Source organism: Hypanus sabinus, chromosome 13 (genome assembly GCF_030144855.1).
Source record: "Hypanus sabinus isolate sHypSab1 chromosome 13, sHypSab1.hap1, whole genome shotgun sequence".
Taxonomy (NCBI): Eukaryota; Metazoa; Chordata; class Chondrichthyes; order Myliobatiformes; family Dasyatidae; genus Hypanus; species Hypanus sabinus.
The window spans coordinates 35,847,673-35,919,761 of record NC_082718.1 but is presented as its reverse complement, the minus strand read 5'-3'; the positions used below and the strand labels follow the sequence as shown (position 1 = coordinate 35,919,761).

Genomic DNA, 72,089 nt, shown 5'->3' with positions numbered 1-72,089 from the left:
GTTTGGGGGTTCAGTTCAGGGCTAACAACCCTGATTGGTTAAAAAAATTAATACTAAAAACAGCAATAAAGAATCCTCTATTGTGTGCAACTGATAACCTTGAACCACACTTGGGGCACAATAGAGAAGATAGCTAAGGACATACAGAGATGGAGGATCTTCATTGCTATCCTAAACGCCAGGGGCGTAACAGGCAGTAAGCATGTTCTCTGTGCCTCTGCACTCAGAACAGTTCTAAATATACCTGTAGTAGACCACCATTGTTCAGCAATAAGCCTCCATAAAATTTATACAGATTCTTTCTAAATGCCTTGCTTAGAAAGAATCTGCTTATTCCTGAGATATTAAGATGGTTGTGGCAACGGTAATAGAAGTTGTTGTCTTGTTAATGCAAATCTACAGAAAATATTCGTAGTGCAATTAAAGTATGACAACATGAATAGGCAAACTTTTCTGCTTGAAAAGTTGCTAACTCGATTGTAACTCTCTGGCGAATATTCCTGTTTGTATTAGATGAGCACATCATCCATCAGCATGAATTATTCATGTCCTAGCAGGCTGTGGAGCTAATTTAGTAGTAACACTTGATTAATGCACTTTCCCCATCTTTGCAAACCATGGGTTTATAAAGGAAGGCATCAATATTACCCCTGTTGTTGTATTAACCCTTTGAAAATTGTCATTGTCAATATTCACAAATGCAATTGCCGACATTTCTAAAATGAAAACAGAACATGCCAGAGGTATTCAACACCTCACGATGATGATCCACTTTAAATTATTGACTTGCTGTTTCTGCTTTGGGTCTCCCAGCATTGTACAGACCCCAAACTTACTGAAGGACACAACCCTTAACCAACTGATCCCCCAAACCCATGTCCAAATCACGTGACCCTGAGCCACTAAATCTTGATTATTTGAACCCTTTACCCTTCTACCCAATTCATGTGACCACATCACCTGTATCAACCAATTGATTCTCTCTCTCCTCCTGACAGCTGATCATATGCTCCAGATAACACACACCATCTCGCTGGTCACCAGCCACATGATGCCGCCTCTTTGCCGACCACCATCCCACTATTTCCTCTACCATCACCCTTTCATATAAATAATTGTTTCACCTTCTCTCCCTGGCCTCAGAATGGGAGCATGCAGAGATGCAGTGGCTTCCCTGGCTAAAAGACAACAAGTCTGACTTGGTGCTTCAACTCGATGGGATGACTCTGTTCCACACAAACAGAAACTCCCTGTCAGGGGAATCCGAAGTGCACAACTCTGCACAAATGTCTTAGGCATACAGCATGTATACCTGAACCTTTTGCACAGTGCTATATTTGTCAACGTGGCATGGAGAGCAAGTTTGTAAATCTGACGGAAGCCAAGAAAGTTGGGAATGGTGAAGGTTGAACACCAAGGGATGGGTGTGGGACAGATGGTAGAGAAGCAGTGCTGGGGTGGGGAGAGCGGGTGGCGGGGTTGCAGACACACCCAGCCCTGAGAGCTCATTTGATTCCAAACAACTGGTTCATTCACTATTACAGAAGATCTCGCTGGTGCTTCCCTCTTCCTCCCCCCTCCCTTCCTCTTTTCCCAAGCATGACCCTCATCTCCCTGCCCCCTTCCCACTCTCAGCCCACGATGGAGACCCATATCAGAATCAGGTTTATTATCACTCACAAATGTCATGAAATTTGCTCCTCATTTTGTGACAGCAATACAGTGCAATACTTAGAATTTCTGCAGTACTCTGCAAAAGTCTTAGGCACCCTGGTTACATATATGTGCCGAAGGCTTTTGCACAGTATTGTATATTAACAAAGATCGGTGCACAAACTCATCTGTAGTTAGCAGCTACTGTTCTAAGGAAATAGAACATCTTACAATTAAATACCGCCCATGTAACCTGCTCAGGGAGTTTACCATTATGTTCATCAATGCAGTCTATTTACCTCCGCCCTCCCACCACCCAGGTGTAAATGCCAAAGATGCACTGGGAGAGCTTTACGGTACCATAAACCCTCTTCTAAACAAATATCCTGATGCTCTCTTCATAATTGCCAGAGACTTCAATCGTGTTAAACTGCAGGATATTTTACTCAAATTCCATGACCATAGCCACAAGGGGATCAAACAGACTGGACCATTTATATGCAACATTTACAAAGCCATCCATGCCCTCATGTCCGCAATGCTAATCCTTGCAGCGTACCGACAACTGCTCAAAATGAGGAAAGCAGTCAAGAAGACCATTACTGTATGGCCCTAATGCAGGCATGGGCAAACTGCGGCCCACGGGCCATATGCGGCCCATTAAGCTTTTTAATCCGGCCCGCAGAACTTGATGAAATTATATTAAATAACCTTGTTAACGTTTTTTCCCCGCAATTCTGGCGTTTTCCCAATAGATGACGCACTCTATATACATTGACCTTTGTTGAGGTGCAGCGTATTACTCCACACTTGCGCTTTACTTTGTGACCTTGTGGCGACCCATTTCCTGGCACATCCGAACTGGCTCACAATTAGCCAGCGTTCCGGCTAAGGGAGATAGCCTGCGGGGATTTGCGAGCACAGAGATCCGCATACTGGTGCGCTCTCATTGTTCTGTCATTGTGCGGGTCGTTGTTGAGTTTTGGCACAGGGGACAATTGAATAAGAAGGAGCAGGACAAGTAGACCTGCATCTCCTACCGTTTTTGAAATAAAGACAGTCAGGAGGAGAGTGATGATGATAATATCTTGAAGGATAACAGAATTTTCAGTGCTTTAAAATAATAACTGTTACTATTAAAAAAGCTGTATTTTATTCATTTAATTTTCAGTGTTTTAAAAGTCACTTCAATAAATAGCTAAATACCATGGGACTTCAAAGACAGATATTTTGTTGTAATGCATTTGTTAATTTTCAATTGAAATTAAAGCACATGTTTTCTACATATCCCATGATATTTTATTTTCTCTTATGAGGTGTATTACCAAAACACTCCGTCCATCTGCTCTTGGTCCGGCCCCCCTGTCAAATTTTAGAACCCTTTGTGGCCCACAAGTCAAAAAGTTTGCCCACCCCTGCCCTAATGAGACAATCTTTATGCTTCAGGACTGTTTTGAATGGATGAACGGAGGCCACCAGAAATGGAAAAGGTACAGACCTTGAGGAATATGCTTCATCAGTCAATGTGTAGATGACATTGGTACCTCAAGAATGGTCGCCTATTAGTCCAACTAGAAACCTTGGCTGAACACAGAAATGCGCTCCCTACTAAAGACGGAATGGTGCCTTCAAGCCTGGTGACAGCCAGGTGAAACCTCATTTTAAGCGTCAAGAGGATAAGGACTGACAATGAACAAAAATTTCAGGAATGCCAGTCCGATAGCGATCTCCTATGGCAGGGCATCAAGTGCAAAACTGACTAGGTAAGAAAAAACAGCATCAACTGTGCCAGTGACAGCCCACTCCCTGATACTCTTAATGACTTCTATGCATGTTTCAAGGCATGTAACACAATGCTGGCCACAAAAGTTCGTCCCCTTCCAGGTGAGCAGCCTCTGTCTGTAACAACAGAAAATGTGAAAAGAGAGAGTCAACCCCTGTAAGGCAGCAGGGCCAGATAACCTCCCTGCCAATTACTCAGGGAGTGTGCACATCAGCTCGCTATGGACGTCTTCAACACTTCACTTATCCAGGCTGCTGTCCCCACTTGCTTCACATCAGCCACAATCATCCCTGTATCAAAGAACTCTACACCTTCAGAACTAAGTGACTACCGCCTGCTGGCACCTATGCCAATCGTCATGAATTGCTTTGAAACGATGGCAATGGCACATATCAAGACTTCATTCCTGCTACACTAGGCACTCACCAATATGCTTAACTACGGAACCATTAAGACAGATGCCATAACATCTGTCATGCACCTGGCCCTGACACTCTGAGAAAACAAGGCCACTAATGTCAGAACGCTGTTTCTGGATTTCAGTTTGGCATTCAACATTATCGTCCCACAGACCTTGGTGAACAAAGTCCTACTCCTTGATCTAAATGCACCACAGTGCTAATGGGTATTGGACTTCCTAACCAACTGATGTCAGATAGTCAGGATGTACAATCGTTCCTCCCTCCCCATCATCCTCAGCCCGGGTGCTCCCCAGGACTGTGTGCTGAGCGTACAGCCAGGGCTTCTTCTTGGGCTGTGAGATGACTGGTTTAAAGATAGCAATGCTGTCTACACACTTACTGATGTAGTCAAAACACAAAAATGCAGCTGCAGATGTAGTCGTTGCCAGATGAGGCATATTCCTCAAGATTTGTGTCTCCTCCGTTTGTGGCGGCCTCCTGGAATATCTGCCAATTATCCATTCAAAACAGTCCTGAAGCATAGAGTTTGCCTCATTAGGCCATTGAGTGATGGTCCTCTTGACTGGTTTCTCCATTTTCAGCAGCGGTTGGTGTACCGGGAGGATTAATATTATATAGGTTTGATTAGAGAGACCAAGATGAGGGTGTGGGAATGCCACCATTAGGGTTAACCCTAACCCTAATTATCTATTCCAGCTTTACTTGGATTTGTTCTTCCTTGCCAATTGCCAAAATCTATTATTAATCCCGTAATCAGGCATAATCTGAGAATATGGTCTCAATTCAGAAAATACCATGGTCTTTATAGTTTTCCCCTCTCTAGTCCTATTCTATACAATCATTTATTTCAACCGTCTATGCAGGATTCCACATTTCAAGACTGGTGTAGGAGAGGTATCAGGCGTTTTGAAGATCTTTTTATAGACAATCGGTTTGCGTCTTTTGAACAGTTGTCTATAAAGTTTAATTTACCGCATACTCACTTTTTTAGATACCTTCAAATTAGACATTTTATTAGCCCTTTAATACCACATTTTCCTGAACAACCTGATAAAAATGTTGTAGACTTGTTTCTTCAAATGAACCCCTTGGGCAAAGGCGTAATCTCTACTATTCGTGTTAAATTTATGATTCTCAGATGAGCCCCTTGTGATAAAATTAAAACTGCTTGTGAGCATGATTTGGGTTTTTCTTTGTCCGAAGATGTTTGGGATTCAATTCTTAAATCCGTCAATTCAATATCCTTATGTGTTTGCCATTGTCTCCTGCAGTTTAAAGTCGTCCACAGGGCTCATATGTCCAAAACCAAATTGGTGAAGTTCTATCCTGATATTAGTCTCTGCTGTGACTAATGCAAAGGAGGTGAGGCCTCCCTTTTCCATTTGTATTGGGCCTGTCCTACTCTGGAAAAATTTTGGAAAGATTTTTTTTAACTTTATCTTCTATATTAAATTGTCATTTGGAACCTAATCCTTTGATCGCTCTTTTTGGTGTTCTTTGAGACCCTGACAAACATTTGACCCTAATTGTTATTACTCTTCTCTGTGTACTTACTAAATTGTCATGTACAGTAGTTTTGTTCAGGTGCTCCAGGAATCTCCTGATATCATGAAATGTGCCCACTTTCTCCACATCTAGACACTGACCATTGATAGGCTCCAGAACTAACCAATTAGTGAAATCACACACACACACACTCCCTCTCTCTCTCTCTCTCTCTCTCTCTCTCTCTCTCTCTCTCTCTCTTTCTCTACCTGCTCTACCAAAGACCACAAGAAAATTTGCTATGTTATTAATGCAGTATGTCAATCTTATCAATGCAACACAAAAACCAGTCTCTCTCCATTAAGCATGCGATCACTACACCTTACTTTGCAAATGGAGCCAAGGTAATCAAAGGCCCCTTCCATCACAGAGATTTTCTCTTCTCTGCCTGCCCATTAGACAGAAGGTACAACAGCTTGAGAGCACATCACACCAGACTCAAAGGAAGTTTCCTACTATGCTCCCTCCACATTGAAAAACTCTTGAATGGACCTCTTTTATGTTAGGGATTGACTCTTGACCTCACAATCTACTATGTCATGGCCTTGCACATTATTATCTGCTCATAATGCACTCTCCTGGTAACTGTATCTGGAGCACTATATTCTGTTTTCTCTTATTGCTTTTCTCTTCCACTACCTTGCTGTACCTATGCCTAGAAATTATGTATTTGGGTGGGATGCTAAACAAAAGCATTTCACTGTATCTTGGTACATGTAACAAGAATAAATCAAATAGCCATTACCTTTTAATTAGCACCAATACAAAATGGGACCTTATCTTCAAAGTCCAAAGTTCAAAGTAATTTTTATTATCAAAGTACATATGTCACCATATACAACCCTAAGATTCATATTCCTGTGGGCACACTCATCAAATCTATAGAATAGTAACTATAACAGTGTCAACGAAAGACCAACTAGAGTGCAGACAACAAACTGTCCAAATACAAATATAAATAAACTGCAGTAATTAACAAGAACATGAGATAATGAGCTAGAGAGTCCTTAAAGTGAGATCATTGGTTGTGGGAAACATCTCAATGATGGGCAAGTAAGTGAAGTTATCCCCTTTTGTTCAAGAGCCTGATGGGTGAGGGGTGGTAACTGTTCCAGAACCTGGCAACACAAGGTCAGAGGCTCTTATATCTTCTATCTGATGACAGCAGAGAGAAGAGAGCATGGCCTGGGTGGGGAGGATCTCTGATGATGGACACTGCTTTCCTACGACAGCGTTTCATGGAGATGTGTTTAATGGTTGGGAGGGCTTTACCCGTGATGTACTGGGCTCAATCCACTACCTTACTGGTGACGTAAAACTGCTTCAACTTACTGAACTTGCACGATAGTATCCTACAGAGATAGATGGCTAATACTGATCACTCTGCCACCTATCCTTTCATCACATGCTAAATAGGTCATCGAAAACTATAGCATATACGCAATGGCCACTTTTATTAGTTACCTCCTGTATCTAATAAATGGCCGCTGGGTGTATGTTCGTGGTCTTTTGCTGCTGTAGCCCATCCACTTCAAGGTTTCTCATGTTGTGCATTCAAAGATGCCCCCATGCTCACCACTGTGGTAGCATATGGTTATTTGAGTTACTGTCACCTTGCTGTCAGCTTGGACCAGTTTGGCCATTTTCCTTTGACCTCTCTCATTAACAAAGTGCTTTCACCCACAGAACTGCCGCTCACTGATGTTCATTTCTCGCACCATTCCCTGTTAAACACTAGAGACTGCATGAAAATTTCGGGGTATCAGCAGTTTCTGAGATACTCAAACATATCTGTCTGGCCCAACAATCATTCAGTGGTCAAAATCACTTAGATCAATTTCTTCCACATTCTGATGTTCAGTATGAACAATCACTGAAACTTGAACCAGTTTGGCCATTCACCTCTGACCTCTTTCATTAATAAGGTGTTTTCACCGCACAGTCTGCTTACTATATCGCTAAAATAAAGGTGAGCTAACTATTCAGTGAATCTTATTGTTTTGCAACTTAAATTGAATTGACTATCTAATTGTTAACAATAGGAAAGCACTAAACTATTAGAAAGAACATTATAATAAAGAATGCAATGAAATATAGCATAAATTAATTGTTTTCCCCCATGCTAATTTTAGGATGACAGGTAATAAAGTAGTAGACTCATGTAGTTAATTAACTACACATGGGTCTTGTGCAGACTCAATGTGTCATTGTCAGTTTCTATAACCTTGCATGTAAAAGATAGAGTTGGAAAAAAAAAGTGATTAATGAAATGAATATGCCATGCTAGCAGTAAAATATCACCAATGCTCCCTTGCAGCAGGAGGCTCAGTTTTTAACTACTCAAAATAATCAGTGATTATTTTACCTCAAGGAAACGTGCAATATTGGTTAAAAATACTTTTTCCTGTTCAATCTGGCTTCATCATCTGGTAAACTATCTTTTAGCTGTTGAAAAAGCATTAAAACCTGCTGTGCCCAATTGGATTAGTACTTGCAGTGGATGACACTCAATTCACTATAGCATGCCTGTGTGGGGAATATCCCAGGTGACTTACTTGAATAGTGTTGACCTCATTAATGAGTCCTCTACTCTTTAGAAAACAGGATTGTGTTTTGCAACATTTACTAAACACTATTCTTCTGGGAAACATTAGAATGACTAGATTTATCTAAATCTGTTTTATGTTCCCTCCTTCTCCCTACACCATGCTGCACGTCAGTGCCTGAGCATAAAATGGCTTTCTTTCAGCTTGTCTTTCCTCTATCAGCAGCAAGCATTTGTTGTGTTAAGACTGACCCTTAAGAAGTAAAAATATCCCTACTTTGCTAGAAGCTCGGATTTATACATGAGCACAATTTAAATTTGAGAAGAAATAGAGCAGAAAATACTCACCGATCAGTCAGTATGAATGGTGAGTATTAGTGGACAATATTAAAATGTTAACGTATGTTTCCTCCAGGGAAACCCATCAATCTACTGAAAGTTTACATTTTATTTTCTTTTGGGTCTTATAAGAATACCTTGAAATGTACTTGTGAAGTTTCTCATAGTAATTACTGGATACATTTAGAAGGCCATTTTGCGTAAGTTCATTAACTTAAGATTGGAAATCGTAAATAATATTATGATAATATGATCATTTGATATTCTCTCTAATATTTTAATAACAAAGATAATTGATGTATTTAAATTATTTAAATTCCTCCAATACAATTGCAGACAGAGGAATTTAATTTGATTGATAATATCACTCGTTTTAAACTTAGGTGTAGTTTCTGTTAACAGTCCTTCCAGTAACTTGAAGGTAATCTTATTTCATGGTGTAGAAATGATTTTTAATTATGAGCTACTCTGGATATGCAGCAAACATGGTGGTGTAGCGGTTAGTGCAATGCTTTACGTACAGGCAATCAAGGTTCAATTCCCGCCACTGCCTGTGAGGAATTTGTATGTTCTTCCCGTGACCATGTAGGTTTCCTCCGGGTGCTCCGGTTTCCCCCTACCGGTTAGTAGGTTAATAGGTCATTGTAAATTGTCCCGTGGTTAGTCTAGGATTCAATTGAGGGACTGCTGGGAAGTGAGGCTCAAAGGGCCAGAAGGGCCTGTTCCACACCATATCTCAATAAATATAATAATCCCAATTACTTACATAAATTTCTGGGGAATTCATCACACAATATCTTGCTTGACCCCAATTCCACAGCTTGTCCATCATCAATCCTCTGATCCATTCAAGAAATGAAGAGATATCTCATTATCATATTCGATGATTCCTCATTATTAGCCAATAAGTTTTACTCCATGAATGGTTACGTTTCACCTTTTTTAATATATGATAAATCAGTTTATTGAACATTTTGATTAATGATTAACTGAAATAATATCACAGATTTAATCCATTACTTAAACATTTTTCATGTTTTGCAAATATTAAGTAATACTTTTAATTATAAAACAATTGTAACAAAGCTTGGTTTGTACATTTTTAACATCAGTGGTTGAATTTATTACTTCAGTATTTATCAGATAAAGAAATCCCATTATTTTATGGCATTCATAGAAGCAAGGAAGCAAGAGTAGACAATTTGGCCCTTCCCACTCAGTATGATTTCCGCAACGGATTGTCCATTTTAGTTACCATATTCCCACTTTCTTCCCATTCACCTTGACACTGTTACGTCGCTGATATTTGAGGCAGCAATGAAGGTCCTTCATCTCTGTCTGACCTTGGCCAGCTTCTCTATTGTGCTCCAGGTGTGGTTCTGGGTTCTCATTTTTGCCCCTACAGTACAATACCAAGGTGTCTTTGGTCTCCTTCGTTTCCTCCGCCCTTCAGGGATCTGAAGAAGTTCTGTCTTGTTGATGAGGTTCACCTCTTTTCTCAACACATGCCCAATCCATCCCCAATGTTTCTTCATGATGATTGTGGCCATGTCCTCTTGATGACACTGAAGTAAATCTCCTGGTTGGAGATTTATTCTTGACCAGAAAAGATGGAGAATCTTCCAGAGGCCAATGGTGTGGAATGACAACAGCTTGGCAAGGTCATTTTCTATCATGCTTGTACAAGAACAAAAGCATCCTGGCTCGTACAAGAGTGTGGACAGAACACAGCTGTGGTACAGCTTCACCTTGGTGTGGACGCTGTGCTTGGTTGATCCCAATATGTTTCTTACTGATCTGAAGACATTTCTAGCATTACTGAGTCTGTACTGGATGTCATCCTTGGTCCCATCATCCTGCTGAATGATGCTGCCCAGGAAGGTGAATCTGTTGGTGCTGGGTAAGTCAATGCCTTAATGGGAGAAGGAGCCTCTACGTTGAGGGTCATGGTCTCAGTCTTTCTGTGGTTAATTCTGAATCCAACCTGGTAACCAAAGGTACACAGACTTGATATTTCTTTTGCATGTGCTGGTGTGTATGTGATAGTTATGCAAAGTCATCTGCAAAATCAAGGTCTCCTAAAGTAGAGAATAGAGTCCATCCAATGCCTCTCTACTTATCTTTCATTGTTTACTTCATAACCCAGTCATCACCAGGTTAAATAATATCACCAACATCACACAGCCTTGCCTGACTCCTGTCTTGATGTCAAAACCTAGAAAATTATCTTTCTCATTCTTGTGAATAGCTACGGTGCCTAGGATTTTTTTGCACCGCACTGTAGTAATTTTATGTATTGCACTGGCTGCTGCCGCATAAAAAAAAATCAAATTTCATGACATATGTGAGTGATGATCAACCTGATTCTGATATGGGTCTCTATTGTGGACTGAGATTGGGAAGGGGGCAGGGAGAGGAGAATCATTGTTGGGAAAGGGGAAGGGAGAAGGAAGAGAACGGGAAGCACCAGAGAGACATTCAGTAAAGCAACTGCTTGGAATCAAATGACCTTGCCCTGCTGTCTCAGGGCTGGGTGTGTCTGCACCTGCACCATCCCTGCCCTCAACTCTCCTTCTCTGCCACCTGTCCCACACCCCTCCCGCGGCACTCCACACTCACTATTCCCAACATCCTTTGTTTCCGCCAGATTTACAAACTCGCTGTCCACTCCATGCTGACAAATCTGGTACTGTGCAAAAGCCTTGGTCACACTAGCTGTATATATATGTTTAAGACTTTTGTACAGTACTGTAACTATCCACTTTGCAAATATCTACTGTAACTCCATTGCTTCCTGTGGTAGTAAAATCCACAGTTCACCATCATCTGAGTGAAGAATATTTTACTTATCTCAGTGGTAAATCGCTTACTCTATATTCTGAAACTCATTCTAGAACCTACTGCCAGAAGAAACTTTTCCTGTATCCAGTATTTTCACCCCTGTTAAAAAATATATACTTACTTTAACATCTCTTTATTTTTCTTAACTCCAGCAAATGGAGAAATGAATCTGTGACAATTTGTTACAATCCCTTCAGAGAAATTGTTTGCTGCCTTAGGCAAAAAGATCAGAGCTGCATTCAATACTAAGGCTGCAGTCACACAAAAATCCTGAAGATGTGCAGAAACAAAGGGATCTTGGGGTCCAAGTCCATAGATCCCTCAAATCTGTCACATAAGTTGATACAGTGGTTAAGAAGGCATAGGGTGTGATGACCTTCATTAGTTTGGAGATAGGATTCAAGAACTGAGAGGTAATGTTGCAACTCTATCAAACTCTAATTAGACCACATTTCATTTGTCACCAGATTATAGGAAGAATGTGGAACCTCTAGAAAGAATGCAATGCAGATGAGATTTACTAGGATGCTGCCTGGATTAGAAATTACGTTTTATGAGGAAAGATTGAGTGAGCTTTTCTTTTTGAAGCAATGGATGATGAGAGGCAACTTGTTAGAGGTGTATAAGATTATGACAGGCATAGACAGAATGGACAGCCGGTGCCTTTTACCCAGAGTGAAAATGGCTGATATGAGAGGACATAATTTTAAGGTAATTGGAGGAAAATGTAATGAGAAACATCAGTGGTTGGTTTGATGTACAGAGTGGTGGGTGTGTGAAAAGCACTGTCGGGTGGTAGGGACTAATATAGTAGGGAAAGTTAAAAGACCCTTAGGTAGGCACTTGAATGCTAGAAAAATGTAGGATTATGGGCTGTGTATATTGATCACGGAGTAGGTTTATTAAGGTAGGCACAACACCGTGGGTGAAAGGGCCTATACTGTGATGCACTGTTCTGTGTTCTATTTGTTCTCTAACCTATAAATCTTCTGAAGATTCCCTCCTTTTATCAATGTCAAAATCAATATATTTTAAGGATATTGGAATATGAAGTTTGAAATATTTTGGATGTACAGTACAAAATGCATAAAAAGCCACAAGTTAGAAGCTCCTAAGTAAATGAAATGTCACCTAACCAGTACCAAGCAATATCATTACAATGGCCTGTCATAAGTAATTGAAAAATGAAATGCTTATCAATTTGACAGATCTTAGCAAATTGCTAATTAGTAGTCCTAGAAGGAGCCTTATTATATTCCAAACAAAAAAACGGTCTGCAGTTGCTGGAAATCCAAAACAACACACACAAAATGCTTAAGGAACTCAGTAGATTGGGTTACATCTATGGAAATGAGGCCCAAAGCATCAGCTATCTATTCAGTTCCATCAGAACTGCCTGACCTCCTGAGTTCCTTCAGCATTTTGCTTGAGTTGCTTGTTACGTTCTCTCTTTGTTGTGCTGATTTGGAAGTAACAACAATGTTGCATCACTGTGATTGTATTAATTGGGAGCTGTTAGTACAGCATCAGTTTTACTAATATTTTTCAGTAATGCCTTTGTTTAAAATTCAATGTTTACCAGTCCACATAGATTTCTTTATTCATCTCAATCTCTAAAACCTATCAACATTCAGTCCTCCTGTGACTTATATGGTGTTCTAATGGAAAATGGAATTGAAAACATCACCTCCTTACAAATGAAGATATGGAAGATGACCACTTTGACTGAGATACATGAACATTTAGCAATGTCAAACTGAAAACTGATTAATGAGGCAGAAACTGAAAGCAGTTCAACTTAATGGATGAGATGTGAGGCAAGGATGTCTGTCAATCACTAGTGCTCTCTCATGACGAGTGGCAAACTTTTTCTCAGTGGCTACAATTGGATGGAAGTTGGAAAATATTCTGCCTCCTGCTGACAAACAGGCCCTAACCTGGACTGAATTGTAATGAATGCATTGGTTATAGGCACTTTTCATGGATATGAATAATTGTGAACAGGATTCTCCAGTGGTAAATCGGAATATTGAGTTTTTAAGAAACCACATTGTAGTGGCTTTCATCTGAATCACAACCAGTTCTGCCTCTGGCATATTTGCATTACTTTTTAGCAAGTACAGATAAGAGTGTGAAAGCCAATGGAAAACTTTTACTTTACTGCATTTAGGAGCTCTGAAGTATCTCATTATTACTTGCTGCTCTACCAGGTGCAAGCTCTTTAATATCTTTTACTCCATCTTTGAAGCTTAGCTACAGTACGGAGAGGAATAGCTACAAGAAGTTCCTAGATAACAATAAACTGGGCAGAAATATGAACAATGTTGACAATACAGTACAGTATACCAAAAATCATATTTTATGGAGATTGCAGTGATTTGTTTCTGCTTTGATTCTTGCATACAATATTGTGATTTCAAAATTAATGGAGTCTGAATAGGTTATTTGCTTGGTAATTTTACCAAGATGAGATTCTAAGTATAATTTGTGGTAAAGCATGTTAAAGTAACTGGCACATACAAAATACTGGAGGAACTCAGAAGACCAGGCAGCATCTATGGAAAAGAGTACATTCGACATTTCTATCTTTAGCAGGAGGGTCTCTGCCTGAGACGTTGACTGTACTCTTCCATAGGTGCTGCCTGGCCTGCTGAGTTCCTCCAGCATTTTGTGTGTGTTGCTTGGATTTCCACCATCTGCGGATTTTCTTGTTTGCTAAAGTGGGTAAATCCATAAGCAAAGGGATCAGCTCTAAAAAAGTGCTACTTTAAAATATCTTAGCAGCTTGCTTATATATTCACTTGTTATTGAAAAACCCCTTATAGTTTCACTATGTTAATTCCTTCAGTGCATCTTAACATCACAGTTGCTCTGAAACACACCTGCTGACTTGAATGTAATTTCATGATTGAAGAATAGCAAAGTTTGAAGATAATTAAAACACTTCACTCAAAAATTTCTTTTGAATAAATTTATCTATAAGATTGATCTTCATGCTTCATTGATGCCTGTTGCATTTCTTCCAAAATCAGCATAAGAATGAGACTGGGGAAAATACTGAGCTCCCTGGTAGTATATTATGAACGACAGAATAAATTGCATGTCAGTAAGTTGCCTTGTGTGCTGCCACATTAATGTTGATGTAATATACAAAGATTAACAAAAGCATGTTTCTTCTAAAACCTAACCTGTGCTTAGGCACTCCTAGAAAAAAGGATTTTTATATTCCCATTGCCCCTATCAGAACATACTGTTTGAAAGCAGTCTAAAGATCTTTGATCCTTGATAGCTGTAGTTTTTCAAGTCGTGGGCTGGAAGTTGTGATTTTTTTTAAGAAGTTGATAGTTAAAGTTTAATTTTAGCACTGGACATAATCCCTTTTATACAAAAAATAAAATGTGAATGATTATCAGCCTGTTACAAGCATAGAGGTCCAGACATTTAGATGTCTCAGTGCATTTGCAGTGTAACATTCAGAGGACCCATGGACAAGTGCCATGGAATTCAAGAGATGCAATATAACTTAAAGGGTTCCTCTCTGAACAAAGTTCATGCCAACACTGGAAAACTCAACTTATATGAATCTGCTGGAAGTCATCTACTATCTACCTTGGGTGGCAGGATGGAGATACGTCTACAAAAGGAGGTGTAAAGTGCTCCTTCCCTCACTAGCATCACAGGTCACTCTTGAGCAAGGCATAGCACCTGACCAATCAGGATTAGTTGAGCAATGGGAGCAGGTGGTGGATGGTTGTATGAGCTGCTGGTGCATATCACAAGTCCTGGTTATGTGACCACTGACACCAGGCAGATAATCTCTGAGGAGTATTGATTAACAGCTGGGGTCATCCATCTTGTAAAGATACTGCCCAGAATCACTTCCATAGAAAAATGTGCAAAGAAAATCATGGTCATCGAAAGACTGGGATTGCTCACGTCATACAACACGCACATAACAAATAAATTTTCCACCACCTCACAGAAACCCCTACGCATGACCATTTTGCACTATACCAGAAAAATTTGGGTTAGGGAAAAGGAATGAGGATCAATACAGGGAGTGGTGAGTGAAGAGCCAACATGTACATGACTTAAAAGTGACCTACTTCAAATCCATGTCAATCGTAAGCAAAATATTGTATTTTCTTATGCAATGATTCATTAAGTGTGGAGGACATTGTATAAAATAAGTGATTAGTTTCAAGAAGACCTTGGGCTGCACAGGGAGACGGAAGAGTATTGGGTAACTGAGATAGACAGGATACTACTTCACACGTGCTTAAGATGAATTTTCTACAATTTTACAAAGGAAAAACTCGAAGGGAAGGATTGGGTGTAGATACTGGAAGCAAATATTAGCATGAAGAGATAGGGAGGATAGGTTGGAAGATTGAAAGTTGCCCTGAGATAGTAGGGAGGGTAATTTTTGGTTGCAAATTGACAGAGAATAGATTAGCATGGTGGATTATATTTGATCATTGGCAGTCATTAAGAAAGCACACCTGTTTTGGGACTATAAATGTATCTCTCCTGTGTAGTTGCTCTCATCTGCCTTTTGCTGCCAGATTCCCTAGGCTTAGAAGCAAATCTAAGCATGGTTCAGCAACAAGTGGAAATTAATTCTGAGGTGTGAGTCCTCATTAAAATATCTAAATGAGTTTCATGGCTTGTTATGCATTAGCCTGTCAATATGGATTGAGTTGTATTCCCCCCCACCCTGCAAACTAAACACTGCAAAGAGGAAAGCTATGACTTTGAGGCCTGACCAGTTTTTTTCCCTCCAAATTCATTTCCTTTCATGGCCAGATCACCTACCGAATAAAATCACCTGAAATTTCTTGGGGATTTAGGAATGCACATCAATTTACAATGGCTTCCAAAAAAGCTGACCCTTCACATGGAAAGCCAAGACCAACAAATACCACAGATATAACAGATGGCTTTTAAGTGCCATACCAAGAAAATTTAGGTTGTTACCTGCATGTGATGCTATTATTTTTGAGAAATGTTTGTAGTTGGAGGTAGATGACTGAGAAACATAAGTAATTAAAATATCATTTTGGTGATAAGTGTAATGAACAAAGTTAAAAAATACACTAATTAGTATGAAAATCAATAGTTAACTATTTTAAAAGGTTCAAGAGCATTCAGGTCATAAACACCTGTTTGACAGAAAAACACCAGCAGTGAACAACTATGACAATATACAGTTAAGTATCATTCAGGAAGTAATCCCACAGGAAACCGTTTGTGACATGGAACTTCTAGAGTAACCAAAATATGGTGTACACAAAAACACAATTTTCCACATTTCATCAGTATGCTCAATGGCAGAATTGAAACTTAAATGCCAATGTGTACATCATTTATGCTCCAAATCTAAAAAGCCTATTCTGTAAATACCACCCACAAATCTCTTCATCTTCACTGTGAACCTTAATGGAAAGGAGACAAACAATTGAATGTTGTAATTTGTAATCTGTTGTCATAGTAGCTAGAAAAAGATAAAATGGCACGTCAGGGTCTAAATTAACTTGGAAAGATTTCTTTTATGTATCAAAATTCTATCTAATCTGCAGAAAATCATCTCTCTGGTGGATGGGGAGGGGTTTGTGAACAGTAGTCTGGTGTCAAGAGTAAAGTTTTATTACTCCAATAGCGCCTATGTTATAACTGAAACCAGAAACTTTATCAATAGGCTACTGGATCGCATTGTGTAAGGCTACGTTCACACAAGGCCGGATAATTTTGAAAACGCCGGTTTCGCGTATAAAATAGCAAGCGTCCACACTATGTGTTTTTAAAAATATCTCTGTCCACATTAAAACAGATATTTCGGCAAATCTCCTACTACGCATGTGCATGCAGGACACATTTACCGAAAAGGGACATGTTTGGTGTTGAATCTCACCATGAAAAGTGCGCATTTGTGCAGCCACAGATTAGAAAAACTTAAAAGACAGACAGCTGTTGGCTCTCGTGCAGGAGGACTTAAAAGAAAAAAAATACTGGCACATATGGAGGCAACCGACAGTTCACGGACAGTATGACCCAGCTGATGATGAACATTGAAAAACTGACTAACTCTGTTGCATTAATAAAGCACCTTGTTAAATGTATAAAACATGTCTGCATCAGTATCATCTTGTATTTCCATACAATGTTACATTAAGCTGTTACACATCTACTGTATTGTCAGAGAAGTACTTGCATAAATAGGTAAAACACCTTCATATGAGCCAGGAAAGAAAACAGGGTAAAATGAATATACTTATTTATTCAAAGGCAACACGAGTGAATCTGCAGATGCTGGAAATAAATAAAAACACAAAATGCTGGCAGAACTCAGCAGGCCAGCATTTTGTGTTTTTGTTTATACTTATTTATTCAGTAGGTTATGGGTCAAAGTAATTGGTGAGTACATTTCTAACTCTTCTGGCTTCAGTCTCGTTGCCCTCTGTTCTGAAATTGTTAGTTTGCGTTCAAGAAAACAATGAAATGGCGCACTGCTGTCACCATCTGTTCTGGCACATCATGACAGTGTTTTTAGATTTCTCCAGTTACCACGTCCACACTGCTCCGGCCAAGCGGCATTTTCAAAATTACACACCCTGGAGAATGTTTCTGAACATCTCCGGTTTCAGCTGACAAAAACTCCGTTTTAGTGTGGACGAAAGTTAAAAATGAAGAGAAAAAGCTTTGGATTTATCCGGTGTAGCGTGGATGTAGCCTAAGAAATTCCATCTGTCAGAATCAGTTTACTTAATCTTGAGTGCACAGGTTAATTGGCCAGGAAAGCCCGAAAAAATTAAAACTGGCATGTATAAAGTTCACAAAGACTGGGTGACTGCTTGTACTTGTGCTTTACAGTTAGTCTATCTGAATTTCCTTCCAATTTGCAGAGGTTATTCAGGAGTTCCCAACCTAGAGTCCCTGAACTCCTTGCTTAATAGTATAGGACCATGGCATCATAAAACAGATATTATACAAGAAACATGGCAGCTGTCAATGTTACTTAGTTTCTGGAGTTTTTAATAAATCTTCAAATGACCATTACTTTTATAATTCATTTTGATGTTAAATTTACTTTATGGAATGACAAAGCTTGAACAGCACAAGTGAACAGTGCAAACATTCCAATGAAAATCAATTTTCTAGTGTGTGCCTGGTAGTGTTTTGTGATTAATCACTGAGCCTGATACTAACTACACTATAAAATATTCATTCATTATATTCTATTAATACAAAACTATAGAAAGAAAATAGCATTTGCTTCTCTACTTTAATCTTAAAGGAGAGACTTGACATGCCATGAATTCAGTTCCAAAGCAACAATGGATCACAGCACCTCACAGCTGTAAAGCTTTGAGCTGGTAGCTGTCTAAATTATTCCATTTAGCACATTAGGAGCACTACACAACATGATGAAGGCTTCCTCTGTGTGAACACAGAACAGTCTTTACAAGGATGATATAAAGATTACGTAACAATAGAGGAAGGGCAAATAAATGGATTGATAAGAGATCAAAGGGATTTTTGCCTTTGGTTTAATAATTTATCTATTATGTGACTACTAATAGTCCTTGAGCAGTTAGCCAAGCCATTCTTCATGCTTCAGCTCAACAGCAAACTTATAGTTTTCTGTCTAGAAATTGACTTGAGAGCATTGTAACTGGATTCAATCCCACCTGCTTACTGAAAAGGCTTTGTGAAAATGCTTCATTAGATAGAAGATTGGTGTGTAAACCATGATTTTCCTCTCCCTGATCTATGAACTAGAAATTTAGAAAGGTTTGTAGATTAAATATGGGATTTACTGGATCAGTGTAGCTCAATATATTTCTGATTTGTTTCTTTATCTGGTAAACAGTCAAGGAACTCTAAATCTAAATTAGACCTAAAAAAATCTGATGTTTTAGAACTACTATACAGTAAATACATTTTGGGTCAGATATTCCTTAATTTGGCTAATGAAAATAATTTTGGCAATTTAATATAAATCTTAATTCCCAATTATATATATTTTACTTCAGTTACTGGGAATAATGCAATGGTTCACAGAATCAAAATGAGTATGACTAAAATAATATCTACAACTTATCTACCCTACCAGTGTTATATAAAGCAGATCAAAAAATTGACTGCTATCCAACTTATTGACTGACATAACTTCTGTCATGAACACTTCAAGTCACTGAACACACAGATATAAGCAGTTTTGAGGGAATATGCAACAAACGGATTGCATCACATTTATTCCTTCCCAAAGTACAGTTTTATACTGATGTGCCTGTAGTCAACCAAACATTTGTTCTATTGTTTTAACACTTTACAAATTTCAGTTTCAAACCAGTTCAATTGCTTATAAAAGTTACTACAAAGCAAATCTGTACACTTTCTACAATAAATTAAGAAACAAATGCAGGCACAATTTGTTTTTAAAAAATTGTGTACAGGTCCCATAGTAAATCACAGCAGAAAAGAAATGTGATATTAAAACAACCCTCCCAACAAAGTAAAAAAAAGTTACAAGTATGAAGTGAATTCATATACAATTATACACAGGCTACAAAACCACTTCGTACAACAAGCACTGCTGCATTTCAGGTATTCTAGGCAGTAAATGATGGTCTTACTGTTTTTTTTAAATATTGCATTTCATAGATATGCAAAATCAAATCAGCATCCCAGTTTCCCACACACATATTCCCACCAACTATTGTTTCAAATAGTATTTAGGATTTTGCTACATTTGGTTAATCTTAATCAGCACCATAAGTTGAATCAACCTAAAGCAACAAGACAGAGACAATGTGTTCATTTAATATTGTTCAAGGGTAAGGCAAGCCAAAATGAACAGGTAGAAAAATGAAAATATTAAAAATAAACAACATGGTAATAGGATGCAATCTTTTGAAAAATCGCTGTACAGTATGACTTTATTCATTGTTTTCCTGAATTGATCAAATAGGATAAAGGCTTGATATCCTAATAGAAATGTTGATTTTTTTTAAAATCCAGAAGTTAAGGGATTTAGCTTGTGGTTAAAATCCGGACACCTACTTTTTTGTCTACATACTTTGATGTGCTACAGACTAGTGAGATCTGTTAATATTGTTTAAGGAAATTTATCTTGAGTAATTTTTGATTCAGACCTAGGGGGACAGAGTTAAACTGGAAACTGTATTCCTATAAACAAATGTGCTTGATTTTTTATATTATGAAACACAAACCAACCCAAGATAAACTTGAGAATCAAAATTTCTTTTGGTAAGAGAAATATAAAAGCTCATATTACTGTTCTATTGCACACCATTTAAAGTTATCTTGATTTTGTTCATTAACTTTTTCCCTATACTCTGCACCAAAATTACCTGCTGCACGGTACTCGGTTACATGAACAGCTTTCTTTCTGCTTATTAAATAAGTTACAGAACATTTAGATTATATATAAAAACAACGAAGTACCAGAACAGATGGCAACCAATTTTGACCAACAGAATAATTTACGGTGTGAAGCAATATACACGTATTTACAGTTTTTCCCATGACTTATAAACACTATGAACAAGTTATCCTGCTGAAAAATTATAGTGGAAAGTTTGAATGTTTACACAAAAGAAAATTATGTATTAAAAACATAATTACAGCTGGCAGTGAATCAGTAGGTGCCATTATTTTTCTAAGCACAACTACTGGAACAATGATTGAGACAACAGTGAAAATACATTCTTTCTAAGAAATGGTTTTGCAAAGCTTTCTTGGTTTTAACCTCAACTGATGGGTTCTTCTCCCAATTCTGACACATTTTCAATCAATGTCACTAAAGTCACTCGTTTGTTCACCTTGGACCCTGCTTTGATGGAGCATTGCTCGATCAAAAGCAATGCGGACAGATTTCCGAATGGAAGAAGTCCGACCTTCCATCATTTTTATTTTATCTATGGTTTCATCAATACCAAGAGGGACCACTTTCGATTTTGGAAGCCACTGCCTGTTGACAATTAAAAAAAAAGTTATGGTTAACCAATACAAACTATAAATATTTTGAAAGCATTATTTTTGGTTGCATTTTGTTGTCAAGAATAAATCTACGAGTAAATTATCAAACCAGACAATGTCAGTCTGATAACAACAGAATTGGATTCCTTTTAAACAAAATCAAAGCAGCAAATATACATCAAATTTCAGCATCAAAATACAGAATTATAGTTGCGATAAACTACTGAAATATTTAACAAGGTATTGGACAATATGTCAAAATTACTATTTTATAGAGAAACATGACATTTCAATTGAAAATTATTTAAATTTAGTAGTTTTCTTAAACTTCTTTCAAAAACTAGTGAACAATGTATAATCTTACAGCTTCAAAAAACTTTACACAAGCAAACATTGCAGATACTATAAATGTTCGGTAAGTTAAGACACCACTGAGAATCACTTAAATGCATAACAAAGTATTTTCCTCAGACAAGATTAGAAAAGGTTATTGACCAAAATTTTAATTTTATTTTGCTCTCTGCTTGATATGCTGAGACTTTCTAATATTTTTTTTCTTATTTTATTCAGTTCAAATGTGTTCTCTGCATTACACAGCAACAAGTTTGATCCTCACCCTATCATTTTGAATCATGCTTCAAAAATCCAGAAATAGAAGGCTGGTATTTTTTTTAAATGTAACCACACAGCAGTCAAGGTCCTTGTAATAAGTCAACAGGAGAAATGTGAAAAACTAAAACAGCCCATCTTCCTGTTTCAAGTAGGTTTTAACAAAGGTAAGAGGAAAGGTAACCAAACTAAATTTGTTGATTTTCCCCAATCAAATTCACATGCTCTCTCATTCCCCTCCTTTTCTCTCTTTCCCTCACACACATGATTATCAGAGGATATTAAGAGATATTAAAAAATTATGACATTCCAATGATTAAAAAACTTTTGTTGAAACAGTGGTGAATCATCTTTTGCTCTGATCCTTAATGTAAATACAAGTACCATTTGTTGAAAATCAGCCTTTAAAATGAAGCTGCTGTGTGTTAATGAACATCTCCTGTAACATGTTTCTTTAAACAAGAGTAAGTAAATGTGATACAACATGGAAGCAAACCCTTCATTTCACCAAGTTCATGTCAACCATCAAATATTAATTTATAATAATGCCTTATTTTAATTTTCCATCATTCCAATCAATTCGTCTGGGATTCTATCAATGACCTACATACTATGTAGCCAATTAGCTCGCCAATCTGCATATCCTTGGGATTTGGAAGCAGAGACCAGAGCACACAGGACAATCCACATCACAGGGAGCACATGCAAACTGAATAAAGTCAGCAAAGGTCACGATTCTGTAATATGGTAACAGTGACTGTTTGTTGGTCTTCCTTTTTACAGTAAAATGGGTGACATCTCGTTGTCCTGTGTGTGTGTGAGAGAGAGAGAGAGTGAGGGGGAGAGGGGGAGAGAGGGAGGGAGGGAGGGAGGGAGAGAGAGAGAGAGATTGTAACATGTCAAACTTGGGTAAACAACAGTTTTTGTTGACTGCAGATCATGGTCTCTAGATATTTTGCTATTATTTGGTGGGTGGTGGGCACTGATACTTCTTTGCTGAAACTGTTGGGGGGGTGGAGGTTGATGTGTTGCTGCTGCTTGTGTGGGGGAAAAGGGGTTTTTGGGGTTCTGAAGTTTTTCTGTCATTCATTCTTTTGGGGTTCTTCTGTTTTTTTCGGTTGTTTATGAAGACTAGGTATTTCAGGTTGTATACTGTATACTATCTCTGATAATAAACTGAACCATTTTATTGAACCTGATTCACTATTAGCTGCACTACTATAAAGCTACACATTTCAGACTGCAAGAGTTCAACAATTGCCAAAGAGTAATGTGAATTAATTTGTGAAGACCTAAGCTAATTGACAGCCTTCCAAGAACAGCGCGTCTTCAAAGCATGCTGAACAGCATGGTCCAAAGTCAGACAGCCAACAAGCTCAGATGGCTTGCTGGTTAGTGAAAGCTCTGCCCCAATACTCTGAATTCTTTTTCACAGTTCCTCATTCTGTTATCATTATCACATCACAACCTAAGAAATGATCAGTGTGCACAGAGTTCCTTTATAAGATGTAATGACATGTAGAATGGCTAAACCATACAAATTACATTTTCTTCCCATATCAATGATCTTCTCATACAATATAACAGCTATTTTACACGATAACATACAGTACACACACATCCTGGAAGTTGACCATGGTTTAAATATTTAAATAATTATAAATTTATTATGACTGTTACTCAAGAAAAATTAAAAAAAAAACCTTTAAAGGAAAAGTTACAGAAATGTTTTGGGATTAGCTGCTTTTCAGGAAATGACAAGTGTATTTTGCAGTTTAAAATTGTTACATAATTTTTCCATTGTGAAAATTACAATGTATTGTATTTTTCGCAATTCAGGATGGGTCATTTACAACATAAGAATGTTAACATTCAAAAGGACTTTATCTTTAGACACTGGCCAATAATGTCACCCTGGGCAGAACTTCACCCCTTACTGCCATCTGTAGGGACATTAACCACAGAGAAGAATTTTCAGCAGTTTAAGTAGAGTTTTGGAAGCAAGTCAAATGTTCAATTACTGATATGTAAATTATTGATTAGTGAATTACGAAAGTATAGCTGATACATTAAAATTTATTGTTTATTTATCAAGTAAACATTACCTGACAACAATGGCTGACTACCCAAAGAGGTATTTCAGCCTCTGACAAATTTTACTATTGGTACATTGAGCAACAAAGGCTCAATGCAGATTGCAAAATCTATAGTGGTTGAAAAATATACACAATACACTTACCAACTTCGTTTGTTATCAAAGAACAGAACAAGATAAAGCTTCTCGCCAGCTCTCCTTTGCATTTGCTCGCCTATTTTCAGTACATCTAGAGGGGGCACAGGTATAGGCACTCCATTGTGGCGAAAACCACTTCGAGGCATCTTTGGATCAATTACCTAATTTTAAAAGGCAAACATTTTTTCCCACAAGTTATTTTTTAATATATAAAAAAGCAACTTTCAACAGCATCATGAATAAATATTATATATCAAACTTCTAAAGAAGCATATGGAATTGTTATTCTGGAACAAAGCTGAGGGATGCTGACTAATAAACATTTAATCAGCAACTGGAATTGATTATGGCTACAGTCTTGAAATTAATGAGAAACATTGTAACTCATTTTCTTAGACAATCAGAAATGAGCTTTAACACCAAACTGCTTTTCTCACCACTACCATGTGCTCTATGGAGTAACATTTGCTAATGAATAAACTTTTTCATTAATACTAAAAAACATGCACATACAGATCAAAACACATAATATACTCGGCAGATTATGCATGATGGTTTTTCCAATTTCAAATATTTCAAGTCACTGCTCTGAACAGCTTTTACAAATTTAATACATGCAAGAATAACATTCCTATCAATAAAGCCACATCCCAACAAACTTAGCAGTGAAGTTATCATTCTATTGAAATACTTACAGCAAGCAGGTCTTTGAACTTTCACACTATTCAAAAAGCTCAATCATTTGAAGTAGTCAATACAAAATTCTAACTTTATTTTTTATTTTGCTTTTATTTTTTGATATATCACTAACACCTGTTAAAACTTATTACATCAATGCATATTTTTAAATTAAAATTGCTTTCATTTGTCCTATGGTCTTATTCTCCCCACTAAGGAGCTTAAAGACTAGACAAATGCTATGCCTCTTATGTTGCAATATTATCAAATACTTATCTAATATCTACTCATGAAGAATATCAAGCATCCACTTAATTTTGCCTTTTTGATTGAGAGATCATGCCCATTAGTTGACTATGCTGATTTGCAAGTTATGATGAAATAAACTACAGCAAGTTGTGCTTTAATTCTATTTTAACATCATAATAAAGTAAAGTACTCAGTGCAGTTTAACTCACCAAGGCTGGATATGATGGATAACCACTGCACTTTGCCCAAATTAACTTTAAGGGCTCCAAAGCAGAACTGGAATCTGTGGAAGTCCACATACTATTTTGGCCAACCTCTAGAAGAGGAAGATATTTGTAAAATAAATAACAACACTCTTTAATCAACACAATCACACAAAATTCATCAATCCAAGAAATTAAAATCAAATACTAGCTATTTTCTATATTTATGTCAAAATCTTTTATTTTAATGTTACCTTCTTGATATGGCAGAGTGGAAACTTCAACATTACTAAACTTTTCTTTTAAACCTCATTAGAAGTAAAAATCTTTTTTCTGTTCTTTCGCAATTACAGGTTTAGATTTTATTTGGATCTTTTCAAGAATAAAAGCAGGAAACCAGGTTGGAACAAAATGATTTTATGATTTTCACTATCACTTTGGAACATCTAAAGTATAGCACTCATTGATCGAAACCTACTTTCAACTGAACAATTTAATAAATGCAAGAATAACATTTCTATCTATAAAGCCACATCCCAACAAGTGAAGTTAACATTTTATTGAAATACTTTAAGTTGTTAAAATTCAAGGTCATGTTTGAAATGGTCAAATTAATGTCAGCCATTTTAATTATTGTAATAATACAAACAAAATATTTAGAATATGGCTAGTACTGTATGATACTATGAAAATACAACTGCTTTATGAGAATCAAAAGTATAAAATAGAAAAACAGCTACAAATGTATTAAATACTCATATGCCTATAAATATTAGCAATTTTATATTTCCAGATGACATCAACACAGAAAATAAAAGATAAACTGAAAATAGATCAGCTATGTTTACACTTACCTGCTGCAATTCTAGCTGCTTTGGCAAAGTTGCCATTTTCAATACAAGCAATTAATTCATTTCTGTCCTCCAAAGGGTTTCTCCGAGCTAGTGCTGGCTTCCCTTTTCCACATTTAGGAAGACTTATTGTGCTGACAGAAAAAATTATTTTATTTTTAAAATGCAATTTAAAATGCAGTTCTGGAAAGTGAAATCATACATTTAAAACACCATTTATTGTATAATACGCAATGAATTACACTGAAGCTCAAAACTGGAGTAAATGTCAATCTGCTTAATATTTGTGAGATATAAATTGAAAATTATTTGCAGGCTTTATAGGTTACAGCAACATGAACCCTTGACCACCAAACAAGATCTACTTCTGTTTGAGTTGTATATTCCTCAATACCCTTACTGTTAAAATGTTGATTAAATTCAAAGTTACAGACACAATGCTATACTTAAGTTTCTGATGACATCACTGTTGTAGGCTGAACTAAAAGTGGCGACGAATCAACATGTTGGAGAGGGATTGAGAATCTGGCAGAAGGGTGACACAACAACCTCTCACTTAACGTCAGCAAAACCAAAGAGCTGATTATTGAGTACAGTTGGAGGAAACTAAAGGTCCATGAGCCAGTCCTCATCAGAGGATCAGAGGTGGTGAGAGTCAGCAACTTCAAATTACTCCATGTTATCATTTCAAAAGATCTACCCTGGGTCCAGCATGTACAGTGCCTATAAGAAGTATTCACCCCCTTGGAAGTTTTCTTGTTTTATAACACTGAATCACAGTGGATTTAATTTGCCTATTTTGAAACTGAACAACAGAAAAATATGCTTTCGTATCAAAGTGAAAACAGACCTCTACAAAGTGATATAAATTAATTACAAAAATAAAACAAAATAATTGATTGCATTAAGTATTCACCTCCCCCCTTTTATAATGACACACCAAATCATCACTGGTGCAGCCAATTGGTTTTAGAAGTCACATAATCAGTTAAATGGAGATCTGTTTTTTGGAGACCTTTGTGCATTCAAGATGTTTCAATTGATTGTAGTAAAATATATATTTGAATCTGGGAGGTCCAACTGGTGGTGAGTCAGTGTCATAGCAAAAGCTACACCATGAAGACAACAGATTACTCCAAGCAACTCTGTGAAAAGTTTTTTGAAAAGCACAAGTTAGGAGATGGATACAAGAAAATTTCCAAGTCACTGAATATCACCTGGAGTACAGTCAAGTCAATTATCAAGAAACAGAGAGAATATGGCACAGCTGTAAATCTGCTTCGAGCAGACCATCCTCAAAAACTAAGTGACCATGCAAGTAGGCCACCAAGAGACCTATGACAGCGCTGGAGGAGTTACAAGCTTCAGTGGCTGAGATAGAAGAGATTGTGTATACCACAACTGTTGCCCGGGTGCTTCACCAATCATAGCTTTATGGGAGAGTGGCAGAGAAAGCCACTGTTGAAAAAAACTCACATGAAATCTTAGCTAGACTTTGCTAGAAAGCATGTGGGAGACTCTGAAGTCAGCAGGAAGATGGTTCTACGCTCTGATGAAACCAAAATTGAGCTTTTTGACTATCAGACTAAGTGCTATGTTTGGTATAAGCTACACCATATGATCAAAAGCACACCATCCCTGCATGGTGATGGCTGCATCATGCTGTGGGGATGCTTCACTGCAGCAGGCCCTGGAAGGCTTGTGAAGGTAGAGGGCAAAATGAAAGCAGCAAAATACAGGGAAATCCTAGAGGAAAACCTGATGCAGTCAGCAAAAGAGCTGCGACTTGGGAGAAGATATGTTTTCCAGCAAGACAACGATTTCAAGTATAAAACCAAAACTACACAGGAATGACTTAAAAACAACAAAGTTAATGTCCTGAAGTCGGTCCAAACCTCAATCCAATTAAAAATTTGTGGCTGGACTTGAAAAGGGCTGTTCATTCACAATCCTCATGCAACCTGTTGTAGGAAGAATGGGGGGAAATTGCAGTGTCCAGATGTGCAAAGCTGATAGAGACCTGTCTACACAGACACAAGGCTGTAATTGTAAAGGTGCATCTACTAAATACTGACTTGAAGGGGTTGAATACTTATGTAATCAATTATTTTGTGTTTTACATTTCTAATTAATTTAGATCATTTTGTCAAGATCTTGTTTTCATTTTGACATGATAGTCTTTTCTGTTGATCAATGTAAAAAATAAGCCAAAGTATATCCATGGTGATTCAATGTTGTAAAACAATAAAACATGGAAACTTCCAGGGGAAGGGGGTGAATACTTTTTATAGGCACTATACCTGCCATTACAAGGAAGGCACAGCAACACATCTACATTCTTAGATGTTTGCACAAATTCCACATAACATCTAAAACTTTGATAAATTTCTATAGTTATGTGTTGGGGAGCATACTGATTGGTTGCAATTGGCATGTCGACACCAATGCTCTTGAACAAAAAATCCTACAAAAAGTAGTGGAATAAGCCTAGTCCATCATGGGCAAACCCCTTCCCACCATTGAGCACATCTACACAGAGCACTGTCAGTCACAGGAAAGCAGGAGCCATCATCAAGGACCCCTATCACCCAGGCCACACTCTCTTCTCATTGCTGCCATCAGGAAAAAGGTACCGTAGTCTCAAGTCCCTCACCATCAGGTTCAGTTATATTATGTCCCAACCCATTAAATTCTTGAACCAGAGGAGTTAATTTCAATCAACCCAATAATGAACTGATTCCACAACCTATGGCCGCATTTTCAAGGACTCTACAACTAATGTCTCGATATTTATTGTTTATTTATTTACTATTATTGTTATTTTTTGTTTTATTTTTGTACTTGCAGTTTGTCATCTTTAGCACATTGGTTGTTTATCCATCTCTGTCATGTGCCGGTTTTCTTTGATTCTATAGCTTTTTTTTACTATTTACTGTGAATGCCCACACGAAACTGAATCTCAGGGTAGTATATGGTGACATATATGTATTTTGATAATAAATTTACTTCGAACTTCAAAAATTCTTCTTTAATTAAGGTAAAATCTCATCATAAACCAATAACTGCATTTTTACCCCATTTCCCATACAAACATGAGCAACAGATTAACTATTTAAATCTTCAAGGGTATTCAGAGTACCCAGCATTAAGAGAAGGGTTTCCATTACCTCCTACAAATAAAAAAGGTGCAGCTTTTCCTCAGATCTTGCATTGCTACTGAGATTGTATACTTTTCCTCCAAATTTCCTGTTCCTCAAAAAAAATGTCTTTGGGGTTCAAAAAAATAACAAACTTACCTTGCCTGGTTGGAAACTGCACTAACACTAGTGCATATACTTGATTCTGAAGCACAACGACGGCGCTGATGATCAGTTGGATTGATCTGTGGGGTTTCTGGTTTTTCCTCATTACCAAATCCATTGGATAGTGCTAGAAAATTAAATTGTTAACCATAACTAAAACTATATAGTTCAAAATTTAAAACTTTCAAGATTTACTGTTAAGATTTTTATTGCCATTCTTCAGTACACAAATATAAAGAAGAACAAAATGATTGTTACTCTGGATCTGATGCAGCATTAAAAAAACACAGTAAGCATAAAGCACACAATGAATATAAGTACATAAGATTAACTCATATTAGACTGATTGCACAGTATGCATATAAACTGATGTTAGGTACAGGAGTGACTGTCAGGAAATAATACTTTGGTGGTAGGTTGAATTAATGGGTGGAAGTACTGATCTACCTAACAGCTTGGAGGAAGTAACTGTTTTGCTTGGAGGAAGTAACTGTTTTAGAGTCTGGTGGTCCTGGTGTGGATTGGTCACTGTAGATTGTCCTGTGATTATGTTAGGGTTTGTCAAGGGTTGCTGAGGCAGTGTGGCTCAAAGGAGCTACTCTAAATAAATAAATAAACAATGTTTGAGTAGGGTGGATAGGATCCTTCATGGTATTGATGGCCTTTTAACCTTTCTGTAAATATGTCCTTGATGGCATTTAGGCTGCTGGTGGCGGTGTATTAGGCAGTTTTAACTAGCTTCTGTAGAGCCCTCCTGTCAGCTACAGTGCAGTTTCCATACCACACAGTGATGCAGCAGATTAGGATGCTCTCAACTGCACATCTGTACAAGGTTTCTCCACAGTTCCCAGATTTAGTCCTCATTTTAATCAAAAATAAAAGACATTAATTTAATAAATTCCTAGGAGAATTTTATTGAGCAACCAAATAGCTAGTGTGCAATTAATGGAATATAAAATGTATTGCTTAAATGGGATTTTTGATTCCTCCAAGAAACAGAAAAAAGTCATGATGTACAATAAATCCTATCTCAAACTTTTCTGGAGGTCTAGTTTCTTGCAGTTCTCCTGGTTTTTAAAAATATTGAAATAGTACGTTATTCAAACTGAAGTTAGATCAGCAGCTGGAAAGCTCTAGAATGGACCAACAAGAATCAGAAAGCCCTAATAACCCAGTATCAGCACTTACCAGTGACTACAAGAAAGTTGCCCTTTAATATCTAGTGGCACCTATAAGGATCTCCCTTTTGCTAGAAAATTGATGCTTAAAGCTCCAAATTACCTCTGACATAAAACAGCTGGTAGAGTAGGCAAAAACATTAAAGAATTCTCATATTAAAGAATCTTTCAGACAGCAATCAGGAAGGAAAGAGTTTTAATTTTTAAACTAGTCTTTGATATGCTGCAGAGATCACTTAATACCAACTGGGAAATGTATGTGTGACCAAGTCAGATGCTAAAATATCATAACACAATGAATTTTAAAATGTTAGCTCAATTATATGTTTAATTCTGAAGTCTTTATTTTGCATGCATAAAACTTGTGTTCCTAGAGATTAATGCTTAAGGTTTAGAATGCCTTTAAACTCATATATGAAAGGAGAAATTCTTTTAATGTCATCAATCTGAAATGTTATCTTACACACACACACATTTTTATCTAATTTAACATGTTATACTTTGTTACTCAAGGTGTAAAAAGATCTTGGTTTACAAATAACAAATCCTTGTTATATCAGAGGATTTCATTTGATTTTATGAAAGCTGAAAATCCGAAGGCTGTATCACTAACAAGCAACGTTGGCATTTAAGCATTAAATGAAGCACGTATGAAACTCCTGCTGTCAAATTTCATTTTCTATTAAGAACAAACATACTTCTATAAAATGAAAGTTGAGATTATGGATGGGGAGTAAGTATTGAAATACAAGCTCAATTGTTATGCACAATATATAGGCATGTTGATACAGCTAGATCCATACCCTAACAAAACTATCACAACTTGCAATTACAGGGCTATGTTACTAAATGAAGAAAAAAATAATTTAAACCATTTGTAAAAGCTATAAAAGAAGTTTCCGGAACCATCAAGTTTATTAAGCACTGGCCAAGAAGTCATAAACATAACAGTTTATTAGCAGAGAGAGTTCTCCAATTCTGCACCATTAACTCTAAAGTTCCATATAGATGCGTTCAGTCATATTTTAGTTTGTAAGCAACATCATTTGGATCAACAATACACAACTATTTGATATTGTACTTCTAGATCATTAACCCAATTGTAGACAAAGGGTTTCAGGCAGATGTTAACAGTACAAATGAGTTTTCAAAACAACCAAGTGAGATTTGTGAAAAATTAGATATATGTTTAAACAAAAAACAAATAGAAATACCCAGTTTGCTGTGGAAATATATATTTTTTAATTGCTCAGAAATCTATTCTTCAATTAAGGATCAAGTTTAGACATTTATACCACAATGCCACAGACAGCATGAATTATTTTGTTCTCCCAGTATATTACACCAATAATTCTTAAAAAACGTTTGAGATACTCACCCAGGCCTGGTTTTTTGAGGGGTAACTTTTCGCCATCTCCTTCAGAGTCACCACATAAACTACGTGATCTCTTCCTTGGTTGTAATAATGTCTCCAGTCTGGGAATTACCACAGATAAAAATGTTTTTGTCCCAAGCTGCCCTTGATGCGGTTGAGTCTCTGAATTTTTTGCTTGGTTTTGAGAGCACACACTTTTGGGTTTACGGAAGATAACAGAAGAACGTCTTCCAGTATCATCTGGCAGCTCAACAGCTGTAGATTTTTTTGAGCTATTGACATCACCATTGTGCAAGTCATCTGGAGAATGTCCATTCATTATCACATTCTGCAAGGAAGTATTACTTGCTTCACCATCAAATTTAACTCTTTTGTTTAACCTACTCTGGTCAGCGCTAGGTTCTATTGGTTTAAGGATAGGTGGTTCTGATGGAGTATCTGAATTTGGCAGAAGAGGTAAAGAATCAGATGGCTCAAGAGTCGGTGGCACTGAAGACTTAGAATCTCCTGAAACAGTATAAACAATAACAGGACATTTTGTTTTAACAATAGTTCCTGAAAATATTTGTGCCTTCAACCATTTTACCAAATAACATTAGCATCTGTTATTTCATTAACTAGTACTTATAAAAAATTGTCACAAATTAGTTACACAAAAAAGTAATTCAAAACATGTGAGTCAATGAAGCCACTTCTAAGTGACATCTGTCACATTGAGGATTGATATGCGAGTAAAATCGGGCAAGCTTATCTTTAGACATATAAGCTCTATGTACAATTTTAAATTGTATTAAAGCATGTTTAGCACAAATAGAAGAGGAATTAACCATTTGTAAAATTTTTTCCCATTTATCTGTTGATATATTACATCGAAGTTCTTTTTCCCATTCTTGTCTAATTCTATCCGATATTTCTGGCTGTATCTTCATAATCATGTTATAAATAAAAGCTACTAATCCCTTCTGACAAGGATTAAAAGTAAAAATCAAAGCTTGCCCGATTTTACTCGCATATCAATCCTCAATGTGACAGATGTCACTTAGAAGTGGCTTCATTGACTCACATGTTTTGGACATGTCCCACTTTACATAACTATTGGAAGGACATTTTTGATGTCATTTCCTCAGTATGGAATATCGATTTACAACCCCATTTTATTACTGCAATTTTCGGTATACCAAATGAAGATGGCAATCAGCTTTCCCCTTCAATCAGACGAATGATTGCCTTTGTAACATTAATTGCCAGAAGGTCTATATTACAAAACTGGAAAGAAGTAAATCCTCCTACTACATTTCAGTGGTTCTCCCAAACTATTTCTTATCTGAGTTTGGAAAAAATTAGAAGCACTATCTTTGATTCTTCAATTAAATTTGAAGAAACCTGGGGACCATTTATTCGACACTTTCATATGAATTAATTTGGCCTATTTCAGATCCTTTTCTCTACTTATCCTTGTTCAGGTATGGAGTTCCGGAGTTCTTTTCTTGACACCTTCATATATTTATAAAGTGCTATTATTGCCCATGTTAGTTTAGTTTAGTATTTTTTTAATATATATTTTTTCTCATATATAATTTCAATTTTTTTTTCTTTTTTGATGATTATTTTTGTTTTTTTTTCATATATATTTATATAGACTTGATTGATTTATGTACCTTTTGTTGATTGATGTTTAATAGGATATTATTATCCTATTACTAATGTAATCTCAAGTTTATTGAATTTGTAATCTATTCATTATTATGTGTTGTTTTTTTTATATATGAAATTTAATAAAAAGATTGAAAAAGAAAGAAAAAGTAATTCAAGAAAACCCTCAGCAAAACTGAAACCTTATTTTGTGCAAATCTGCATTTAAATCTCCAGATCTATAATATTCAAACATAACTGAAGTTTGCACTAGAGAACAAAATGGACTGAGCATAAATATTTTTGAATGCTCTTGAATTCTGTCACTTGACAGTTGCACTACTGCTTTTGGTGAAATTTTGGTAAAAGGTAAACTAAAAAAAAACTTCTAATGTGTTGTGCAGTCTGCTGATTCCAACTATTTATCACATATTAAGAGCTTTTCTTTACAGAATTATTTCATTTTAGTATAACATAGATTAAAACATTTGCATCAAATATATTTTATAATTAGTTTCATTATGTTTCTTACCATCTTGTTCCGACTTTGCTCCATCATCAGCTAAACTGCTTTCACTGTGTGCATGTTCACTCTGAGCCTTCTGTTGGCTTAATTTGAAGCGAATATTATTAATTTCCTTTCGCAGTAATTTGACGCGTCTAGATTTAGCACTGCAGGCCTTCATTGCACATGTCATATCCAGTTTATCTAGCAATTCTTTGAGCTGCACTTCCAAGGACATGTGCTCTCTATTTGCAGGCATCAGTAATCTATCCACTACAAGGGAGAAAAGAAAAAGACACATATCATTGAAATTAAGCACTCCAATATTCATAAAAGCACCAACAAGATACTGAGTGAAAATCAAAAATTGGTAATGTTAATTCTCCTTCCACAGAAGCCGCTTCACTTGCTATATGTTTCCGACATTTTCAGTACAAATATGGGGATAGGTTTTCTGCCAGTTTAGAATCTAAACCCCAACAACTTAATTAGTTGAACCTATCCAAAAGGTTGAAATCATAACCTTAAAGCAATTCCCCTTTTCCAAGTGCTTTACGATGCTGTCCTTCATTCATGACCACAGAAAAGCTGGACCAAGCAGAGCTCTTACAGATTCTGAATAATTTTTCAATTCTGCTAATCCTTCCTTGGGTCAACATATAATAGCAAGGCTTTAAACTGTTTAACAAAGGCTCAAATTGACAGCGCACAAACTAAACTTCGGTGTAATACAAGTTATTCAAAGTGTTTTGAAATAATGTTTAGGTGAAGTAGTAGACAACATTAAGAGAAGCTGGGAATAGAATTTAAGATGTTAAAAATTGACAAAAACTTTGGTAAATTATAATGTGAAATGGGAAAGATTTCAAATTGTATTTACCAGAAAGTAGGAAAAAGATACTCTGTTACGAGGAACAAACTATATATAGATTCCATGCCATTCACAGTCAAAAGACAAAACACCAAATCTCTAGGAAATAGACAGGAGAGGCATAACTACTCATTTAAAAAGATGAGTAATGTTAAAAGTACTGCCAGATACGTATATTTTAAGAGAAATAGGAAATATCCAGGAGTTATGTACCAACAGTTTCACGTCTATAGTAGAAAAACTACTGGATCTAAAGCACAGAATAGAAGAACGTCTGAAATTAAAGTGTAATAATGAATAAACAGTATATACTTCAAAAGGAAAAATCTTGTTTGACCAATCACACTGATTTTTTTTCTTGACAAAGTTAGAGAGTGAGCGAAAGGAACGAAGAAGATGCAACTTATCTAAATTTTCCAAGAGACTTAAGTTGAGGCATCCCATAATGGATTAATAGACACCGTCAGGTAACATCAAAATAAGTAGCAAGACTTGACTGCTACCAAGCTTTGAGACAAAGTGCAGGATAAAAAATATCTATTCACAGCAGAATGCAAGTAATGCAGGAATTACAGGTGTTTAGAACTTACAATAAATGTTTACTCTGGATTCAAGAGCACTCTTTACACACATGCGGATGAAACACAAACTGGGTGGGAGTCAGTACTGATGAACTACTAGTAAACTACTCGGAAATTAATAAACTTATGAAACGGATATTTAAGTGGAATGGTTTTGATGGGATGAATTAGAAGAGCACTTGTTATTTGGATGGTTTGAATCTAGATGGTATACTGAAACAAGAATTCATAGTACAAGTATACCTACCATCAAGAGGTTGGCCACTAGTAAGAGTATAAAATAAGGAAGCACTAATATTTGAAAAGTAGAGGATGATATGCTAAAGCTGTGTCAAACTTTAGCTCAACCATGCTCAAAGGTTAAATAGTTACAAGGATGATACCAGAAAAGTGAGGACATACAAATGATGTGAAGATAAACAATTCAGAAACAGATTAACAGATTAGGTTACTCTTCACTTTAATACAAGATAGATTACAACCACTTTAACTCACCAGTCTGTGTGGATTCTCAGATCATTCCCATCATCTTAATCCCTCACCCCCCCTCTCCGCTGGCTCAAAGGACAATTTACAGAGGTCAATTAGCTTACTAATCTACATGTCTTTGAGAAATGGGATCCAGGCATCCAGGATTCCTCCCATTTCTCACAACCAGAGGGAGAATGTGCAAACTCTACCCCAACAGAAGTTCAAGATCGAACTAGGTCAGAGGAATTGTGATGCAGCTGTTTACTGCACTGGTATTTGGCAAAAAGCAACTAAGGACTGACCAAATAAAACTCTTGAAAATGAAAAAAGGGATGTTTTATATATAGAATGCATACAGAGAATATTTCTGCTTATGGGAAAAGAGGTTAACTAGAGACTATCAATATAATTCAATCACCAAGAGATCTAATAAGGAATTCAGAAGACACTTCCTTACCAAAGGGTGGTAAGAATGTTACCTTGAAATAAGTAGTACAGATGCATTTAAGATGAGCCTGAATAAGCATGAGGGAAAAGGCAGTAGCGGGTTATACTGATAGATGATGGTGACCAAAGACTGGAAGAGGCTTGGCTGAATGGTGTAAATGACTTATTTACATGACTAACAGTTTTTATAAACCTTATGAACTGATTATGTCTGGTAGATTACCATTTTTAGCTTTAATGATATAACAGTATAGATTTAGCATTAAATACAAATGATTATGTTAATTACTTTCAGGAACTTGCACTATAACCTGGCCACGCAATTGACAATTTCAAGTGCATTTTCAGAATAAAATTTTCAACTGCAGCGACAGGGGGAGCACCATATCATGGAGTTTAAGGCTTTATGCTCAACACAATTGTTCTATGCTTTACTTTCACTTAAACAAAACATAATTGTCAAGCAAAGCAAAGAGATTATGTTCTACTTTCTGTTTTAAAGCCAGATTATATGCTTCATATGTTTTAACTTGGATCAATAAATTAGAAGCAATTTATTTTCTTCATAAACATTTACAATTGCATCTCAATTTCTTAAGTGAAACTATTTGCAAAGCATAACTTCTCCACACTGGTGAAATTTGAAAAAACATTTAAATAAAACCAGTAAAAAAATGATTAAAATACAGGATACATAAACTATTAAATCTTAACTTGAAGCTTCTTAGATAAAACTTCATTCTGTGATTATTCGAAAATCCTTAAATCATAATAAGGACAACAAATTCAACATCCTCAATGTTTTTCCCATTTAGGTAGTTATTCAATGAATCCCATAGCCCTCCTCTTTCCACATGATACTAAGTACATTTGTTTTTGGTCTTAATTCAAAAGAAGGCCAATGAGCACACTGGGTATAGCTGAGCAACCTTGCAGCTATTTTTATGGGAATATGCTGGCTAACTGCAGAAACCCATGTACTATAGGGACAATACGTAAACCCCAGAAAAGCAGAAACTGAAATATGAAAATTCCACATAACTCAGAACAGAACTGGGTACCTGGGGTTATGGGGTAGTAATGTTAACCTCTCTGCTGCCATGCCATCCTGCATTTGAAAATTCAAGCAGTTTCTTCCTCAAACCCCCCGCTCCACCCTGCCCCCAGCAATGATGCTGCTGAGCTTGCTAATTCTTGCAGCATTTTCTGTTTGTTTCAGATTTCCAGGATCTGAATTTTGCTCCAATTACATTTCAAATGATATGTGATATTCCCAAATAAGTAACTGTAATTCCACATGATGTATCTAAAACACTGGTAAACTTGGTTGTTCTTTAGAGATAATTGCTACAGTAGGCCTGCCTAAGAAGAAAAATAAATAAATACCGTCTTCCCACGTCAAAGGTTTAGCTGCTTCACTCTTTGGTGGTTCAGGCAGATGCATTGAAGTTTCATAGTCGTAACCAATTCGATCAGCCTCACGACGAGCTTGCCTTAATATAACACCTCCCTGATCTCTTAATCGCACAGCTGCTCGGTAAAATATTGTGTCCTTTGCATTGTATTTCATACAGTTATCTATAATAAGGTTAATATCAGATTCAAACTCATCCAGGTTATTATAACCATGATCTTCTATCCTTTTCCTCATTGTGGAGAAGTCCATTGGATGCGTTATATGATCTAAATAATCTGGAACCTGAAAGATAAAGTTTTAATAAATGATGAGCTTTTTTATGTGCCTAAATCACTACCATCAAATGAAAGAGGTCCATGCATTTTAAAGGCGCATACATTAACATTAAAATTTCAGTAAATGCAAGTATGAGGTTCAAAATTAGGAAGTTTTCTTTTAAGTAAAAGCTGAGAATACAGTTGGCCCTCCTTATCCTTGGGTTCCGCATGCACGGATTCAACCAACCACGGATCGGGAAAACCCAAGTTCTCTCTCCAGCACTCATTGTTTGAGCATGTATGGACTATTTTTTCTTGTCATTATTCCCTAAACAATACAACAACTATTTATATAGCATTTACATTGTATTAGGTATTATAAATAATCTAGAGATGATTTAAAAGTGCAGGCAGTCCCTGGGTTATGAATGAGTTCTGATCCTGAGTCCATTTTTAAATCAGATTTGAAGTCGGAACAGGTACATCCGGTATTATTTAGCGTCAGTTAAACGTTTTTCTTAGTATATAGTATATATTTTACCTTTCTAGGCATATAAAACACTTAAGAAACATAGGTATTTCAATAATTAAACCACTGCGTTGCTTAGTAATAACTGTAGCTTTCATCGGGGCAGGGCCTTTCACATGCTCCGTTAAAGTTGTTCCGATCGTTGACTGTCTGTGGCCTAACGTTTTTCCAACAACTGATGGCGCTTCACCTTTTTCTGATCACTTTATTACTTCCACCTTATTATCAATTGTGATCGTGATTAGTTTCGTGAACAGAAACACTGTGGATTCAGAGCTGTGCCAGGTCCTAATGTCCACCGCACTGAGACAGGTTAAATAAGGGACTTATTTAGCATCCATGTTTTTTGGTACCTGCGGGGGTCCCGGAACCAATCCCCCACCGATAACGAGGGCCGGCTGTACTGCCATATGGTTCATTACCTGGGAACATCTGCTCAACAGATGGTCAAACAATACTCTTACAAGTGCAGGTATTACTTCCAAAATAAGCAAAGGATGTGGGAAACAGGACATTGCCAGCACATCTAAAACCAACACTTAGCATATCTCCACATACTTTTCAAGTGCTTAAGCTAATATGGGCTCATTATTAACCACCTATATTTCAGTTCAGCTTGTTTACTATCGGGTTTCTCAGCCATTGCATATCTGTAGAAGGTACGACACCCCTGCATCAAGTCGATGTTATTATGGACTTCCCACTGCCCTGCACTACCAAAACACTGCAAGTTTTCTATCTGCAAATTCTATCACCATTTCAGCCTGTGCTCCCCTTGCATATTGGCCTTAAAGACAGTGCCCCTACTTACATGTTTGAGTGGTCAGCAGACATGACTAGAATATTTGACGACACCGAATGAGCTCTTTTGAACGCGACTATTGTCAAACCCGTTCGCCAACATGCCATTTGACATCACTACTGACGCCTCAGACTATGCTGTGGGTGCTGTGCAGTTGAGCAGTTGGTTGGAGGCGTGTGGGAACCACTCGGCTAGCAGCTCTCTGCCCCCACCCTGCCGATCCCCACAAGAGGAAATACAGCATGCTTGACTGCTAGCTTCTCTGCCTCTATCTAGCCAGCCATCATTTTCATTTTCTACTGGAGGATCAGTACTTCACAGCATTCATCGACCACAAATCCTTCAAGCACGATACTCAAAGCCTCAGACCCTTGATCTATATGGCAGTAATGCCACCTGGTGTACATTTTGGAATTCATGACTGACATACAGCACATCAATGTAAATAATAATGCTGTGACCGACTGCCTCAAGGCCCGCCATCAATGCCACGCTGGCAAAGCAGCCGAGTAAGCTACTGACCCAGAGGACAGGCTTACAGAACAGCAGTTTGTGGCTAGTTGCGTCAAGTTCAGGGACACAAGAGCTTTTCTCCTGTGTGATGTCTCAACCGGTTGTCCTTGCTCCATAGTGCTTGCAAACTTGAAGCACGCTGTTTTTAACTCCATTCATGGCCCCTCACATCTGGGCAGGAAGGCTTCGCAAAAAATGGTTGCTTTAAAGTTTGTATGGCCTGATCTTAGGAAGGCCATGCGAGATTGGAGTACAGCCTACATTGTGTATCAGCAGGCGAAAATTAACCTTCACGTTCGGGCACCATCAGAACCTTTCCAGGTCCCTGACTAATGGTTTGACGACGTCAATGTGGACTTAGTTGACCCTCTTACCACCTCCCCACCCGCCGCGGTTTCACACATCTGGTTGCCATGGTGGACTGACACACCAGATGGTCACAAGTTGCCCCTCTAGTGTCAACCATAGCTGCGGATATGGCTCAGGCATTCATCAACACCTGGGTCACTCAGTGCGGCACCTCAGCTGATATTTCCTTCGACTGCATTCCCCAATTCATGTCAGACTTCTGGACCAAAAAAGCCCAGGACTTCAGCGTTAGATTACATCGCATTATGGTGTATCACCCACAGACCAATGGCCTGTGCAAATAGTTTCACCACTCCTGGAAGGCTGCTCTGAGGGCCTGGTTGATGGAATGTAGGTATAATCATCTCTGGAGGGCACTGCTGAAGCTCAGAACAGCTCCAAAAGAGTACATGAAATCCTCTGCAGCTGAGTTGATATACAGGAAGCCGATACATAATTTTATACCGGTGTCATGACCACTTAGTTGGTGTCTCAGTAAACATACCCTTTTCAGTAAACTCAATTCCTTTACACTGCCATAATGGCATAGAGCAGTCTTGGGTTCCAGTTGACCTACATTCTACATTGTTTGATTTTGTCCGCCATGATACACACTAACACTGCCTTAAGACTGTTACGGATGGCTCATACCATGTATTGGAATAGGGTGAAAAGACTTTTGTTGTAAATAGGAAGGGTAAACCTGAATGTTTTTCTGTGGATCACCTTCAACTGGCCCACCAAGACCTGGATGGTTCCACGCGATACCCCTCAATTCACATGAGCGCATCAGGACACCCGTGGACAAGCCAGAGGAACCTGCTGCTTGCTGTTACTCCAAACAAGGCACACAAGACCCTAGCCAGGCTCACAATGCCAGTTTTGGTGAATTCTGGAAGAGGGGAGCCTGTGTACAGAGTAATGTAATGGATGACAGATGACACATATTGTTCACTAGTTGACATAATTCACAAACACCATCACTGAGTTGTATTCCCTTTAAGAGACAGTGTCTGACGTAATGTCAGTGTAAGACAACTTTTGTTTGTAATCTAAGTAAAGGGCTGTGGCTTCTGTTAAGCACATAGAATGACTTCTGCATGTTTTATTCACAAAATCCTACACCATCAATTGGCACTTAGTTCAATGGTATAACTGCAGCTTCTGTATTTTAGAAAACTCTATGACCTTCAGTTTCTTTTCCTCTCCTATTACCTGCAGAAATAAAAAAAAATTAATGCTTCCTTGAACCAAATTTCCCAGTCAACAATCTTTTAGTTGTCCTCAATTGGTTCAAAATAATTCTTATTCTCTTAAATCAAAGGGAATATTTAATACCGATGGTCCCTTTATAACTTAATTCTTGGCATTAAATAACATTCCTCTAAACCTAAGCTATACTGCTTCGAAAGCTAACATAGCCAGACAAATCACAATTCCCAGAATGCTTCACTTTACTACAAGCGTAGACAATATAGTATACTGGTACCACATTTAGTACCATCTTGCAATGCAGTGTCTCTGATAGTGCTTTTGAAACTACAGTTCAAACAGGTAGATATCCTGATGTACTTCTTAAAAACACTTGCTTGGGCTCAACATAGTACGTTCAAAATCTGCCTCAAACGTCTGTTCTCCATGAGTACTCATACAGCAATGAAATGATCTCATTGCTACACTCATCAATCTGGAATGAACCACCTTGGCAATGTAGAGAGGTTGCCTGTGAGGACAACACTAAGGCCAGTCAGCATGAGCACACAAGACTCAAGTAAACCCTGGATAGCGGGATGAGTACAGCCCATTGTTGAGGACAGGCACAGTCCATATTACATACTGACAAACCATTCTGGATAGAACAGTCTCTCTCATCAACTTCCGTAGAAACAATGGAAGCTGTTGCATCTTCCTTCTTATTTACAGTTGCCGGAACAAGTTTGTAAATCCTTTGCAATTACCTGGTTTTCTGCATTAATTATTCAAAAAATGTAGCCTGATCTTCATCCAAGTCATAATAATAGACAAACATAATCTGCCTAAACTAACAGCACACAAACAATTGTACTTCTTCTCATCAATACCGAGTACAGCATTTAAACAATCACAGTCTGGGTTCAAAAAAGTATGTGAACCTCTGTGCCTTCTGCCTTCTACAAAAGCTATTAGGAATCAGGCATTCCAATCAATGAGATGAGATTTGAGATGTGGGCTGCAGAGCTGCCCTGCCCTATAAAAAACGGTAAGTCACAAAGTCAGGTTACTGACAGGACTGCTCTTCTCAAGAAAGATCTGTTAACATGCACCATCCCTCAATCAAAACAACTTTCAGAGGACCACAGAAGAGGAATTGTAGAGATGAATGAAGCTCGAAAAGGCTACAAAAGCATTTCTAAAGGCAGGAGTGTTCATCAGTGCACAGTAAGAGAAACTGTCTACAAATGGAGGAAATACACTACTGTTGCTACTCTCCCTAGGAGTGGGCATCCTGCAAAGATCACACCAACAGCACAACATGCAATGCTGAAGAAGGTGTAAAGAACCCAAGGGTAACAGTAAAAGACCTGCAGAAATCTCTAGAACTTGCTTAAGCCTCTGTTCATGTGTCCACTGTTAAAAAAACACTGAATAAGAATGGTGTTCATGAAAGGACAGCATGGAGGAAATCACTGCTCTCCAAAAACAAAACTGCAGCATGTCTCAAGTTTGTAAAAGACCACCTGGATGTTCCACAACACTTGTGGGACAATGTTCTGTGGTCAGATGACACAGAAGTTGAACTTTTTAAGCAGAAAAAGTTTAGTTTGGAGGTGAAAGGGCATTGCACACCAACACCAAAATCTCATCCCAACTGTGAAGCATGGTGAAAGGAGCATCATGGTTTGGGCATGCTTTGCTGTCTCAGGGTCTGGACAACCTGCAATCGTTTAGGGACCAATAAATTCAAATTTGTATTAGGACATTTTACAGGAGAATGTCAGGGTAGTGGTCTGTCACCTCAAGCTTAATAGAAGTTAGATGATGTAACAAGACAATGATCTGAAACACAAGAGTAAATCAACTACAGAATGGCTTAAAAAGAAGAAAATTTGTGTTTTGGAATGGCTGAGTGAAAGCCCTGATCTTAATTATATTGAGACGTTGTGGCATGATGTGAAGAGACCTGTACATGCAAGGTATCCCTAACATATTGATGAACTGAAACAGTTTTGTATGGAGGAATGGTCTAAACCTCCTACCCGCTGTTGTGCAAGTCTAATCAGCAACTACAGTAAACGTTTGGTGGAGGTTTTTGCTAATAAAGGAGGCTCTACCAGTTATTAAATACAAAAGATCACATACTTTTACCAGCCTGGACTATGAAAGATTAAGCAATGTGTTCAACAAAGACATGAAAAGTACAATTGCTTGTATGTTATTAGCTTAGGCAGATTGTGTTTGTCTATTATTGTGACTTAGATGAAGATCAGACCACATTTTATGAGAAATTAATGCAAAAAATAGGTAATTGCAAAGGGTCACAAACTTTTTCCTGCAACTACAGCTACATACCTTTCTCTACCTCACTACAGATAAATACAGGCTTCCATCACACCTAATAGGGGGTGACAGAGGAACTGAATGATGTGGAGTCACTGCTGGTCCTCACCAATGACCCATCCAACATTAGCACTCACTCAGCCATTTACTGATGAGATTATCAACCATTAGCAGAGTAATAAACCTTAACACAGCACCACTGCTTACACACAACAAATTATAATGCTTTCATGAATGCATTCCATGTGCTGATTGATGTCCAATGTGATCTATTCTCCTATACTTTAGTCCTTCAAATATACAAAATCAACACTCAAAATAATCAGTTTTGATTATACTCCACACCTTTCAATGTTGAACAAAGCCGCCCAATTCCCTTTGAATTTTTATTATGTTGTGCTTTTTAACCACTTGGAATACAATCTGTTCTACCCACTTCCGTTCTCAAGAATATAACATAGTTTCCTAAACAGATATTAATCTCAGTTTTTAATCACTTGCTCAGTATATTGATTTTTTTTGTCATCTAAAGCTGCCTATTTTCAATAAAGCTGACATCTTGAAAGAGTCTTGGATGGCAAGGTGGAACTATTGAAATTCTGGGCAGAGGAAAGAACAGACTTTGGTAAAAAGATTTGTACCTCTTTCAAGCTCACTGGCTGAGCAAATATATGTGCTGTATCCTTTTCCTGAATCTGGTCCAAAATTGAACGTAACATGACAGTTAATGGTGTTAGCTGGAGCTCCATTGCAACTTGCTGAACCTTGACCTGCCAATATTTAATTGCATAGATTAAAAAATCTACAACACAGAAGTAAAATTGAAAAACACCTTCTAAATTGAATAATTATTTGAATTAGTTAATAATGGATACCTGTTCACGTTTTAACTTTTCACGTTTGCGAATAAGTTCAACTAGCAAACGCGCTCTCTCAAGGTCATGACGGAGCCTTTGCCAATATTTCAACTGCTCTTTCAAGCCATTTTTCTGTTCGTCATTTGTTCTCTTTTTTTGGTACAAGAGGAAAGAGAAAGAGGAGGAAAAATATCTTTAAGAACAGTGAAACATTTTCACCTTGAAAATACAAACAAGCAACAACAGCAATATCTTGAGTACAAGAGTCAATTTTTTCTAATTTCACTTACAGTTCTAGCTAAAATATTCTTGTTTATCAAAATTAACTGTAGTTCATGAAAGCCTATCAACAAAATCCATAATACTCCATCGCAGAATTTCTTTGCTTCAGAAATTTGAATACTTTAGTTTTATTTTGCTTTAGGGCTTACTGCAGGGTGTTCTAGAGTTTTAAAACATCAAATGAATCACAAATAATCAGAGAAAAAAATTGAAAAAAAAACAGTGGACTGTTTCTATCGTCCACTTGCTTTCTTTTATACCTTCCTGGATTTTTCGTTCCCATTTCAATGCCTTCCTCCATTTATTTCTAGTCTCCTGGATTAGTTGTAAACTTGTCAAATTCTTATTCTAACCTTTTACCAATCCTCCAACTTTCTACTCTCTTGTCACAAAGTAGGTTCCCTCGTGGAAGTGCATGCTTTTGTGTGTGTACATTTCTGTATAGAGGGTTTTTGGCCAACATGTAAAGTGGTCTATTGAAGCACATATTGCTACTTCTCACTTACGACTGAAGTACTTTAATCTGAAGTACCACTTTAATCACTCTTTCTTCCTAATTAACCTTATCAATTTCCTTGCCAATTCATTCTTCCCTCCCAGTGGCAGATCACTATTCACAACTGCACCCAATAACCCCTTCCAGAATATCTAAAGAGATTTGTAAACTGGTCTTTTATGCACAGACATAAACTTGGATGCAAGCTTGATGGTATCTTGATTCTTACAACTGAATGGTAGTGTTAACGATGTCCGATAGTGAAAATAGTTAAGTGAATGTTTCTTGCAACTATACTGCATGGCATGGCAGGTGGGAAAATTACTGAGAAGCTCTTGTTGTTGCAGCAAAGATTTGCAAACAGCACCACCAAGACTTGGCATTAGAGACTGAGAAAGGTTAGTTTCTTGCAAGTGCAGAATTCAAAGATACAATCATTGAAAAATAGGTGATGGGTAGGCAGCTGAGGGAATTATTCACAGTATCAGCTAACTTGTGATGAACTAGTGAAGGATTTTAGGTGGTCAGTGCTCTGTGGGAAAAGATTTTAAACATCAAGAGTGAGTGCAATGTTCAAGACAAATTCAGAAAGCAGACGAAAAAATAGATGAGATGCTGGTAGAGTAGTGCAAGAATGCGGGCTTATGATTGTGCTTGTTAATGGAGAAGTTCATCTGAAAGTTTGTGGAGGGAGATGCTGAAGGTGAAGGAGTTGTTATCTCTTCATCATTTCCAGGTTTTGACAGTGGGGGGGGAAAAAAGGTGTATTAGCTAAACCAGCTATGCACTTTGCCCAACTTGTCTGCTGCTTTAGGACTTAACAGGGGGAAAACTGAGGATCATACCAACCATAATTGCTAGAGATAAAGATATTAGTGATATTTCATTCAGAAGATCATGAGGATTAAGAAATTATACTTCTACAGTACTTAGAGCTGGCAGTTTGAAAGCTCAATTGTAAGTACCTATTGAAGTACAGTTGTAATTTACTAATCACTTGTGTAGCTTCTAACATGCTGCCCTGAAGCAACACCACCTATTTTTAAAAAAATTCAATAATGGTAAATTAAGACAGTGCTAGGATACAGGACAAATTTTCACTGCATAGATTTTATATTACAAACCCCATTTCCAGGAAAGTTGGGATATTTTCCAAAATGCAATAAAAACAAAAATCTGTGATATGTTAACTCACTTGAACCTTTATTTAACTGACAAAAGTACAAAGAAAAGATTTTCAATAGTTTTACTGAACAACTTAATTGTATTTTGTAAATATACACAAATTTAGAATTTAATGGCTGCAACACACTCAACAAAAGTTGGGACAGAGTTAAAATAAGATTGAAAAGTGCACAGAATATTCAAGTAACACCAGTTTGGAAGACTCTACATTAAGCAGACTAATTGGTAGCAGGTGAGGTATCATGACTGGGTATAAGAGTAGCATCCATCAAAGGCTCAGTCTTTGCAAGCAAGGATGGGTCGTGGCTCACCCCTTTGTGCCAAAATTCGTGAGAGAATTGTTAGTCAGTTCAAAAGGAACATTTCCCATTACAAGATTGCAGAGAATTTAGGTCTTTCAACATCTACAGTACATAATATTGTGAAAAGATTCAGAGAATTCAGAGACATCTCAGTGCATGAAGGGCAAGGTCGGAAACCACTGTTGAATGTGCGTGATCTTTGAGCCCTCAGGCGGCACTGCCTAAGAAACTGTCATCCTACTGTAACAATTATAGCCACCTGGGCTCGGGAGTATTTTGGAAAACCATTGTCACTTAACACAGTCCTTCGCTGCATCCAGAAATGCAACTTGAAACTGTACTACGCAAGGAGGAAGCCATACATCAACACTATGCAGAAACACTGGAGAGTTCTCAGGGCCCGAGCTCATCTCCGATGGACCGAAAGACTGTGGAACCGTGTTCTGTGATCAGATGAGTCCATATTTCAGCTAGTTTTCGGAAAAAATGGGTATCAAGTTCTCCGTGCCAAAGATGAAAACGACCATCCTGATTGTTATCAGCGAAAGGTGCAAGAGCCAGCATCTGTGATGGTATGGGGGTGCATCAGTGCCCACGGCATGGGTGAGTTGCATGTCTGTGAAGGTACCACTGACTCTTGAGGTGTATATTAGGATTTTAGAGAGACATATGTCGCCAAGAAGGTGACGTCTCTTCCCAAGACGTCCATGCTTATTTCAGCAGGACAATGCCAGACCACATTCTGCATGGGCTACAACAGAGTGGCTTTGTCGACACAGAGTGTGTGTGCTTGACTGGCCTGCTGCCAGTCCAGATCCATCTCCTATTGAAAATGTATGGTGCATCATGAAGAGAAGAATCAGGCAATGGAGATCACGGACTGTTGAACAGCTGAAGTCTCATATCAAGCAAGAATGGACAAAATTTCCAATTGCAAATCTACTACAATTAGTATCCTCAGTTCCAAAACGATTAAAGTGTTATTAAAAGGAAAGGTGATGTAACACAATGGTAAACATGCCTCTGTCCAACTTTTGTTGAGTGTGTTGCAGCCATCAAATTCTAAATTTGTGTATATTTACAAAATACGATTAAGTTAGTCGGTAAAACTATTGAAAATCTTTTCTTTGTACTTTTGTCAGTTAAATAAAGGTTCACGTAAATTAACATATCACAGATTCTTGTTTTTATTGCATTTTGGAAAATATCCCAACTTTTCTGGAAATGGGGTTTGTAGATACACACGTTAGTGTTTTTTTTTTAGATACAATTTATTCCCCAGCATTTTGTGTGGGCAAAGCAGTTTATAGATATTCATAGATTCATTAAAATTAAGACTGTTATGTTCAGTCTCGTAAATGCCAACCTTATAAAGCAGATACGTTCAAATGTTTTATCACAAATCAGATATTAAAAACAGCCTGCACTAGTTTCAGTAAGAGGAAATCAACATTACCTGTTGTGAATTTCTCTGAGACTGCAAATGTGACTGTAAACGACGAAGGAGAGGTACACCATTTCTTGATTGTCGTTTAAGTGTCCAGTAAACATACACCCTCTGTATAAATTGTTTTTTTCGTGGTATTGATACCTGACTCATTATTTTGTTTAGCCTGCAAAGATAATAACTCACTTTTAAAAGTTAATTCATACATAACAAGAATAATGGGGAACAAAATTGAGGATGTGATTATGCATAATTAATTTAGTGCCAAATTTTCTATGCTTATATTAAATTTTTTAAAAGGGCACATACCTCACAATTTTGTTTCTGCAAAGCACAGTAAATGTTTATAGATTCATTAAAAATAAAAGTGGATATCACAATGATCATTTTTATCATTTTAAATCACAGAAAATTACGAGTGGCTAAGATATGATGCATGTAACTTCCTTTGTATTACGAATGTACTTACTGACAAAAATGTTGTGGGGAATTTAGGGTAAGGTGATCTTTTAAAAAAAAAGATACATGTATATTCAAGTTAAATATAACCAGCAATTTGAATGTTAGGAGAACTACTTCAAAAAAAAACTAGACTCAGTAATCTTGTGCACTTCCTTAATTTACAACATGAAGAACACTGAAAATTCTGTCACAGCTGCTCTTTATAACCATAAAATATACATTTTCTCTAGTTTAAAAAACCTTAATCTCATTACATGACCAGATGTGTGCAGAAAAAGTACAATGCAACACCAACATGACTCTTATACACTAGCAAATTAGCAAGTTTCACTGAAGTCTCAACATGATTCTATTAAACTTTATTCAGAATAAATCTGTCACTCTACCTAGAGCCTAATGCTACTTGACATCCACTTCTGGGTGAATATTAATTTCTGATATCTAAAAAGTCATCCCAAGTCCACAGAACAACCCAGTAATAAACACAAACTGCAGGCCAGGCAGCATCTATGCAAAACAGTCGAAGGGCCTTGGCCTGATACATCATTTGTTTACTCTTTTTCATAGATGCTGTCAGCCTGCTGTGTTCCTCAAGCATTTTGAATGCATTACTTTGATTTCCAGCATCTGCAGATTTTCTTTCGTTTATGGAACAGCCCAATACCCTTGATAGCAACATTAAACTACCCTCCATGGATGAACCACATTGCCTACAATCACAATATCATATATTATCACAGGTTTAGTTCCTGATTCCATTCCATCTTATTATCTACTTCCATTTTGAAATGAATAACCTCCACCATATTTTCTTATCTACTGCAGAAACCCTCATCTATACCCTTGTTACATAGGGTGGAGCTTAGGAGCCTAAAGGTGACTCCTTTGCTTGCATCTTCAGAAACAGCTCTATTTCTATCTAGTTTTCCCTTTCAGAGTTCTTTTGAAGACTCTGACCTGGAGTTACACGCTGACTTTGGTTCCTTGCAGAAATGGGACCCGCTCTCGGGGTCTCACGACTGGCCGCTATTCAATGTAATAAGGATGCAGCCTAGAAGACTAGCATGCCTTCAGGGTTCTGGGATTTCATGGCTCTAGAGGTGGGCGGACTCAAGGTCAGTGCCTTTGCAGGAAATTGTGTGTTGTGGGAGACAGAAGATTGAAAGCAGCATGCTGGCTGTGTGCCCAGAAACCCGAATTCTTTGGGCTCAGAGCTTGGAAAAAGCAACGCAACAGACTTTTAACATCATAAATCAGCAAGTTGTTTGTTACGTCTCCTCTCGCTGTGAAATGGGGACACCTCTTTTTCCCTTATTAGGGAGAGAAATAGCCTGAGGTATGTCGAATTACCAGGTGAACGAGTAGTCTTGGGGTACAGCAAGTCTGTGTCTTTACTGATGCTTGAGAGCCGACTGGGCGGGGGGGGGGGGGGGTGCCGATGCTTTTTTTTTGCTGGTGGGGGAGGGGGGAAATTGCTGCTTTGCTGCTGCTTATCCGTAGGAGGGGACTGATGGGGTTCTAATGTTTAACTGTCATTCATTCTTTGGGATACTCCTCTGTTTTCATGGATGGTTGTGAAGAAAAAGATTTTCAGATGTATATTCTATGCATTTCTGACATTGAATGCACGTTTGCAACTTTTGATACATTTAGGCTTGATTTCTCTAATGCTCTCATCTCTTACTCTCTTAAAAACTGCAGTTTATCCAGAGGCCTGCTAGCCTATTCTTTGTCACATCAATCAGATTCTATTCAATTTACCTTCAAGAATCCATTTAACAGATTTCCTTTCCTATGAACCATGTGCTTAAGTCCCCTTTCCCCATCAAATCCAAGGGAAGCAGACTGCAACATTTTTCACATTAAAAACAATCTAACTGCATACAGCTGCTATAGTGTCAAACTAGGAAATCAGCTACAGATGGTAGGATTCACTCAACAGACATTCACGGCTAATGAGTCTCACTTTATAAAAACAATATAAAGTGGAAAGGAATCACTAACTGAAAGAACTCCATAAAACAGAACACTGGGAAGTACTTAAAATAAACTTCGGAAGAGAAGTAGACCCCTCTGCTCTTAGTGCTTCAAAAAACAGTATCAGGGCTGATTGAACTGCATTGTCAATCCTGCATTCATGCCTACTATTAGTAACTATTACCTTCCTACCTATCAGGAATTGATCTACCAACCTTTTAAAGATTTCCACAGCCAAAGAAACTAAACTCACGAAGGGTCTCGGCCCGAAACGTCGACAGCGCTTCTCCCTATAGATGCTGCCTAGCCTGCTGTGTTCTACCAGCATTTTGTGTGCATTGTTATCACAAATTCAAGATTGTTTAGTGTCGTTCTTCAGTACACGAGTGTAAAGGAGAACAAAATAATTGTTACTCCGGATCTGGCGCAGCATAAATACAATTTACAAGGTAATTGAGTGTGGCCACTCACTGTATGATCGTGGTATTCTGCTGCTGTAGACAATCCAATTCAAGGTTTGACGTGATGTGCATTCAAAGATTCTTTTCTGCACACCACTGTTGTAATGTGTGGTTATTTGAGTTACTGTCAGCTTTCCTGTCAACTTAAACCAATCTAGCCATTCTCTTCTTACCTCTCTTATTAACAAGGTGTTTTTGCCTGCAGAACTGCTGCTCAATGGATGTTGATTTGCTTTTGCACCATTCTTTATACACTCTAGACTCGAGACTATTCTGAAAATCCCAGATCAGCAGTTTCTGCAATTGTCAAACCAACCTGTCTGCCATCAACAATCATTGCATGGTTAAAGACCACTTAAATCACATTTCTTTCTCATTCTGATGTTGGTCTGAACAACCACTAAATCTCTCGATCATGTCTGCATGCTTTTATGTATTAAATTGCTGCTATACAATTTCTTGATTAAACATTTGCATTAACAAGGTGTACCTAATAAAGTGGCCATAAAATGTATAGATTAGCTTACATACATGATTGCATGTACATCACGTGATGCCAGATGTAAGAGTATCAGTATATTAGGTGACTGACAGGAAATGATAAAGTTTCGAAGTGACTCTTGGCAAGAGGAACTTTTCTGGTCAGCAGCAGGGCATATAAAACCATTAGGACAGTGTGTAGTACAAGCATAAAGAAGCAGTGCACAGAGAGATGAAGGGTGTTTAGGGGCCCTGGAGAGGAGTGGATGTTGTGGTGGGTAGGGTGAATTAATGAGTGAACGTATTGACTAGCCTGATAGCTTGGGGGAAGTAACTGTTTTTGAGTCTAGTGTTCCTGGTGTGGATGCTGCACAGCCTCTTCTCTGATGGAAGTGCGACAAACAGTCCATAAACAGGGTGGGTAGAATCCTTCATGATACTGCTGGTCTTTTTCCAGCACCTTTCTGAGCAACCTTTTACTTTTAAACATTCTATATTCTAACACAAGAAACAAATGCACCACATCTACTCTCAAAAGCTTGAAATCTTGCTTCAATCAGTTCACTTCTTAATATAGACAATAGACAATAGGTGCAGAAGTAGACCATTCGGCCCCTCGAGTCTGCACCGCCATTCTGAGATCATGGCTGATCATTCACTATCAATACCCAGTCCCTGCCTTGTCCCCATATCCCTTGATTCCCCTATCCATCAGATATCTATCCAGCTCCTTCTTGAAAGCATCCAGAGAATTGGCCTCCACCGTCTTCCGAGGCAGTGCATTCCACACCTCCACAACTCAATATATTATATAATATATTACAATATATACAACTATACAACAATATATACAACACAATATATTACTTTGCAATTAAAAACCTATCTGCTCCAAGCTTTCCTCAAGAAAACCTTCTCCAACAATTCAACACACCCATTCCAGATACAAGTTAACAATATTTCATCCAATACATTTTTTTACAAAATGAGACCAATAATGTCCAACACTCCAAACAAAATCCCCACATAACTAAAACATAACTTTCAACATTCGCATTCAATTCTCCTAACAATAAATTATGACATTGCTGGCTTTCCTAAATCACTACCTATATCTGGACACTAGCATTTGTTGAATCATGCACTGATACACCGATTAATCTTCATTTCAGAGCTTTGTGGAGTTAACTGATAAAATAGCCTTTTTTTCTAAGTTTCCTGCCAAAATGGACAAGTTCAAATTTTTCATAACATACTTCATTTGCCAGGTCCTTGTCTGTTCATTTAACCTATCTAAACTCTTCCTAGCCTTCTTATGCCTTTTATTCAAACTACTTTCTTATGGCCTTTATGCATTTAGCAATGTTACAACAAATTGTGTAAGTTAAGGGCCAAGTACATCACATTAAAAAAACACACAAAAAGCTGGAGGAACTCAGCAGGCCAGGCAACATCTACAGAAAACACTGATGCTGCCTGGTCTGCTAAGTTCCTCCAGCATTCTGTGTGTGTTTTTTGGATTTCTAGCATCTGAAGGTTTTCTCCTGTTTGTGATTGGATCACATTAAAAACAATCTAATTATGTCTATTTGTTTCTTCGTAGTTAGCCAATGTTCTATCCATGCCAATGTTACCTCTTCAACAATAATTATTTTTAAAATTTTCTACAGTAACCTTGAGGGAGAACTTTAATAAACCACTTGATAGTTTAAGTACACATCCATTGAGTATCCTTTCTGTACATGAATGGCATACATTTTGAATTTGTGCATAGCTACTTCACCTGAAGGCTTTTTACTGGAAAAATACTTATGATAAAAATGCTCTGAAGTGTAATCAGCATTTTCCCAAGTTAAGATCCCAGATGTCAGGTTTGGAGTATAAAACTCTTACCTCTTCTTACCTGCCTATCACCTCACTTCTCCTTCCCTGTCTCCTATGGTTCACTCTCCTCTCCTATCAGATTCCTTCCACTCCAGCCCTTTACCTTTCCTACCTACCTAGCTTTATGTATCATCTTCTAGCTAGCCCACCTCCCCTTCCCCCACATTTTTACACTGGTGTCTTTCTCCTTCCTTTCCAGTCCTGAAGAAGGGTCCTGACCCAAAATATCAATTTTTTATTCATTTCCATAGATGCTGCCATACCTGACAAGGTCCCCCAATGTATTGTGTGTTGTTTTGGAATACATATTAAAACTGGGCTGAATTAAGTAAAATATCCCCATTTGAAATCATTCTCATACCTTCTGAATTTCCTTAATTAAATATTTTGACAGGCTTTCCAATTACCCAGTGAGGATATCTGGTGAATGCCCAAAGTAGTGCCAAGCTAAGTGATTTCAGTCAGAGGTTTAATTCAGTTAAGCTAAGGAAGAAGTAGCAGTCAAAATTCCTAATCATGATTATTACACTAAAATTCATCATTCAGATCAGCTTAAATAATGTGGTGGTATCTCATAGACCAATAGCCAGTCAAATAGCTTCGTTCATTTCTGAGCACTGGACAGAGGTCTCCCATTGTAATATCTTCACTCAGTTACAAGAAATCCAATGATTTTTATACTTAAGGTAACAAATAATTTGTTCAGTAGAAAGAAAATAAGCATAAAATTTGTTCCTGAAAATCAGGAGAACTTTTCAGCCATATTTCTGTCCAATCAGTTTTGTTGTTTATTACGATTATCAAATTTCCCTGTAGAATTCTATTTACTTTGGTTTAGAGTGCACTGTTCAAAAAACCACCAAAAAAAAACTGATGTGCTGGAAGAACTCTGTGCATTGCTGGCAGGATCTGAAGGGAATGCTCATCAACCAATTTTGTTATAATTACTTGCTCAGCAAATAAATCTTAATGCATTTATGCAACTATTTCTTTCATGGTAGTTATAAGTGACTAATATAAACTGAATTCCCTGATAGATTACAGTAGAAGAAAGTGGTCACTGAGGCTCTGCCAGAGTATGGCACATGATGATGATGAATATAAACTGAAAATGAAACCAAAACCAGCACACAAAATGAAGCCATGTACACAGAGAACAAGAAACAGTTCATATATAATTTTCAGCAGAGATTTTTAGCAGAGTTTAACTAATGCTAAGATACAAACTGAAGAGGAAAGTCTTTTGAGTGTACTGGCAATATTTTACTTATCATTTCACATTTAAAATTAGTTATTCATCTGCTGATTGTTATTGTAGGATCTTGGCATTCTGTGAGTCCTATGTTGGAGCAGTGACCCCAGAACTATTTAAATGGCTATTAAGCATTTTGGGAGGTCTCAAGTTTATCAGAAGTGCAATAGAAATGAATTTTCTCTGTTAAGACGGTAAATATCAACAAGCGGAAGAAAATGGTAGTCTGAGCTTCAGAGTTTTCTGTATCCAATATATAGTAATTAAGTTTCCAGCATCTGCAGTTGTTTTTTTTATTTTCATTTAATTTTGAAGGCATGAACCATACATTTTTATAATTTTTAAAAGCATCAAACTATATATTATGCACAATCGGTACAATATAAACATAATCAACACATGAAGATGCAATAAAGTGTCAGGCAATAAAAGAAATGTTTAATAAAGACAAGCACCCTGGGCAAAATACTATAGCTATGCAGTGACTCAGGAATTGAACAAATAGTTGTGAATATTTGCATTTAAAATTGTTATATCACAAATCAGCAATAAATTTTGTTTGGAAAAAAATGTACAACTCTTTTTTTATAATGTAGTTTGCCAAAACTGACAAAGTCCAGACCACATTTTAAATGGGATATACCACTTGAGTAGATTACCAAGACATGAATGGAGGAAAGATATCTACACCAAAAAGGAGAACCATTTTTAAAATTATTCAAAAAAACCCAAAAAACTACATATTGTGTAAATCTAAAATGCTGGAAATACTCAGGTCAGGCCATATCTGTGGGAAGTGAGACAAACTCTATTTCTCTTCCCATAGATGCTGCTTAACTTTATTTTTAGCATTTTCATTTTTACTCTTTCTATATTTACATATCATTTTCATGTTCACTGTTGATTAACCATACACCCTTACAGCTGATTTTAACTTTTAAAATATACCTGTTAGCTTTATTGTCATTCTCATTGTAAACTCTCCATCACATCAAACTAAACATCCTTAATATTCAGCTATCTGGCAATCCAGTTACACTTAACATGCCAGTCTAGGGAGTGTCTTATTCCACATTTTCTGACCTACACTGGTCTCCAGTACAATACACATATCCTTAACTACAATAATGCCTTCCAATGGTTTTGTACTTAGGGAAATGTATACTGCATGGGCAGCAAAAACTGAAAATTTCCTTGACTTCACCTTATCCGCATCCTTTAAGATCACCCCGAAAACCCAGATTTTGACTTGTCACATATACTAATCTTTACTTCCTTTGATTAATTTTAAAACTTTAATCATCCTTGTTTTACCATGTTGAAGATGTGAATAAATGTTTTGCTGACATTTTAAATAGCAGCTGCAACATTAGCATATGCATACTAACATGCAAAGTAAATGAAAAAGGATCTAGTGCTTCCCCAGCACATATGAGGAATAAACTCTTCTCAGACTTCCCACTGAGTACGTATCAATTTTAAACGACATTTCAATGACATATTCTGCCATCTTCATCAGGGATGTTTCCTGGACATATCTAGAACAGTGATACTCACACCCACATCGTCCATCCCTCCTGACTGGTTAGTCCTCATCCAGTCAGATTTCTGCTGTCCCATCTTGTCTACAATTGAATTGCAATTCTTACTTAGAGGAAGACCTTCGTCTTTGTTAAAATTATTTTCCTCTAGTTTTATTTCAATGGCTTCCTTCACCAGGTGGTCCCAAAAGCCACTGGCATAGCACAGCAGTTTTGTGCCATGAAGTCAATCCCATGGTCACTGCAATTGCAATTTTCTGCTAACGCCAATTTCTCTAGATAACCCAAACGGAAATACTTCCGGTGCTCCTTGATGCAGATTTCCACCATGTGCCCTGTCTGGACAATACACTCTGCTCCGCGTTCACAGGGAATCCAGTAAACACCAGCTGTCTTGAATCCCAAGTCATCTTTGACCCACATAAGCCGTGGTTTCAGCTTCCTTACAGGTTTGTGGATGGTATTAATTCGGTATTTCTTCAGCTGGTGTATCCATTTGGGTTACCTGGAGAAATCGACGGTAGCAGAACACTGCACTTGCAATGGTTATAGGATTGACTTTAATAGTACAAAACTACTGTGCCACATCAATGGCTTTTAGAAGGAAGCCATTAAAAGAAAACTAGAGGAAAAGAATTTTAACAAAGACAAAGCTCTTGTCCCAAGTAAGAACTGGAATTCAACTGTAAACGAGGTGGGACAGTGGAAACCTGATTGGATAAGGACTAACCAATTAGGAGGGACAAACAATGGGAATATAAATACCACGTGACTAGAGATCCCTGATGAAGATGACAGAGTATGTCATCGAAGCATCGGTTAAAATCGGTATCTATACTCAGCTGGAAGCCTGAGAAGAGTTTATTCATGCAATACAAAGTTATTTTTGCAATGTGGAGATCACTGCAGCAAAACATTTAAGAGAATGGAGTATTACGTTCTTCCACCAAAATCTACTAGGACTTGGTGCCAGAGGCCCATACTGACTCCCAATCAGCAGCACTCCCAGGCTTGATTCACTGTCAACAACAGATTTACTGTAAAAGGATTAGATGATAATGGAAGAGTTGTCTTCAAGTACATGTGCATTTTACAAATACTAATTTTCTACATTTATAATGTAAAATGCTATATACACGTGATATTAAGCTACAGAAAACAATCTATTGTAATTGAAGACAAAGTTATTTTGTTAAAGAGTAATCTTAAGGTTTGGAGAAATAAAAAAGACTGGTGCCCTGTCACACTTGCCTCAATAATAAGCAAATGCTTTGAGAGGCTGGTCAAGGATTACATCTGAAGCATGCTACCACCCAAACTGGACCCCCTAAAATTCACCTACCAACACAACTGATCAACAAATGACACAATAGCCACTGCTCTACATACCGTCCTTACACGTCTGAAGAAGAGGGATGCTTATGTGAGAATGCCGTTCTTGGACTACAGTTCAGCATTCAACACCATAGTTCCATCCAGGCTTGACAAGGAGCTCAGAGACCACGACCTTGACCCTGCCTTGTACAGCGGGATCCTGGACCTCCTGTCAGGTCGCCAGCAGGTTGTAAGAGTGGGTTCCCTCACCTCCAACCCTCTGACTCTCAATACTGGAACCCCTCATGGCTGCGTACTGAGCCCCCTCCTTTACTCCCTGTATACCCATGACTGTATCGCCACCCACAGCTCCAATCTGCTGATTAAATTTGCTGACGACATTACATTGATTGGCCTCATCTCAAACAATAACCAGGTGGCCCATAGGGAAGAAGTTCTCTCTCTGACACAGTGGTGTCAAGAAAACAACCTCTCCCTCAATGTCGCAAAAACAAAGGAGCTGGTTGTGGATTACAGGAGGAATGGAGACTGGTTAACCTCTAAGCTTCTTCCACCAGGCCACCGGACTGATTAACTCACTCTGATTTGAGTGTACTCTATATTACATTGACTATTCTATTTATTATAAATTACTATGATTGCACACGGCACATTTAGATGGAGATGTAACATAAAGATTTTTACTCCTCATGTATGTGAAGGATATAAGAAATAAAGACAATTCAATTCAAATCAATGGGACAGGTACGAGAAATAATAAAATAAAATTCAATGCTAAACATACTTATAGTACCGACAAAGAGTATTCACCGTTTTAGAAGCTTTCCTGTTTTATTGCTTTACACCATTGAATCACACTGGATTTAATTTGGGTTTCTTGACATTGATCAACAGAAAAAGATCCTTGTGTCAGTGAAAACAGATCTCTACAAAGTGATCTAAATTAATTACAAATATAAAACACAAAATGATTACATAAGTATTCACCCCCCTTTAATGTGACACACCAATCATCACCGGTGCAGCCAACTCGTTGTAGAAGTCAGATAACTACTTAAGTGGAGATCAGTTTTTGGAGACCTGTGCACAGTCAAGATGTTTCAATTAACTGTAGTAAAAATACATCTGGAAGATCAAACTGTTGTGAGTCAGTATCCTGGCAAAAACTACACCGACTCAAAAGAACAGTCCAAGCAACTCCGTGAAAAGGTTATTGAAAAGCACAAGACAGGAGATAGATACAAGAAAATTTCCAAGTAACTGAATGTCCCTCAGAGTACAGTTAAGTCAATCATCACAAAATGGAAAGAATATGGCAAAGATGTAAATTGGCCTAGAGGATATCCTCAGAAACTGAATGACCATGTAAGAGGGAACTTGTGAGGGAATCCACCAAGAGACCTATGACAACTCTGAAGGAGTTACAAGTTTATTGGCTGAGATGGGAGAGACTGCACATACAAGCCCAGGTACTACACCAGTCAGAGCTTTATGGGGGAGTGGCAAAGAGAAAGCCACTGTTGAAAAACACTCACATGAAATCTTGGCTAGAGTTTGCCAGAAGGCTTGTGGGAGACTCTGAAGTCAGCTAGAAGAAAGTTCTATGGTCTGATGAAACCAAAATTGAGCTTTTTGGCTGTCTGACAAAATGCTATGTTTGGCATAAGCCAAACACTGCTCATCAACAAAAACATGTCATCTCTACTGTGAAGCATGGTGATGGCTGCATCATGATGGAAGGCTTGTGAAGGTAGAGGGTAAAATGAATGCAGGGAAATTTTGGAGTAAAAGCTGATGCAGTCTGCAGGAGAACTGTGACTTGTTTATCAGCAAGGCAATGACCCCAAGCATAAAGCCAAAGCTATACAGACATGAAATTAAAACAACAAAGTTAATGTCCTGGAGTGGCCAAGTCAGTGTCCAATTCAGAATTTGTGAATGGACTTGAAAAGGACCGTTCACTCACAATCCCCATGCAATCTGACAGAACTTGAACAGTTTTGTAAAGAATGGGGAAAATTGCAGTGTCCAGAAGTGCAAAGCTATCTAAACAGACTCAAGGCTGTAATTACTGCCGAAAGTGCATCTACTAAATACTGACTTGAAGGGGGAAGAATACTTATCCAATCAACTATATTGTGTTTTATATTTGAAATTAATTTAGATCACTTTGTAGAGATCTATTTTCACTTTAACATAAGTCTTTTTCTGTTGATCAGTAACAAAAAAAGCCAAATTAAAACCAAAAAAAAGTCACCGTGATTCGGAGGTGTAAACCAATAAAACATGAAAACTTCTGGGGCAGTGGGTGAATATTTTTTATAGGCACTGTAATTCAACATCTATGGAGGGAAATAATTAATGTTTGAGTTTCATGACATAAAAATGAAAATGAACAACCTTATTAATGGTATATCTAACTAACAATACCAATACTTTGTTACCATTGAGGTCAATAGGATTTTATCACCAAAGATATCATCCAATTATAATTGGATTTGTTTTACTGGGAATCCCATTATTGAACAAAGGTGATATGGATTTCAAAGCTATCTAAAAATAAATGTAAACTATTTGTTATGGGAAATATATTCCTGTTTGCAGTGTTTAATAACAACTTCATAGTAACTAGAATGAGAAACAGGATTATTCTTAAATTAATAATTGTCATTCTACTATAATTTGCTTTCCTTCCTTTAAAAACTAACAATTTAAGCTATCAACAAGTACACTGTTCTTTTTCCTTTTACATCATACTGTGGGAACTTACTTTATATTCGATCTGTTACTTATTTGCCCTATATGAATCAAACATAGAATGACCCAAGTACCCACTGAAAGATTCATCACCAAGCTACATTGCCACTATGTCAGTCTTTTAATAGTTTGTCGTCAGAAAAAGAATGAAAAATGGTCAAACATACAATTGCCAGGAAAAGCAACATGTATACTGTAGTTTGTGTATGTTGTTATGCTTAGTATATTATGATTAATCAACACCGTGTGTTCTGTGGTGTTATTTTCTCTCAGTGATAATTTCGATGTTTTTCTAAGATTACTTGGTTTTTCTCTTGCTCTCTCCTAATGTCATTACTGTATCTCCTAATCTGTTCCTTTTCTAGTCACATTTTCATTTCCTGCTTGCTTCAGCTATTTCTTCTGCATTTATCTTCAAGCAATGAGAGCTGTAGAAGTGAAAAAGGAGAATAGACCAATAAGTAGCCTTAGTCGATCCAAACATATTACAATGGTACACAACCCTTTTGTCTGCATTGGTCTTTTCAACTGGGAGGAGGTATAAAAGATAAGACCAAGAGTAAGCATGATGGACAGCACAGCTAGCAAAGCTATTACCTCCAGAAAGAGATACCAAGTTCATTTCTGACCTCAAGTGCTATCTGTGTGGAATTTGCATGTTCAATGTACTTTCGCTTGGGTTTCCTCTGAGCACTCTGGTTTCTTCCCACATCCCAAAGATATGCGGGCTGGTAGCTTAAACGGCCACTGTTAAATTGTCCCTAATGAATGGTAGAATCTGAGGGGGTGTTGAAGAGAATGCTGAGATCAATGTTCGATTTGTGTAAATGCTTAATGCAGACTCAGTGGGCCAATGGATCTGCTTTCCAACTGTATCTATGACTAACAGCTATCAGAGGGTATACAGATTGAAAAGGTTGGTGATGACACAAGATGACTTAATTCTAGAGAGCTATGGAATTATGTTAAAAATATTTAAAAAACTGGTTAGGCTGTTGTCTCAGCTTTTTCTTGTGCAATATAACCGATTCAGCAACGACATTAGAAAACTGGCTGTAGAATCAGATTAACCCATAGTGGCATAACTTCACTAAAAACTAGAAAGAGATTCCATGACAAAAAGACAAAAGCCATAGAAACAATTTTTGACAGATACAACATATTCATTTAGGTTTATTCCATTTATTATAGATATCAGCATAAAACTTTCAGTTGAAAAATCAGGTGATTATTTAACAAGTCACTCACCCATCTGGCTGAATGCATGGAACAGATACGACAGGCACCGTAGTACTTTTTTCAGTTAAGAGCTTCTGTGCCTTCTTTGTCTTCTGCCTCGTCTTACATTTAGTTTTTGTTGCCTTGTTAGGTGAATCTTTTCTACATATGCCGTTTTTTAGTTCAGCTGGCTCATAAATGTTTAGTGGCCTTCTCACACAGCCTGGAGGTGTATGCACAGCACAGAAGGCAGTCTTTTTCACATTGAATGTCGTTGTTCCATTGGATTCCGTTTCTTTAACAGGCTCCATTTTCATGTACAGACCTGCTTGCTGAGCACATGTTACATGGAATGCTGTATAACAATTTGCTTTATGGCACTGGATGCAAGCACCAAGCCCTTTCTGTTTGCAGAGGTAGCATGTCAGTTTCCACCTAGCTGCTGGAATGTTCTTGACACCATCAATAGGTTCTATGAATACAGTGTTAGCAAATCCGACTTCAGGAACCCACAGAGCACATACAACATGTCCCCACTGACCATCCTCAGTTTTCTTGAAAGCACCACCCTTATTTGGGCACAAGATACATTCAACAGATCGAGATGATGATTGCAAGCAACGACGGCACAACCACTGCCCTTCAGGTATATATGGAACTCCATAGCATTCCTGATGCACTGCTAAATTACACATGTCGCAAAACAATATTACATTACTGTTTTGACATTCTCCATCCATGCATATACAACAAACAGCATCTTCATCAATTAAAGACTGAGGATCACCTTGATTAGAATTTTCAAAGTAAGATTCCTTTTCTAGTTTATCCATTAGAAACTCAAACACATTCTGTGAAACTACACTCAAACCATCACCTTTACGCCTTTCATTAATCATTTCCAACCATGCATAATCTTCCTCATCCATATCATACTCAACTTCGTTATTGAGCTCCTCTGCAGACTTCTCAATGAGCCGATAATAAGACGAAGGTCGACGAGGAGCAGAAGGTGGTTCATAATCTACAATCCTAAATCGTGGCTCCGGCAATGTGTTTACTTGAGTTTGAGCACCATGTGTACTTTGACTAACAACATCCTTCTTTTTAACTCTATTGGATTTGCATCTTTTAGACTTTACAAAAACAGGTGGACGTTCACTGTTTTCTTTGTTGCTGTTACATTCAACAATTTCTTGGGCAGTTAAGTCATCTTCTGAAATTATTTCCAAAGGATCATAAATACTAATCCGGTGTAACCGTCCATCAATTTCCATTTCAACCATTCGTTGTGCTTGAGCATATGTTAGCATTTCACGGCTTGGCGAATGCTTCAACTTGCAAGGTGAAGCTGAGCGCCTTGCTGTCCCTCGTTGACACCTTCCTTTCCTCCTCATTGTTAATAATGAAGTCAGCTGAAAAATAATTTAACATAAAGTCAAAAACTCCAACTCCTGTGTTAATAACAGTTACAAAACATTGCAAGAATTAAATTGGACCAAAACCATTAAAACCTTTTTTTGCCTGTGGAAAATTTTGTAGCCTAGCTACATCCAGACTGAATTGCAAACTATTTTTTTTTAATGCATTTGGCAATCAGTCTTACTGGATCATAGTCAGGTGCTGCAGTGGACATTTCAAATTGATGAACATTAAAGCAAATATTAAATAAAGTGTGAGAAAGTAGAATTAGACTGGTCAGATATTTGTGGCTGGCACAAACACAAAGCACTCTGTCATAAAATTTCCAATGATCTATGACTTTAAATTACTCTTTGAGGAGGAGGAGGAGGAAACCATAAAACTTTATAGAATAGAAGGAAGCCATTTAACCTAATCTTTGCTTATTCTTCACTAAAGCCTTTCAAATCAGAACTTACAGCTCTATATTCTCCTCATAGGATTGAAAAGTCCTTACTTCAAACATTGATTCTTCTTTCTCCCGCAAACTTGCCCTATTATTTCAAGGCAAAGCATTTTATACTCTAACAATCATTGATTTTTTTTCTCCCCTCACCATCCTGGTGATAATTCAGAATTGACAATCCTTCATTGATTAGAGGGCCAAGATTTACATAACTTTACAAATAAGCTGTTTTTTTCCCCGGTAGGGATTAGTTTTTACTTCCAAGTGCTCCTGTCATGTTTTGTCACCCTATAACTTATAACTTTATCCTTCAATCTCTCTGAATTATGGAGGACAGCATGTGTATAAATGCCTCTCTCCAGCAGACTTCATCATGATCATCATGACTCCAGTATTTCTACTATTTTTTTTATGCTTCTTAATTGTACATATGATTTTTTTCATGTTCTATCACTGAGCAGCAGTGAACCATCTGAATGGTCCTTCAGAGTTCTCTTTGGGAACTAGTTGACTTGATCAGCATTTCTGATCTGGCTATTCACATTGCACTTAAAAAAAATGTCTTCCCTTCTGTGTTCACATAATCAAATACCTAAACTTCCTCATTACCTGATTTCCCACCTCTGATGGCAAAACTGCCTACTATACTATATACTTCGACTAATCTAATTAATACTTTACTTCACTGTATTAATATTTCCAGAGAAAGCAGAAAATCATGTTTTATTAATGCTTTAGCAACAAGCAGATCCAGTAAGCAAATTTTAAAATAAGTATAAATCAATTGCATACACTAAATTCAGTAAATTAAATATATCTGACACAAATAAATATACAAGCCCATAACAACTTAAATAATTGAGATTATCTATTTTGATAAAAAAAAAGTGAGCATTTGTTAAAAGGTGAGGAAATGAGTATTGTTCAAATGGAGATGGGTGAGCTTATACTGAATACCACCAAGCAGGAACAACTGGGTAAATGCTACATTGGTTTTTATGATAAGAATTGCACTTGGAAGTACTGTGAACAGTTTTAAAATTCGTATCTCAAAAAGGATGTTCTTCCCATAGAAAGCAGAATGAAGATTCAATAAACTGATTGGCTGGATGAGGGAGATATTAAGAAATCAGGATTGTGTTCACTGTAATTTAGAACGAGGTGGCTTTATCAACTGACAAAATTGTTGATAGAATAAATGCATGAAGGGTGCTTCTCTGATTGAACAGCCTAAGACCTGGGACACAGTTTAAGAATAATGCCATTTAGCACAAGCAAAATTTTAAAAACTCTACTTTAGGGTTACGACACTTTGGACTGCTCTATCCTAAAATGCTGACAGTGTAAGTCACTGAGTTCAATAAAAACAGACTGAGAAGATATCTGGATGTTAAGGAAATTTGGTGGATGATTGAGGCTGAAGATCAGCCATAACCTTAATAACAGACAAGATGCAAAGAGCCAAATGGCCTATTGCTTATGCTATCTTTTTTTTACATGTTTGCAACTGGCAAAGATATCCTGATACTTACATATTTTGCACTAATCACTGAACCAGATAGCTAATACTTTTTTTTCTTATATTGTTCCTTATCACACTGCCTGAAAGTTCATTAGTGCTTGAATTTAGCAGCAATAATTCTCAAGTAGCCAGTTATCATGTGCAAAATGATGAAGATTGTCAACTGAGAAAGCCATCACATTCAAGCATTATGCCACCAAACATTGATGCCGATTTCCCTGACAAGCACACTCCAATGATGTCCACTAACAGATGAACAGCAATTTCCTCCTGAATTCTAGGAAGACCAGAAGCCAGTAAAGATTTGACATGACATCTAAAATTTTGACAAATTTCCATAGATGTATAGCGGAGGGAATATTTTTAGCTGTGTCACAGCCTGGTATGAAAACACCAATGCGCTTGGACAGAAAATCCTACAAAATGGTCCAGTACATCATGGGCATAGCCCTGCCCACCATTGAGCACATCTATCTAGGAGCAGCAGCCATAATCAGGGACCCATACCACCCAGGTCGAGCTCTGTTCTTGTTGTTGCCATCAAGAAGGTACAGTAGCCTCATAACTCACACAACCAGGTTCAGGAACGGTTACTACTCTTTCATCAGGCTCTTAAAACAAAGCAGATAACTTCACTGAAGTGTTCCCACGATTTATGGACTCACTTTCAAGTACTCTTCATCTCATGTTCTTGATGTTTATTGTTTCAATTTCCACTTTGAAAGGGAGAATACAACTACAGTTGTGAAGATCCCTGTTGCATCTGGTAAGCCGTGGAGTACCTGTTAAGTGCTCTGAAAACTTGTGCCAACCAACTGGTAGGAGTATTTGAGGACATTTTTAACCTCTCACTGCTATGGTTGGAAATTCCCACCTGCATCAAAAAGGAAACATTATACCAGTGCCTAAGTGTAATATGAGCTGCTTTAATGACTATCGCCCAGTAGCAATCACATCTATAGTGATGAAATGCTTTGAGAGGTTGGTTGATCATGGGTAGAATGAACTCCTGCCTCAGCAAGGACCTGGACCCACTGCAATTTGCCTATCATCGCAATAGGTCTATGGTAGATGCAATCTCAACGGCTCTTTACACGGCCTTAGATCACTTGGACAATACAAACACCTATGTCAGGCTGCTGTTCATTGACTATAGCTCAGCATTTAACAGCATCATTCCCACAGTGCTGATCAATAAGTTACAGAACATGGGCCTCTGTACCTCCCTCTGCAATTGGATCCTCAATTTCCTAACCTGAAAACAACAATCTGGACAGATTGACGATAATATCTCCTTCTAGCGTACCTCAGGCTTATGTGCTTAGCTCACTGCTCTACCTTCTTTATACCCATGACTGTGTGGCTAGGTATATCTCGAATACCATCAATAAATTTGCTGATTATACCACCATTGTTGGCAGAATCTCAAATGAAGATGAGAGGGTGTACAACAGCTAGATATATCAACTAGTTGAGTGGTGCTGCAGCAACAACCTTGCACTCAAATACGAAGAAAGAGCTGAGTGTGGACTTCAGGAAGGGCAAGACAAAGGAACATGAACCAATCATCATAGAGGGATCAGAAGTGGAGAGAGTGAGCAATTTCAAGTTCCTGTTTGTCAAGATCTCAGGATCTAACCTGGTCACAACATATCGATGCAGCTATAAACAAGGCAAGACAGCGACTATACTTCATTAGGAGTTTGAAGAAATTTGGTATGTCAACAAATACACTGAAAAACTTCTATAAATGTACCATGGAGAGCATTCTGACAGGCTGCATCACTGTCTGGTATGGGGTGTCTACTGCACAGGACTGAAAAAAGCATCAGAAACTAGTCAGCTCCATCTTGGGTACTAGTCTCCATAGTATCCAAGGAATCTTCAAGTACAGGTGCTTCAGAAAGGCAAGTTCCATTACTAAGGACCCCCATCACCTCTTCTCATTGTTACCCTCAGGAAGGAGGTACAAAAGCCTGAAGGCACACACTCAACAATTCATTAATAGCTTTTTCCCCCTCTGCCATATGATTCCTAAAATAGAAAGGGAACCCATGAATACTACCCACATAGTTTACCTTTTTTGAAAAAATATATACACGCACACACAACTATCTATATTATCATGTACATTGTATTGTTGCTGCTGTTAAGTTAACTAATTTCACAACACATGCTGATGATAATAAACCTGATTCTGATTTAGTATTATTATTTCTTTTTGTATTTGCACAGTTTGTTGTCGTTTGCACACTGGCTGAACACCCAAGTTAGTGTGGTCTTTCATTGATTCTATTATGGAATTACTGAATATACCTGCAAGAAATGAATCTCAGGGCTGTATATGATGACATACATGTACTTTGATAATAAATTTATTTTGAGCTTTTGAACTTTGCAATCTGCCACGAACTGTTGCACCAGAGACAAACCTAGACTCCATAATTTAAAAATGTTTCTTCACAGAAGATTAACTAGATTAAACACCAACTACAAAATTCAAATTTGTAAATCTGTTAAGAAAGATCCTGTTTACTTTTGGCCTGATTTCCTCAAACAGGATTAATTTTTCAATAAAGACAGATTAAACAATTTTAACACATCAATCAACTTAATCTGAAAGCAATTTGCAATACCAAGAGAAACCTGGACATATTTAATCATTTAGTGAAACAAAAGATAAAGAATGAGTAGGCACTTCATGACTGATCCTACATCATGTTTACTTCTGTCTAAAAACAGAAGCCTATGTTCTCACTCAATGACTAAGTTCAAACCCACAAACAAAAATATTGCTGTCCTATTACATGCGAAAAAAATAATTTGTTTAAATCCCTCAAGATCTCAAGCCAACATCTCCAATTTTTAATTATGTAAATCTATGCCTGAATTCCCAAAGCATTCAATGATAATAAGCACAAAAAGTGTATTAACATTAATTCCGTAGATATACTAATATATAGCTTCCATTCTACATCATCTCTCAACATTTGTACCACAAATCACTTAGGTTTGGGTAAAGTTTGGCACTACAATGGAAAAGAAATGAAGCTAAAACCTTTGGTTACATGTAATTATCACCAACTCAATGTTTTGCAAACTGAATTAGAATATTTAGCAGAGGCTTCCACGTCCAGATTCTGATGCCCTGTTTGTTCCAACTCAAGAATGTTAACTTCAGCATCACATTTTCCTTGCAAGCATGTAGTTTAGCTCATCTGTAGTTTAACCACATCTGTGATAAACAAACAGGATAAAGTACAAATGCTAATGTACTGTATACTTTGAAATTTTGAAGAGTGGGAGGTCATCTAGTAAAAGAAATGGAATAATAAAAGTCTAGAAAGAACTTAAGAATTGATATGTACTCTACTTGCCAAAGCTTACTGAGATATTGTTTTATTGGTGTAGTCTACTAAATTAATGTAATTCACCAAACAGTTCTGAAAATTTGTTCAGAATTAAGCCTTAAAACATGAGCAATGCTTGAACAATTAGTCTAATGAGCCGCCTCACAAAAATTCTACTTAGAATCATCATACTCAGAAGAAGAAACAAAATTAAAGCAAAGATCACTGAAGAACAGTGCGGCTTTATCGAAGGCAAGGGGACTTCAAACGCAACTTATATTCTCAGGAGTATTATCGAAAGGTCAATAGAGGTACAACAAGACCTATACTTCTGTTTCATTGACCACACAAAAGCCTTTGACACAGTGTAACACCAAGTCATCATGAAAATGCTTGAAGATAATATTGACGGAAAAGATCTAAGAATAATCAGGAATCTCTACTGGCAACAAAGAGCAACCATATGGATAGACAATGAGATTGGTGAGTATCAGCCAATAAAGCAAGGAGTCAGACAGGGTTGTGTTCTATCACCAGACCTGTTCTCCCTGTATAGTGAAAACATCATGAGTATAGGAGACAATATCAACAACCTCCACTATGCAGATCATACAGTACTGATAGCAAACAGTAAAGTAAATTTACAGAAACTAATATCTACCATCAACACAGAGAGCGAAAGACTTGGCCTAACCTTAAGCAAGAAGAAAACTGAAGTAATGGGAATATCAAAGAAACCTGATATCCCAGACTGTAGGATCGTATTGGGAAATGAAATCCTGAAACAAGTTCACAACTTCAAGTACCTTGGATCATGGGTAACAACTGATGGCAAATACGAAACAGACATAAAAGCAAGAATAGCAATGGCAAGAATAGTATTTACAGAAATGAGAAACATTCTAAAGAACAAGAAAACAGCAATTGACAACCGCCTTAGAACTCTGAGCTGCTACATTCGTCCTATATTGATGTATGGCTGCGAGTCATGGATTTTACAGATAAGGCACAAGTATGGTAATAGCTGGGTTTTGAACTTTGTACAGTTCACCTCTTAAAATAATACTTCTTATGCTTTATCTGTAAAATGTATGGTAATAGCTGAGTTTTGAACTTTGTACAGTTCACCTCGTAAAATAAGAATACATTTTACAGATAATATAACTTTTTTGAAGTTAGGCCACAATGGTGGATAATTTGAAAACATTCCAGAAAGAGGTCTCTCATTCCAACAGGTTGAAGGCTCAGAAAAAATACATCAGATTTCAATCTACATTCAAATTATTAAGCACTATTAAAAAACACAGCTGAGTTCAAAGTATATTCAATCCCTGTGATGGAGAACATCAGGAATGTGGTGGGGGGAGGTTGTGGAGAAGAAAGGAACAGAAGATCCAACCCATAAATCAGATGCAAGGCAGGCTCATCTGATCTGATCAGTTTCACCTCCAGGGCCAAATGGGCTTCATCACAGTCCCACAACATGCCATCAGGTAGAAAGGTACAAAAGACTCATAACTCGCACCACCAGGTTCAAGAAGTTACAACCCCCTCAATCATCAGGTTCTTTAATTAAAATTAAACACTTGCCCATCCATTGAGATGTTCCCATAACCAATGGTTTCAATTTAAGGACTCTTTTATCTAATGTTCTCCTTATTATTGCTATTATAGATTAGGACTATATTGAGGTTGGTCAGCTGTAAGTAAAATGATAGCTCAAAGTCCAGAGTTGTGCTTTTTAAATGACTTGCATGAAGGGACAAAATGTACTTCATTATCTCATCTCTTAATCTCATGTACTCGTTATTTATATTTGCATTTGTACAGTTTGTTGTCTCCTGCATCTGATCCTGTTAACGGTTACTATTCCACAGACTTGCTGAGTATGCCCACAGGAAAATGAATCTCGGGGTTGTATATGGTGACATGTATGTACTTTGATAATAAATTTACTTTAAACCCTACAGGCGGGCCTCGAAATCTGGGCTCTCTCGCCGACGGGAAGCACCGGCCAACCCGGAAGTAGGTCTGGGCCGGGGCCCGGGGCGGCGCCGTGACGTCACTGCGGCAGGAGCGTCCCCGGGCCTATTTGAATGAGCAGCGCGCTCAGGCGACACGCCCGACATTACCCACCCACCAATAAACCCCTTTTCTGTGCCTTCCGCCCCTCCCCCACATGCCCGACGAGCTCCGGTACTTCCCCGCACTCCGGGACGTAAACCCGAACTTGCCGCAAAAAAAACTGCGACTGAAAACATGGCGCCCGACAATAACCAGGAGCCAACCGACGGCGCGAGGCAGCAAGGTGAACGGCAGCGACCCTCCCCTCAGGGCCTAACTTACCGCCTGTCAGGAAGAGCTTAAGGGACGGTGTTCGAAGCCGAAGAGCCCCCGACTCCACTCGGAGGGCGCTCATGAAACGGGCGCCGCGCAAACGCACACACACGCCAGCCACCTTCCTCCTCCTCCTCCTCCTCCGCCGCCGCCTCCCTCAGCCTGGACTCGCGCCGCCGCCGTCTCCTCCTCCCGCTCCCGCTCGCGCCGCGCGGCCAACTGTCACCGAACGCGCCAACGTTCGGCTCGCGGGTGCCGCCACAGCGGGAGCCTGTGCGCGTGCAAGCGCGGTGCAGTTGCTTTCTTTCTTTCCACTCCTTCCCTTCCCCCTCCTCTTTTTTTCCGCTTCCACTTCTTTCTCGAAAGCTCTGTTGCTGTGTAAGAGTGTGTGTGTGTTTTTTTTCCCTTCCCCTTCTTCAACAACAATGCACCGTTTCGGTTACACAAGACGTCGGGGGCGCTGACGTCAGGCGCAGACCCCCGCTGGCAGCCAACCACCGTTGGTTGAGTGGCCGCCAGACGGGGGGGAGGGGGGAGCATGCGCGGCCAATCAGCGGGCGGAGATGGCGTCGCGGGCACTCGCTCGCCCTTTTACCACCCATCCTGGGCAAATCCGGGCCGGGTTGAAAGTGTTGGTTGGCACAGTAGTGTCTTTCATTATACTCTGTTTATAAGACCTGTGTTTCCTCGGGCATGGAAAAGTGCTGAGAACTCTTAAGGGCCGGAGCTCAATGGCGATTAGCGGAAGTGAGCCGCGGGGGTCCTGCCGCCTGCCTACCAATGTTGCAGTGCTTCACTCAGGGCGGTGCATGTCTCGGTCGTGACCAATGGGAATTGTGGTTGAGTGGGCTCTTCCTGACCTTAGACATAGACTTGCTTTGCAGCATTGTGTTGCGTTTGTTAATTTGCGGGCATGTCGATAAAGATTGCAGAGCAGCTTGAAAGATGATTATTTCTGTACTCGTTTTTGGCACAGGTGATTTGAACATTCAAGGTACATTTATTTATCAAAAGTATGTATGCAGTATACAACTCTTGAGATTCGTCTTCTCAAACAGCCACAAAACAAAGAAATCCATGCAAGCCGTTCAAAGAAAAACATTCTCATCACTTGGATGATAAATCAGAAGACCCGGTGCCCAGATGGAATATTTTCATGAGACCTTGTGAAAAGATGTTGATTTTAAAAGTGCTTTGAGTAAGAATTCGTTATGATTAGTGTCTTTAACCAAAAAGGATAACTTCACTTGCCCCAACAACAAATTGTTCCCACAACCTATGGACTCACTTTCAAGGACTCTTCATCTCATGTTCTCAATACTTACATTATTTTTTTTCTCTTGTATTTACGGAGTTTGT

The 72,089-nt window shown here is 37.9% G+C and overlaps 1 protein-coding gene across 2 annotated transcripts; it reads right to left on the bottom strand.

The window, feature by feature from the left end:
* Nucleotides 1–17,517: 17,517 nt before the first annotated feature.
* On the bottom strand, nucleotides 17,518–71,711 carry brd1a (bromodomain containing 1a). 2 transcript variants are annotated; one of them, XM_059987453.1, is made up of 13 exons: nucleotides 70,740–71,711; nucleotides 61,685–63,069; nucleotides 48,297–48,453; nucleotides 44,594–44,725; nucleotides 44,360–44,488; nucleotides 37,702–38,014; nucleotides 33,973–34,218; nucleotides 31,812–32,315; nucleotides 29,250–29,382; nucleotides 25,957–26,087; nucleotides 25,109–25,215; nucleotides 23,979–24,133; nucleotides 17,519–21,122 (listed from the first exon to the last, which is right to left on the bottom strand). In XM_059987453.1, exons 2-13 carry the CDS (start codon nucleotides 63,049–63,051, stop codon nucleotides 20,939–20,941), a joined length of 3,558 nt encoding a protein of 1,185 aa, XP_059843436.1. In that variant the 5' UTR covers nucleotides 63,052–63,069; nucleotides 70,740–71,711; the 3' UTR covers nucleotides 17,519–20,938. The 2 variants fall into 2 exon arrangements, with proteins under 2 accessions (XP_059843437.1, XP_059843436.1); XM_059987454.1 differs by lacking the exon at nucleotides 70,740–71,711 and having other exon boundaries at nucleotides 17,518–21,122; nucleotides 61,685–63,064.
* Between the last annotated feature and the right edge of the window lie 378 nt (nucleotides 71,712–72,089).

What these genes read in the sequence shown, in the direction of transcription:
- brd1a (XM_059987453.1), bottom strand. Translation starts at nt 63,051, where the DNA reads ATGAGGAGGAAAGGAAGGTGTCAACGAGGGACAGCAAGGCGCTCAGCT. An exon ending in CTCAGAGAAATTCACAACAG is followed by an intron (nt 44,726 to 48,296) that starts GTAATGTTGATT and finishes TACCAAAAAAAG; the next exon opens with AGAACAAATGACGAACAGAA. An exon ending in AGCAGCTAGAATTGCAGCAG is followed by an intron (nt 25,216 to 25,956) that starts GTAAGTGTAAAC and finishes TTCCTCTTCTAG; the next exon opens with AGGTTGGCCAAAATAGTATG.